General features: G+C 35.6%; 1 protein-coding gene, 1 long non-coding RNA gene and 1 pseudogene across 3 annotated transcripts; 2 read left to right on the plus strand and 1 right to left on the minus strand.

Annotated features, from left to right (window-relative positions):
* Positions 1–5,139: 5,139 nt before the first annotated feature.
* LOC135157312 (NACHT domain- and WD repeat-containing protein 1-like) lies at positions 5,140–22,002 on the plus strand (annotated as a pseudogene).
* A 14,413-nt stretch (positions 22,003–36,415) lies between these two features.
* LOC135157339 (uncharacterized) lies at positions 36,416–50,634 on the plus strand. 2 transcript variants are annotated; one of them, XR_010296357.1, is made up of 2 exons: positions 36,416–36,500; positions 45,739–50,634. It is a non-coding gene; the product is annotated as an uncharacterized LOC135157339 (long non-coding RNA). The 2 variants fall into 2 exon arrangements; XR_010296356.1 differs by lacking the exon at positions 36,416–36,500 and adding an exon at positions 40,419–45,353.
* A 3,091-nt stretch (positions 50,635–53,725) lies between these two features.
* LOC135155534 (androgen-induced gene 1 protein-like) lies at positions 53,726–59,898 on the minus strand. Its single transcript, XM_064104942.1, has 5 exons — positions 59,652–59,898; positions 57,917–58,045; positions 55,895–55,996; positions 55,369–55,484; positions 53,726–54,162 (listed from the first exon to the last, which is right to left on the minus strand). Exons 1-5 carry the CDS (start codon positions 59,814–59,816, stop codon positions 53,805–53,807), a joined length of 870 nt encoding a protein of 289 aa, XP_063961012.1. The 5' UTR covers positions 59,817–59,898; the 3' UTR covers positions 53,726–53,804.
* Positions 59,899–64,061: the final 4,163 nt, after the last annotated feature.

Raw genomic sequence — 64,061 nt, forward strand, 5'->3', positions numbered from 1 at the left:
ATGACACTTTGATGGTTTCAGTTTAAGGCCTGCTTCTTTCAGCCGTTGGAATACCATTCTCAGCCTTGTCAGTTCTTCTTCTATTGTTCTGCCATACACGATGACATCGTCCAGATACACAAGCAAGATCTCCCACTTTAAACCGGCTACCACTCGGTCCATCAGCCTTTCAAACGTGGCCGGCGCATTACATAGCCCGAAAGGCATAGCGCGCCAGGTATATAACCTTCCATTCGCGAAGAATGCAGATTTCTGTCTTGCCTGTTCGTCCAATTCCACTTGCCAATATCCACTGGCTAAGTCTAATGTGGAGAACCACTTCGCCCCGCCTAACGCATCTAAGGTGTCACTTATTCTTGGTAGCGGGTAAGCGTCTTTAATGGTGCTAGCATTTAGTTGGCGGTAGTCAACACAAAACCGCTTGCTTCCATCCTTCTTGGATACCAACACTACATTTGATGCCCATGGGCTAGAAGTAGGTTCTATCAAACCATGTTGCAGCAAATCCTGAACTTGCCGTTCAATCTCTTCCCTCTGTTGGGCTGGATATCTTCTATGTGCTTGTCGAAACGGTGGTGTATCTCCGGTGTTGATGCTATGCTGCACATAGTCAGTTCTCCCAATATCAAACGAACCCTTCGAAAAGATATCACTGAAGTCCCCTAGTAACTGTGATATGGATTCCTGATATTCTACTGGGACATTCTGCATGGTTCTAGCGAATAGATCAGTCAGGTGTTCTGGTATGCCAGTCGTAGGTTGTTTACCACATGAGTCCAGGCCCGTGGTTTCCTCTTTCTTCAGAGATGTCATACTAGCTACACAAGTTCCTTTCTTGATGACTCTATGTTGTTGGGTTGTGTTGAGAATCCGTACAGGGAGGATCTTTTCCTCGGCGCTTACAACAGCTCGTGCAACCATCAAACCTTTACCGAGTAATTCCGTACCATCTCGCGGTCCTTCCAGTAAAGCCGAACCACTAAGGAACTGAGTGTTCCTAGCTTCGCCTGGTAGAATGACTTCACAGCCGGCCGGAATAGTACTTGTTTGCTGTGCAACAATTCTACAGCAAAATGAATTCCCTTCGTGATCTTGGCATGCTATGGTTCCCTTCGGAGTTCTCAACTCCAACATTCTGAGATCTAGTACCACATTCATCTGGATGAGTAAGTCCAGTCCAATGATTCCTTGATTCTTCAGCGCAGCTACTATGACTTCGGAGGCCGCCGCCATACCTCCAATTTCTAAGACGATCGATGCTCTCCCCATTGTTTCTAGCGGTGAACCGTCTGCCTGGTAAACCATGTCTGTAATTCTACGAAGAGGAGGTCTCCTTGACTCAATGATGTTGCCGTATACCTCGTTTGATACTCATATCGAAAACTTGCATACAGTGTACCGGACATGTAAAAACATAGCAGACGACGTTTGCAGACCTCGCGATCATCGTATGACTAGTGGTGTAGAATGTTCCATTGTGGCTTTATGGGGGAGATAGCATTACAGAGGGATAAAATGTATACACAAATAATGTTTCAGCGTTGATTCGCAATATTTTGTGTCAATTTCATAAATTATCGTTGTTTGAACGTTTAAAACATCATTATGAAGTGAAAGGATTAAGCAAAACTTTATTTTCAGACTCACCTATACAGTGGTAAGCTAGGATGCACCCCTCGTATACATAATGGACCCGTCACGAGTGTAGGTTTGCTCTTCGGATATCACTATCACAAAGAAAATCTCCTCTGATTTGATGATAAAAGTGCACTATTTCCTTATTAACCAATCTCCATGGTTCTTTCATGAGTATTTGCCTTACAATCTGCCCTTTATTATAATCTGGGCGGAAATTCTTGATACCATCATCCGCCGATGTGACGACGGATATAATCCTACCGGGTACTATAAAAATGCCCCCCAAACCCATTATCCCAATACATATTCCTGACTATGGATGGTTTTGAGTGGTTTTAATGTAATAAAGTGCCATATTTCCCACCAGTTGAATTACAAAAAAATTATAATCATCTGATAGAAGAAGTTGTTAACATTCATTTCAGGGGGGCGGAAATTCTATATGAATCAACGCTTGTCCTTGATACACATTTGTTTGTGAAAAAAGGGTATGATGCAAGGAAATTCTGCGTGTTATAAGTGTGCGCGCGTGCAGCGAGGACCTTCTGTCCGCTAGTTTTCCATATGGAGTATGTGAAGAACCAGTATCTATCAGAAATTTTACTGACTGCCCGTTAAGCTTCGCATTAACGAACAAACCCTGTCTCTTGGCATCCTCTGATGTTCCAACTCTAGCCTGGCCGGGTTCAGGATTGTTCTCTCCTAAATTTCCGTCATCCGGCTCTTGCTCTTTATTACTGACTTCTTCATGGATATCATCCGTGTTGGATTCAGATGTGATCATGGAGACATGAGCATTTGACTTTGGACAATTCTTGATGAGATGTCCCGTTTGGTTACAGTTGTGACATCGTCTCTCAGTAGTCTGATCACTTGTTTTCTCCTTCCTAGGATGTGGACACTTGTTAGCAAAATGGCCAGATTCTCCACAATTGTAGCAATTGTTGTTTTCCCGGTTGGTCTGCTGTCCAGCTCCATGAGATGCTGTATTCTGTCTTGGCCTTTCAGTAGTTTTGGATTCCATTTCCAGAATGAGATCTTTAAGGAACTTTTTCATTCTCACTTCCCATGAGGCTTCTTCAGTAGGGGAAGGGTTTCCGGCATTATCCCCTGAAACAGCTCGGCTGTACCTGGTTTGTCGGTAGTCCCTCCTGTCTCCTTCCATCCTTAGGAACGCCTCCGTATTCAGGGCAGCTTCTATTGCCTCGTCCAATGATCTTGGTTGCGAGCGAAACAGTCCTTCCCGAATCTTACTATCCATAATTGCATCTAGGAAATGCCCCCTCGCCAACCGGTCTTGTCCGTCTTCATCGAATTCGGGATAGGCGAGAGCCGTCATATCTCTAACACTCTGTCCTAATTCCTGGAGGGTCTCTTTAGGCTTTCTCCGTCTCTGTCGCAACTCGGCGAGATAGACTTCCGCTTTTCCACCTGGACCATATCTTTTTCTCATTCTGTCAACCAGTTCACAGTAACTCAGTCTTCTTCCCGTTTTCTGGGTTAGCAATTTAACAGCAGAACCTCTTAAGCTGGCTGCCAGATATTTCATCGCTTCGGATTCTCCCCATTCATTCACTACAATGCATGCCTCAAAATGGTTGATATAGTCTTCAACTGGCGAGCGACCATCGAACCGATCTGGTATCACATTTGGTTTCTTTGATCTTACATCAGGATAATTCGGTTGACTTGACAAAGGATTTTCTGATTCGGTTCTCAACTGTGCTGTTGGTCTGTGTTGTGTATTTGATAGCCTGGTTCCGTGAAATTCTTGTTCAAGACTAGTGGGTTGCGGTACTTGTGCTGTTGCTCCGAAGTTTTCAATTGGTGAAGACTGGAACTGAACTCTTGGCCCTTGCCTACTGCTTGCCTCATCAGTCCCCCATGATGGCGTGAACCCCACACTGGTTCGCAACTCCGCCATCATCTGGTCAATCTCCGCCATACTGCTTTCCAACCTCTCCATCACTTCAGCTGGCGATACCGCACGCCCTCTTTGTCCTCTGACATCCATTTCTGAACTTCTACACCAACTATCCCACTTCTGACACCACGTGTAGCCGAACCGACTTTCTTTCCTGACGAGCTGGTTCGTTTCGGCTGCAATATACAACCAGTTGATGTAAAGTCCGTCTTTCTTCACTTCTGACTCTTTACTCCTTCACAATATCTTATATCATATCTCGTGGAACCGCACAACCATGTTGAAGACCGAATACCCAGCATTCAGTATTTCCGTAATTTCAGTATCTTGGTAAGAACTTTCAAGCATCCTCACTCATCTCGGAATCTCGGTAAGATCAGTAATTCCCGTCTATTCTCTCGACTCAGTACTTTCCGTATCTTCTCTCGAGTCAGTATTTTCAGTATCTCAGGAAAGTCGGTATTTTCCGTACTTCAGTAAAGTCAGTATTTTCCGTACTTCGGTAAAGTCAGTATTTTCCGTACTTCTCACTTTTTCCAGTCAGTACTTCCAACACTTTCGTGCTTCTGCTTTTCAGACCATGCATTCTGTAGCTCCGTACTCAATATAATGACAGGCATGAAAACGAAGTATTTCTTTCTTCAAACTTTACTAGAATACATGCTTACCCTGGCGCAGCAGGATCAAACAGGACTTGAGCAGAGTTTCAGGCAGAAATTACTTCTTGTAGGCCTAATAGCCTGGTTTGTGATCGAGCATAAAGAAGACCTATATTGATCTAGCTCATCGATTGAGGAGGGAGCTTGTCAGGCCATAAAATTTTATCACTATTTAAAAATAGTTAAAGTCATAGAATAAATCTTTTCAGTAAGACAATGGTGATTGTCACTTATTTTGTGTATCCAAACAGTGTGAAATTATTAAACATAAAGAGCTAAAACAATCATACAGTTGTAAACTTCGATACTTCTCAGCAAAAAGGCATAATTACATTTTTACAGAAAATCACCACATAATCGATTACAAGCGATTACTGAATTTCGCTATACAACTATAAATATGGGTTAAAAATTATTCTAGTCTTTGTCGTTCCAAAACAACACTGATAATTAAATAAACCTTTCATTTCGTTACAATATATATATGGGATCATAGTTTCACCAAACCTCCGATCGAAGACCGTATATATTTGATTTATATCCGTCATCGGAATTAAATACATCAGATAGTAATGTAGAATGAATAGCAATCTTGAAGAGACGATTAATTAATACTTTTATTAGCTTTCATGTGGCCCCTGCATGGCTATCACATACGCGCTTTGTACGTGCGCATGAGTTTGGGTTAAGCCCCGCCCACCCGTAAATAGTATTTGAAATATTTACGTCTGACGTCACGGCTCGGGGTACTATTCACTGTTGTGATGTCAGAAGTCGGGATTCATGGCATTTTTGCCAATTTCGTGACATTGGTTGGAACTATCTTTGGTCACATGACGGGGTTTAGACCAATCATCTGTCTAGATTATTATTATGACGGATATGATCATTTATATTTGTAACAGGTTACCATCAGGTACAGACATGGCGGACGAGCCTACAATGTCAGCTAGATCAGCGTTCTTCCAGTCTCTGGTGAACGGTGAGACTGAAAACCTACCCGATCAAGAATCGAACACCGTGAGGATCTTCCTGAGTTCTACTTTTACAGGTACTGCAATATAAATCAAAAGACTTGACATATCTATGTCTTATATCATATTTCTTTAAAAAGAATAACACTTTTAGTGTCTTAACACCTCACCAAATGTTATATTGAGTCAGAGTAATTAAGGTCAGATGTTTTTTGTGTGTAAATCATGGACCTACTAGTAGGTAAAATTTACAGTGAACCAATTTCCGGGTATTCAAAGTCCAAGTTGTGCAATAACCCCTCTATACCTTCATTGTGCTCCCATGTACAATGACACATTCCTTTGAATTCCTTTGATAATACAATAACCCACTCCCTTCTCTCTCTCTCCATATATATATATATATATATATATATATATATATATATATATATGCGTGTGTGTGTGTGTGTGTGTGGGTGCGTGCGTGTTTGTAAGCATTCCCCTCTTGGTGCTATGATTACTCTCTTTTTTTAATTCCTCCAATTCAATAGGCCTGATTGTAGCTTAGTTTTCGGTCTCATTTCTTTTCAGGCTTTTACTATAATTCCGATCATCATTTCCGAATAATTATTCATTTCAAATATTATGTTAAACATGGATAAAGTCTGGGTCAAAATTCAAGTAAAGGTCAAGTAAAAGAGATTATTATTTTACTGGTATATCGTCATACACATGTCGCTGAAAGAACTCTAAAGCTTGAAAGATCACTCGTGATAGACCCAACAGGTACACTATCCCATGCATGTCTTTATTGATAGACCTATAATTAAAAGCTTTTGTGACAACAGGCAAAGAGTACTTAGGGGCTCTATATAGACTCACACAACTCATCGATTGCGGAAATAGATATAAAGCTATTTAAAAAAAAACCTGGTTCCATGACATTTGCTCCGGCAACAATTGTTCCGATGTGAAATCTCCACGTTAAGCATGTTAAGCCAAACATAAAACCTAACCTCCGAAAAAAAATAAACCCTAATCCTAAATCTTTACTTAATTCTGAACTAAAAAGTATATTACACTCCTAACTCTTACCCTATTCCCTTTAAGATATCAAGACCGGAGCAAATGGTATCTCTATAATCAAGAGGAAAATCCTCTCCCTGAACCACAGCTAAAAATTTACTTGATTTAGAACCGTTACACATTTTCTGTATAGTATTCACTGTAAGTTTTTACATCATCATTATTGCACTAAAATTACAGGAATGTACCAGAGTAGAGAAAGATGTTTTTAAATGAAGAGATGTTGCAATCAGCATGCAAAACTGGAGAAGATAGTTAGACAAGCAAGAATAAAGGAGGTGTCACTACTAAATAAAGGTTATTTGGGTCCCCAGAAATTCGACAAGCAATTAAAACAAATGAAAAAGGAGGGTTCACCACAAAATGTAAGTCAAAAATGGTTTCACTAAAGAAATATAGGTCTTTCTGGTTACATTTCTCCATTTTGCAACGCTTACCAGAATTCCAGAGGGTGCTGCCTATGAAAAATGTCACGCAGCTTGCCAGGGCCATGTTCATCGATAGATAGATAAATAGACAGACATATTTGTATATATACAGATGGAAAGATAGATAGTTAGATAGATAGATAGATAGATAGATAGATAGATAGATAGATAGATAGTTAGATAGATAGATAGATAGATAGATAGATAGATAGATAGATAGATAGATAGATAGTTAGATAGATAGATAGATAGATAGATAGATAGATAGATAGATAGATAGATAGATAAATGGATGGATGGATGGATGGATCAATTTTAACAGAATAAGGTAGATATAAGAGGAAAAACTACAAAATTGAAATATTTTTCATCGACATAAAATCTTTCTCGGAATGCGTTATATTCCGGCAACGCATTCCATTTTAAGTACTGCCGAGACTTCATAAGATAGGATGTTATTACCGTTTGTCTTGCAGATATGAAAGAAGAAAGAAACAAATTGATGCAGGAAGTATTTCCAGAGCTTCGACGGTATTGTCAACAGAGGCAGCTTGAGTTTGAAGTGGTTGATATGAGATGGGGTGTACGAGATAGTGCCACAGCAGATCACCTGACATCGTTCCTATGCCTTAATGAAATTGACAGGTGTAACGTATGTCTCAGGGACCTTACTTCGTGGTAAGATTGGTTATTGGCTCATGTGCTAGGCTAACCCAGGACGATGGACAAACAGATCTATTGCAGTTTTTAATTTCACACAATGATACAATCACTTGAGAAAATTTCAAGGTTTTAATACAACTGATTTTCGAACATAATTCATAGAAGTCAATGAAATATTCAATACTATATATCAAATCACGCAAAATAAGGCAAATATTATGTTCTTGGTCTAAGTTAATCAATTCAGCTTTAAAAAGCGTGGAATTACTTTGTCTTTGGTAATCAATTATTCACTTTGATAAACTTAACTCATCATACATCCACTATGCAACGAAGGTGGTATAGGACCTATGATAACCGATTACATTGACAAAACAAGGAGGCAAAGCGCTAGCGCTTCAAATCCCCTTTCTCCATTTCTCTCTTCTCGAAGGTTTACCTTGATATAACCATAATCATTTCCTTAAAATTGAGCATATTCATGAAAGTTCTGGAGAAATATCGTTAATTCTCAAAAACCTGTCGAATTTGCACAGGGTTTTCTTGGAAACAAGTATGGCTACCGACCATTGAAATCAACCATTCAATCACGGATCTTTAAGAAGCTCATGACAATCATATCACAAAACGATCGCATAACCCAAGACGACATCAATCTTCTGAAGATGTGGTATGCAGAGGATGCAAACGCCATTCCTCCTGTATACGCACTTCGACCTATCACAGCACTTCTTCCACATTTCCACAACAAGAGTGAACCAGACAAAGAGGGGCAGGCAAGGAGAACCTGGTGGGAAATGTATACCAAGATGAGGAATGTCTTTGACGAATTTGCCAGATCGTCAGCAGCGATGGAAGTTTACAGCGAACAGGAAATCCATTCCTTCGTCATGTCAGGTAATTTCAAGTTCTAAAAAATACACGTATTGAAGTTGGGGATTTGAAATGTGGTATATGTGCTTTGAAACAATTCACATACCTTTAGTTACCATGTCCTAATTGATATGTCTATGAAGACCTCATGATCCATCTCCTAAGCATACCTTTATAGACCAGTTTAGAATGTCATGAACAAGTTTTCTCATGATATTACGTAAACAAGTATGACATAGCAGGATGTAGAAATTACATAGACCAGGTGACTAAAGTAGCACATAAACGAACATCATTTATGGGGGTATTTGTTGCATTTTTTACTTTGAAAATGAAAATGAAAATCTATATTTATAGTTCTAAATAGAAATATAAAATAGAAATACTCCAAATACTCGTTTTGCCCATTTGATAGTGGGACCAGCAGTCACTAGCTGTGTAGCGCCATATCGATAAATTCTATGGTTTGAAGAGATAGATAACAATGAGACAAATAAAACACTGACAATTTTATTAATATCGGACAAGGAATAACAAAGTGATGACATTATAAAACTTTGTATTATTTTGGTGGAGCAGTTCTATGTATGTCTCAAAAAAAATTCAATGAGCAAATCGATGATGTCATATCCCACTTTTATTACATGGAAAGATGTTTATTCAATTTATTTCCTCCAATGCATATTCATTGCTGTAACTTACTTTAAAATAAGGGAGACATATCATATACACATGTATGAAAATATCAAATGATTATGATTTCATAAGTTAAACAGCAGTCACTATTTAATGCATTGCTTTCCAGTGGATCTAATAAAACACAATTTAAAAGAATAACCAAAAATTCAATTTGATGTTTATCTCATTGATTATGAAACCATCATTCAATATGAGTACAAATTACCTTCTTCTGAAGCATAAAAGTATTCTATTCTGGTCTACTCCTTTCGTGTTAATGCCCGTAATCCCTCTTTGAATGAAAATGTCTACTTCATTTTTCCATTTGTGATTATGTTCATTTACGGAAGAGGAAATAAGACATGCCCTGAAAGACAACACAAACATTCAAGATACATGTTTGTTCTTTATACGAGATTTTCAGAATCTTGTTCCTTCTAGAGAAAATAGAGGTTTAGTTGCAGACTATGCTGACGTGGAAATGATAAAGTGAGTATCGCTCATCTACATTTTGTACTAAGTCATTCATTCTTCCAAAGTACCAATGCGTACAACATATTCTGGTTTGGAGGGGGAGTCCACGGAATAATTCTAAACAACATGAATAAGTGATTACCTTTTTCATGTGTATTTTAGTACTTGCTTAAATCTGCTAGAGTTTGAATATAAGTTTCTTCTTTATTTGGGATGGCTTTCTGGTCTAAAACTTCAATCCTTTCTCGAGAACGTAGGGAAAGTTTGTCCTGGATAAAATTCATTCAAATTTTTTTTCGTCTTCAAGGGATGGAGATGATGTCCAATTCAACAGGTTTCCTCAAGACAAACTCTCCACATTGAAGGCAAATTACATTCCAAGTGTAGTCCCATCTGATTCAGTCATGAAGTACAATATACCCTGGACCGAGAAGGGTTTCAACCCAACAGATTGTAAGGAGCACATAAAGTATCTGAACGACATGTGCAAAGTCTTTGAAAAGCGGATGAAGGATATGATAGAGAAGAGCCTGCAGAATCGAAAGATGTTTACTAGAAATTTACTCCAGATAAACATATACAAAGAACTTCTACACCATTCATCCTTCTGTAAAATCAAATACAGGTTGGTATAGCCCCAGCCCTTGCTCTTTAGCTGAAAGCATATGTAACTAATTAAACATAAAAATTCTGAGTGCATATAATAATTCAATCAGAAAGTATTTGGTATTGAATTAAAACTGTGTTCAGAAATATTGCAACATATTATGTAAGGGTACGTGTTGATATGGGTAGAAGTAATTGGGTATTTACACAAATTCAACATTTATATATTAATATCTGGGACAGGCCTAGCTTGACCGACCAGACAGGGTCCGAAAAACGAAACATGAATCGGGGCTCGAACTTCAGACCTCTCAACAAGTTTGCAACTTCCACGCGTAGCTAGCTCGTGTCTGGAGAATGATGACATGCAAATGATGTGCTGATTTTCATTACCTTTTATATACTGCAGCACATTTCAAGGACGAGAGGATTTGATGGGTTCAATCCAGGCTTGCCTTACAGCTAATCTTGGAAGGCCATTGATTATTCATGGTGTGTCCGGATCAGGAAAGACCTCTATCATGGGAATGGTAGCCAAACACAGCAAATAATTTTTTGGAAGGAATTGCGTGACAGTTCTACGATTCCTTGGAACGTCAGTACAGACATCTTCAATACACATGACACTTCAAAGCATATGTAGACAGGTAGCTGACTCATCTGAAATTAAACGTTTAACAAGCTTTTTTTTTCATTTCCGTTTACTCATTGAAAGCTACTTAAAGCATTGGAGTAATTCAACCCACGAAGTATTCACATTTGCTTCTATAATATTTATAATTATGTCCGAAGTATTTCTTGTATTCTTAAGGGCATGGATTTCATAACCATATAATTATTTTTCATTTACTTCAATCACACTGAAAACCTCTCTGAACCACCAGAACAAAGTCTTTTCATAAATAGCATGGGAAAGATCCAGTGTATAACTCACACAATCTTATACCAAGAATAAAATATTCGAATCCATCCAGAGCAACTGTAATTAGTGTGATAGTTGATTAATATACCCAGTGGATATTTCATGGATTCTTCTCATTTATTTTATCTAGATCTGCATTGCATATGGAGTGGAGCAACCTGCAGATGATCACCTGGATGATTTCTCAGAAACAGTTCAGACATTCAACAACTTGATCAGAACAGTTCCATCCAAAGAAAGGTCTCTTCTATTACTCCTAGATAGCATTGACCAACTGGCTTCCAATAATAATGCTCATATGATGAACTGGTTACCCAAACACCTCCATGAAAACACCCATATTGTTGTCTCCATGCTTGAAGAAGAGCACCAATGCCTTAAAAATATCAAAGTGGCTTTGAAGGATAACAGATGCTACATTAAAATGGACCCTTTGGAAAAAGATAATGGTCTTGCAATCATGAAGAGTTTGCTAAAGAGCAGAGACAGAACACTGACGCGTGAGCAAGTCGACATTGTGACAGATGCCTTCATAAAATGTCCTCAGCCCTTGTTCTTGAAACTGTTGTTTGAAGAATTTGTGAGCTGGCCATCTTTCAAGAAGATAGAAGAGATAAATCTTCCTGGTAATATTTCTGAAGCTATATTGTCCTTGTTCAAAGATCTAGAAGATCGACATGGAAGACTCTTTGTAGCCCATGCTCTTGGTTATCTGACAGCAGGAAAGAGTGGTCTGACAGAAGCAGAGATAGAAGACGTCCTTTCGTGTGATGACAAAGTCCTCAATGATGTCTATCAGTACTGGGATCCTCCTGATGAAGACATTGTTCGAATTCCTCCATCTCTGTGGAAGAGGTTACGTCTGGACATTGACGAATTCATTACTGAACGTCAAGCAGGTGGAAAGACTGTGCTCGCTTGGTATCACCGACAGTTCATTGAAACTGCTCAGAAAATGTATCTTGGCGACCCTTATACCAATGTAGCTAGGCACCAGCTACTTGCTGACATGTTTAGGGGAGAGTATAGTGATAGTGCTATCAAACCAATTACACTACATGGTCGTAAGAAGGAATTCAGAAAGGCTGATCGCCAAGCAGCAGCTCAACCACTAATGTTCGGAGACGATGTTTTCAATTTGCGCAAGTTGCAAGAACTTCCATATCACCTCATGCAATGTACACCTGTAGATTGCTTTCCAAATGGTTTGATTAAGTACGTGATGTAAAACTATGAATGGATTTTAGCCAAGTTGAGAGCTTTAAGTTTAATAGAGCTTGTAGATGACTTCATGCAGTATGATGACGAGAGCGCTCTTCTGATAGATGCACTTTACCTCTCGGGGAGCAATATCAAGGAGGACCCGTTTGCATTGGCAGGCCAGTTAATTGGTCGATTGACTGACTTCGAGGATGTATATCCAAATATTGGAAGACTTCTTCAAGAAGCCAAGTCCTGGATGCAAACAACTACTCTGTCTCTCATAATTCCCAGAGGTGCATGTCTTATCCCTCCTGGAGGGCAGTTAAAAGCATATCTTGCAGGTCATCCAAATAGAGTCGAGGCCATTCGATATGCATGTTCTGTAGGCATGCTTGTAACCATCTGTAAAGATAATGATGGACAACCAATGGCAAATGTATGGGATGAACCAAAGATAGAACTCATTCACACCCTCGAGATAAAAGCTAAGCAAAAAGCTTCAGGTAAATTGACACTCGTTCTGAGCCCTGATGGGAAACATGTTGTCTTTGGTTGTCAAGTGCTTGGTGTGTTCGCTCTTTCTAGTGGGTCACTGGTTTGCAAGTTGGAAACTGGAAAGAACCATGCTATCAGCTCATGCACGATACAAGAAGATGGGTGTCATGCTGTAGCTGGTGCAGAAAAGGGCACAAATGTGTACTTGTGGGATTTGAGAAATGGGCGACTCCTGATGAGCTTGAATCATCCTGCAGCTGTTCATTTTACCTTTTTCGAAGGCAATTCTGAGATTCTGTCCGTCTGTCAAGATGGCCGTATCAGACGATGGTCAATCAATACCAAGGACTGCATTCACTGTTTTGAGGTTCATAGGGCTGGTGATATCAGGGAAGCAACTCGCTCAGCAATGAATAAGACCATGATCACGGGAAGTTACGATGGAACTATCAAGATATCAAGCTATCTCCATGAAGAACACAATTCAAGCATTACGCTCAAAGCACACAGGAAAGCCATATCATGCCTCTTGATTTTGTCAGAAAACCGACTTGCTTCTGGTTCTGGAGACTCTGTTGTTTACATCTGGGATATGGTGACAGGAATGGCGATATTGTCCTTCAAAGGTTAGTCGTAATTTTGTAGTCAATTGTCTCTCAGAAAGCTGTAAACCTGTAGATTTCTGCGTTTTTAGATAAATCTTCTGTTACAGTAGGTACATTGAAATAATTTTTTTGTTAAAGAAGGTGCATCTACTTTATAACGTGCAAAATCTTATATGGAAATTAAATTATTATTAAGGAGTACGTTTAGAGGTTTTCCTCAAGACTGGAGATATATCCTCTTTATTTAATACATGTAGGTCATGTTGGGATGATCACATCTCTATGGTTTGGTGAAGCTGACCAGAGTGTTGCTGACTCACGAGAGATTCTGGTAACTGGATCAAAGGATGATTGCCTGAATGTGTGGAGTCTGAACACTGACCACACTGAGAATTCTCTCATCACCTCCTTAGAAGGACATTCATCATTGATTACATATGTAACAGGATCAAGCAGTCAGAAAATATACTCTGCATCTAATGATAAAAGTGCTAAAGTATGGGACTACAAACGAAATACGGTGAGCATGGCCTGGAAGTTGATTAGCTTTACACTAAAAAAAGAAAATATCACATCTAATCTCAGGCATTGTCGATCATTTCTCTTTCACATCACAGGTGATAAAAAGGGAGAGGCACAAAGAGCATGTATTTGGACTTGTCTTTGGACCTGACAAATCAACAGTCATTACGAGTGGACAAGAAGGAACTGTCAAGTTCTCAAGATTCTCTGACTGCCAGGTGATCCGCCAAGAATCTGGGTTTGCATACACTCTCTTGATAAGCAGTGATGGCAAGAAGCTGATAGGTGGAATGGTCGATGAAGGCGTGGTCCGTGTATGGGATGTTGTTCAATCAGAGGACAGGAATAGTACATTCGATCTTAAAGGTCATGACAAGGATGTTCTGTGTATTATCCAAGGTCATGATGACGAGATCATCACAGGGTCACTGGATACAACGGTTAAACTGTGGTCACTGGAATTAAAGTCTTGTCTGAAAACACTCGAAGGTAACTATGTGTGTCTAAACATGTAAGGGAAATCCAACCTTTGTGACAAATAATTTGCATGAAAGAAGATATGTGAAAGCATATCAGTGAAGGTATTTTTTAAGGTATGCCTATTTGAAAACTGAGACCACAAAGGCTTTGTAAGTATAAATTTGGGAGCAGATTGGGATTGTGGTTGGGAAAACTCCCCCATTTGTCGTGTCCTAATTTATGAGCAATATGTGGTTTTCTCCTAAGCACCTTTCCACCAGGGAGGTTGTACAACATAAACAGATTCTTGTTATATTCCCTTATAAAAGAAAACATATTAATACCATAACTTTGAAAAATATGACCATTTGAAATTTTTATTGGAACAAATTTTGAGTTTTGTTAAAATGGACGATTTTAAAAATTAATCAGAAATCAATTTTAGGTATCTATTTTACACTGACATAAACCTGCTTCCCTGGATATAAATCAAACAGTAGATTAATGTTGTAGTTTATTATTTATTATTTATTTATTTATTTTGTTTTATTTATCTTATACTGCAGGGTAGGCCTGTTCAGTTCTTAAAACTGCTTTACAAAGGCGCCCTGCAGTTTAAAATACATGTCAAGATAACTATGAACAACAACAACAACAACAAACAACATCAAAAATACAAAATACAAAATATCTAACATCAGAAACAATTAACACCAAATTATAGAGTGGGAAGTGACAATTTAAACATACATAGCATTGTAAATCAATGGAATATCATTTCGCTCTTTATCAATTCGTATGAAAGGCTTTGCATAATTTTTTAAAAACTAACAAGGAGGTACAAACTTGTAAATTTGAAGGAAGTGCATTAAATAATTTGGGTCCGACATATGCGAAAGATTTTCTTTTATGTTAAATTCTAGCTTTGGGAAGCTGAAGGGGGCATCGTAAAGAAAACCGTATCCTGTATTTCACGGGCCGTTTACATACTAAAGGTTTTAAATAATTTGGAACTAAATCATTCATTATTTTATATACAAGAACACATACTGATATTTTATACGCTGATCTACTGATTGCCACTTCAGTGACTGCAACAAAGAAATTTGTGATGTATTATAATCTTTTTTCAAAAGCATTCTGGCATATTTATTTTGAAGTTTTTGTATCTTATCTAAGTTTAATGAGTTTAATTAAGGTTTTAATGACTTTTATTTCTTGACAACTTCCAAAATTTCCTAAATATGATTTCTGTTTCATTTCTTAATTAAGGGCACAAAGGTTCTGTTGAAATTGTGAAAGTGACAAAGCAAGAAGCAGTCACTCTGATCCTATCAGCAGATAGTAAGGGTATGCTGAATATCTGGAAATATAAGACAGGAGATTGTCTGCTATCAGCTAAAGAGCACAGGGCATCAATACGATGTCTTTCTGTATCTGATGATGGTAAGAAGTGTTTCTATTTGTTCATACTCTGGGATTATATATTTTTCCTTTCATGTCATTAGAGCAGTCTCTAACATTGCTGTTTGTTTAGGGGTTTGGGGGATGTTACTAAATTTACTTCTGAGGTACATTTAATACTTGTTTGTATTGTGACAAAACATTATTAGCAGTACCCTAGAAACAAAAAATGACACAACAAATATTATGCTAATAATACATAATATTGAGAGCATTATACAGATTTACATGTGCAAGGTAACTTTAGAATATTTCTAAGTAGTCCAGATGTTAGAACTTAGTCCAGATTGGACTTTGATGTGTGGAAGCTCTCTTTCCCAAAGCTAACATACAGTAGAGGGATCCAGACTCCCAGTCCTTAACCCTAAAAGGACTTGGCTATTTGAGATGTATTGAGGACTGGGGGCATGATGCCCCCCCCCCCCCCTCCCCTTCTGATCTCGGCCGCCGTTCGTGCGATCGCGCCAAAATTTGGCACGCACATTCTTTTCCACGTAAACTACAAGCCAGTACAAAAAAATCTGAAAACGATTATTTTCTATTTATTATGAATAAAATATGCACATTTATTTTTTGTGAAAAACATTATTTGCATATTTAACACCCAATTTCACTTCAAATTGTCTTCTTTTCTTTCCAGATGTCATCTTTTTAATCTAATTTAAAGGTTTCCACAAAGAAAAATTGCAAAAGCTAATTTTTTCCTTATGTATTTCTTTGTTTTTTTTATTTCTTACGTATTTCTATGTTGTTTCATCTTTTGTTTTTCATTGTTTTTTTAATAGAAATTATTACAGAGCATTTACCAACTAAATTAAACCCTAAATTAATTAAGGGGACCGATCAGATTGAAAAGTCATTTTAGGGTTAAAGGACAAGTCCACCCCTACTACATGTTGATACGAATAAAAAGAAAAAATCCGACAGGCATGACACTGAAAATTTCATCAAAATTGGATGTAGAATAAGAAAGAAATAACATTTGAAGTTTTGCTTAATTTCACAAAACAGTTGTACATCCTGGGACCCATTGCATAAAAAATATTATCAGAATCAAGGATTTTATGAAAGTTACCAGTAGACGGCGAAGTTACCATAATGGTATCTTTTAGGCAACGGAGCCCTGGACGGTATGCAAATGAGGGGACTGATGACATCTCCCACTATTTCTTTATATTTCATAATATTTTATGAAATATGGAACATTATAATTTCATACTCATTGTTCTAACATAGCTGAGGAAATTTGTACTGCTCGAAATTTAACAAGTATTTGTAATTTTTCTAATGCCTGAGCAAAATGATGTTTATTATATGTTTAAAAATAAAGTGGTTTGGATCCCTATTATTTGATAAATCATCCTTATCTCAAACCATGAATAGTCAATAGACCTGGGGGTGTTTCACAAAGATTTAAGTATGACTTAGATTTAAGTCATACTTAAATCTTTGTGAAACAAAGGTCATTGGTACCAGTCATAGGCAAATTTTCATTTCAGCTGAAATATATGACTGGTCACATGGTTAAAAATCAACCAATTATCGGGATATTTATCAACATTTTATAATATATGCTATCTCTAAAGAAACAAACTACATGTTAAAATATCATTTCCCTTTAATAAAACTTTAATATATCTGCATGTACGATTGTCTTCCTGGCTAAAGATCTTGGAGATCTGAACTGTGATATGTCTCCATGCTATATTGATTCTATGTCTCGATCTCTTGATGAAATCATGACTGGTTTTTTATTTGATCAATTAATTGATATACCAACACGAGTGACGACAACGTCACAAACTATTATTGATCTTATATATTCCACTGATATAGACAACCACTTAATGAATGGAGTAATAAAAACATCTTTCAGTGATCACTATATGATTTTTACTGTCTACGGTGATACAGATATTAATCAAAAAGAAAATATTATAGAATGGAGAGAGTTTAAAGGCTTTGAATTCTCTGAATTTCAGTCTTTATTATCCCAAGTTCATTTTGAAGATGTATATCAATGTGAAGATGTAAATTGTGCATGGGACATATGGTACAAGCCGCTGATGGAAATTATAAACAAATGTGCACCATACAAAAGAAAACGTATACGAAACAAGGCGTGCCCGTGGGTGACAGGTGATGTAATTGCATTGATGAATACTAGGGATTACTTACATGAAAAAGCAATCAAACTGTCGTCATCATATCTTTGGAATCAATATAAAAGGTATAGAAACCTGGTGACAAGGTAACTCAATAAGCTTAAAAAATCATATATTACATCTTTATTAGATGTTAAATCATGTAACGCAAATGCACTGTGGGATGTTATGCGGCGTCTGACTAAGAAAAAGCAACCTAAAAATATGACATTGAACGTAAACGATGCCGAAATATCTGACTTGAAAGAAATTGTTGAGCTCTTCAATACATATTTTATTGACTCAGTTCAGGAACTCACTAACAATTTTGAACAAAGTGTTGAGAATTCCAAAGAGTGTGAACACATTAATGAAGAAAATTCGGAAAAGCAGACAAAAAGTGATTTGTTTAATTTCTCTATTATTTCTATAGATTTCGTCATCAAAGAGATAAAATCTTATAGTTGCAAAAAAGCAACTGGATATGACGAACTCTCCGTCAAAATACTGAAATATATTTGTGATATTCCTTGTGTAATTGGAAGCTTAGTATATATATTGAATTTGTCCTTAAAGTCTTCTGTATACCCTGATGCTTGGACAATAGCCAGAGTCCAACCGATTCCAAAAGGAGGGGATTCAGCCACACTGAAACACTACAGGCCTGTATCTATACTGCCGATTTTATCTAAAATAATCGAAAGGGCAGTGTATTTAAACGTATTTGATTATATATCTCAGAAAGACTACTTATATAAGAATCAGTTTGGGTTTCGCCCTAAGCATTCATGCGAAACAGCTTTACTATGCATGGTGAATCAATGGTCAGAGAATGTAGATAAAGGACACCTGAATGGTATAGCTTTTATAGACCTTCGACGTGCATTTGATACGGTTAACCACTCCCTACTATTAGATAAATTATATCAATATGGATTCTCACCTAGTGTCATCAAATGGTTTGATTCTTACTTGAAAAACCGCCGACAATATGTATCTTTAGGAAAAGAAAAATCTACTCTACGAAACATTACAATGGGTGTGCCACAGGGTTCGATCTTAGCCCCGATACTTTTCACTTTATTCATTAATGATCTCCCAAACGCTATACCAAAATGGCACCGTTTACATGTATGCTGACGATACTACTATTTTTGTTTGTGGGGATCGACGCAAGAGGTTGAGCTAAAACTGTCAAAAGCTCTAGGGATTTGGACTCTTGGCTCAATAAAAACAAGTTGATTTTGAATAGTGACAAGACCAAAACGATGCTACTAGGATCAAAACAAAAGCTAAGGTCACTAGACAGCAATATGCTATCGATAGTGTTAAATGGATGTCAATTGGAATGTGTAAATGAATATAAATGTTTAGGAGTTATCATAGATAACAATCTCGACTTTAAAAAACATGTTGACAGCATAGCTTTAATTGTAAAACAAAAACTAGGAACTATTCGCCGCTGTAAACAGTATTTTGATAAAGCACAATTGAATAAGCTGTATTGGGCTTTTTTAATGCCCCATATAATGTATTGCTGTACCGTCTGGTCGGGAAGATCTGAAATTAATCACAGTAAGTTAGAGATATTACATAAGAGGGCAGCATACATGGTATCTAACTTCTCTTGGGAAACTCCATCTGAACAAATTTTCAAAATATTATCCTGGCCCAAAATACGCAATGTCTTTTTTAGAGCATCTCGCTTAAAGGTTCATAAATGTTTACACGAAGCTGCTCCCCAGGTGCTTTGTGATAAGTTTATTTATATAGAGAAAATATCCTCCCGAACAACTAGAAGCACAAATAAGATGATAATCAGGGTGCCATATGCTCGTACAACCTTTTATCAGAAATCATTTTTTGTCAGAGGCCCATTACATTGGAATAAACTACCCGAACACCTCCGATTCATAGAAAACATTAAACAGTTCAAACGGGAAATGGCTAAATGGGAAAAAACCTTTAATATGTAATAGGGACTAATGGTGGAATCTATTTTATTCTTTCTCCTCATTTTGTACTTATTTTATCTCTTTTCATATGTATATAATGTTTTCGTTTAGTTTTAGGTAACATCTGTACAGTATCATATTTTATTTGTTCTGTTATTTTCCATAGTTAATTATGCTTATTTCATTTCATTTTTTTTCAATATTAGTATTTATGCTCTATTCTTTGTTTATATTTGAATATGTTACCATGTTTTATATTTGTGTTTGTTCACGAAGGGCCTCAACGAAAACCAGCTTGTTGCTGATTGAGCTACCCTTCTTTTAAATATTTGAAATAAATAAATAAACTTCTTTTGCACAATATTGTCTTTGCTGTACGAGATTTTAATCAAAGCCCCATATTCAATTTCACAAGAGTGGAAAAAAGTCACAGCTTTATAGCTTCATAATGAGTTGTATATGTATTTTAAAAAGTATAATTGCATATCATCTCCGCAGGTAAATATGCGGTTACAGGAGGAAATGACAAGAAGGCCCTACTCTGGTCATTGGATTCATCAGATGGTTTTTTGGTAAGGTGCTACAACGTTTGGCAGTACATACATCAGAGGTAACGTGTGCTATCTTCATGCACGATGGTAGAATGATTATCACAGCTTCACATTCAGGAAGCAAACAGCTCTATATGTGGAATATATCAGGAGATGAAACAGACAAACAGTAAGTAATCTGTCTTTCTTTCTTAAACTACAAACTTCATCCTTTATTCTTTTTCTCCTTTGAGTGTCCAACCCTACATTATAATAATAATAATAATAGCGGTATATTTACCCAGGGTAGCCGCTTCAGTTCCGAAAACTGTTCTCCCAGCGGGCCCTGCTATTTGTAATTTAATCAAATTCCCCAAATTCCCCAAACAAACAAATTCCCCAAACAAATATATATCAATGTCAAATATGGGCGTTTCTTAATCTAGAGGGGAAATTTAAAAAAAAAAGATATTCATGGTGTCGTGTGTACAGAGTGGGAGTTGGCCACTATAAATTGGTTTCTAGTGATTAGCTATAATTATAGAGCTCAACTTCAGTGACATTAAAGTCAATTACAATGCCAAGTGGTCTCAACTTTCAGTTAACAATGACAGATCTTTGTTTTACTCTCGATCTTGTTAGTTTCATCTATGGACATTCCCACGCAATCCTAGATATGCATATATCAGCAAACGATTGTTACTTGGTTACAGCATCCCGTGACTGCACTGTCAAGGCTTGGCATCTTCCATCCCGACAGTTGATGGCGTCCTTTGACTGCAAATCAGCGATAAAGCACATAGATGTGGTTTACATCAATGAAGATCACTACCGTATAGCAGGAGAAAACAAAACTGGAACTATTCTCCTACTGGATCTGTTTCTCCCAAAAGCAGACAGGTCTGAAGCCTACTATCAATCACCAGTAATGTAATGAAAAATGTTAATAGGCCACCTTATTTTAATATTTGTATACATACATATGCTTTTAGATTTCTGTGATACATTACAACAAATTTCATTAATGATCGATGGAACAAGAACATCTTGATCATCTATTCATATACTGTATTCCTGTAAATTAAATGCAAACAATAAAGGGTTACTGGATCCAAATTTAGAAAACATGTTATCAACAACAATCGCAAGAAGTCTGTGTAAAAAATAATCAAATGATGTGGCTTTAGTAGAGGAAGTGAACAGAGAAGTTGTGAAACAGGACTCTTATGCATGTAAACACTCCAGGATTGAAAAGAGAGATGGTTGATAAAATTGATAGTGAACTGATGACAATCTTGTTCATGGGTCGTTTTAAGATAAAATGGTGCATGATAATTTCATCTTTCTTTTCAGTCAGAAGTCAGAGTATGAATACTAGAAGCTTTAATGCACCACTTTTAAAGAAAAATCCAGAATCAATGTGTTCAAACATGAAGCTTAATTAAAACTTACACCCGCTCTGATACCAAAATGGTGGCAAAATTTGAATGAAAAAAAAGTGCCATTGCATCCAGGGTTTTCTACATATTACATAAGTGAATAGGATTCAAAGTGGAGGTCTTATGAAACCAGCTCTTTTCAGCTGAAAAGCAGCTTTAATTACATATTTATGAAAAGCAATTACATCTTAGCTTTTTATCTATGATATAAGGATATGAGTACAATATACATAGGTAGTTAGAAACAAAAAGATTTTTTTTTTTAGACCTTGCATATGACAAAAAGTATTAGCCTGAATAAAATTCAGTTGTAGCAAGGTAATATTTAGTTATACAAATATTATTGTTCGTTGTAAACATGAATTATTAACATACTTGTAGTATACCTTTCTTGATGTCACTCATATATGGGTCAAGTCTAGAAAATAAAAGAAATACAACAGATATCAATTTCACTTCTGAATTTAATTCATTTCACAAAATATTAGAATAGATTTGGTTTACAATATCACAATGAAGGTAACACATCATTTGATCTTCTGACTCTTGCTCCTCCTGTAATATCTCTGGAGATATTAGGTGAGGGTTGTTATAGGGTTTGCAGTTTAGAATTATGTGAGGATTGGGATTAAGGTTAAGGTCAAGTAGGTTAATGTTTGGCTAATGTGTGTATTATCAATGGGAGATATTGTCATAGAAGCAAATGTGACAGAACCCACAATGAAACCATGAAAGTCAATAATCATCTAGCCAATGTATTATTTTCAATTGATATTCAATATGATGATGTGATAACACTAGGATTAAATTGATAATTTATAAATAAAAGAATGGAATGTAATATGACATCAAACACCTACACAAATCATTGTTTTTTATTCAGTCAAAACCACAAATGAATATTTTAAATACAAATAACAATTTTCACACAATATCATAGTATATTGAAATAAGAAAATACATGATAAATAACTACAAATATCAATTTGTCTGTTATCTATGTCTACATATATACAGATTATAATCCTGACTGATTAATTCTAAGCATCAATAAAATGTGTTGTGACAAAGATGATGATGAATTTGTATAGCAAAGCCACTGTATATTTCTACTGCACTTTGCTTACACTAAACACTTAAAATGATGAAGTATTCTGGACTCAATTTTGTTTAGATTATTTGTTATATCTGCTTGATATATTCATACCTGAGTAATTTGTTTCTTTGTTTTGTTTTGTTCATGCATGTTATATTACTATAATTATACCAGTGGAAAACAAATTTCTTTGTAATCATGTTTACGAAGACAAAATAAAATATCTTGTACATGTAAAATAATTAGCTTTAGAACTGATTATGTACAAAGTGTCATGTCTGAGTGTGACCCTTTCCTTTGCATCTTTGTAATTTTTCAAACATTAAAACACAACTGCATTACAGAAATTATCTTTTACTGCATTTGTGGCTGCTTTGTACTGCACCCCTGTCCTTTTCATTTTCATAATTACATGTACATGTATTATTATAATTACATGAGATTTACAAGAATTTACAATTTCAAGAAGATTTTAGCCTTTGACTCATTGTAAAGCCAAATTTGTAGTTGTTTGTTCATTCTGACATATGTATAAAAATATACATATTCCCTGTTAAATTATATATTTTCCAAGATACAAGGCAAAAATTTACAAGAAAAGACTTAATCTTATCTAATTTTGACAGAGTTTGATATTATCACTACTATTGCACAAGAAATATTTTCCATTAAGTTCATGAAAGGAAATGTTCAAAATATATAAGAGAATAAAAAATTTATGAAATATTTAAGTAGAAAACTACATGTACTTGAAAGCAAGGTAGATGTAAATGATTGCAAGGTTTTTAAAGATCACATTATATCACAATAAAATCCATTATAGAATGCAAGTGATGAAATCCAACTTGTGATTATAGAGATATTTATGAGTCCACTTGTTCAATATCTATAAATCTACAATACATTCATACATACTGTGAATAAACATTAGTATGTACAATGACATGCACTGTACATATGACTCATCATTACCAGGAAGACAACTGATACTGCCTACATTGTGCTTTCCCTTTTTCATAATGCCCTTTAACGATAAAAGGAAACAAGTGTCACGTCAATCAAACTCTATTTACAAATATATAGCACTTAATACTTTGTTTTCAGAGCACTTTACACTGCAATTATTATATACAGTTATACATTTTGTCATTACCAAGAGAATAGAACTCAAAAGTATAGATTGCTTGCCAGGAGCATGAAGAGGAAGTATACTGAAAATGTTATCGTATTGCTTTTAGGTCCCTTTCGCTTCAGCCTGAACGGCGGGTTTAACGTATTTGAATTATGCGACATTTGAATTCTATTTCATTTATAAGTAATAATGGGGGTTACAATATTTTCATGATTTTTTTCTAAGGAAAATGTTTTGTTAAAATTTTTTGAGGAAATAGTGCTTTAAAGCGCAAACCAAATAAATGTTCATGTCAAACTGTAAAATGGATGGCCTTATGCAGATTTTTTTTCTTGGGAAGGCAAGACGCCTCAAACTTTTCGAAACAAATTGAAATCTCGGGAGCGAAGCGACCGATCATAATTATATCGGGGGAGGTTTTTCACTTTAGATTTCGTGCTTACTTTTTGTAAATTGTGAAAATGTTCAGTAAAGATGAAAGTTTTCGAATGAAAGAGGAAGGATTTCAATACTCTGTAAAGTATTATCCGTGGAAAGATATTTGATGAGTGTTACATGGATATCAAATGCATCCTATACAGATTACCATCAGATGAACATTCAACTGTAGGATTGTGTGGTTTGCGCTCATCATGTCCTCTCCATAACCATTGATTCCTGTGTTATCATGAGATCGCTTGCATCGAATGATGTTGACTGATTTGTTATGTTGACTAACCAACAACATAACTAAATCAACCAGTGGCCACGGACCAAGTCCCCCCCCCCCCACCTTTCTAAACCGCAGTGGAATAGACATTACATGGTTATTATACCTGAACTATCTCAGAACCATGAAACCATCGATGTAAAGCTTATTATTGAAAGGATTATTAACTTGCCGCAAACATAAATATCAGTTTTATTCAGAAGAGGCGACGAGAAAGAACAAATACTTTATCATGTAAGATATCACGTTATGAACAATCATGTTCATGCTTTGTCATGCTGATAAATAATAGTGAAACAGGGCTGTTGATATTTTGCTCACTCATTCGCCCCACTCGTATGCACATAATCAAGTTATGACACCAATGTGTAAATTTTCAACATAAGAACTTACTATTATTCCTTAAGGTTATCATATTTTACGTTTTCGTTCTGTTGGTGGAAATTGAAAATAGTTTGACATATCTTCTTCAAGTAAAATCTCCAATCAAAACTTACCCAAATGACTCTCCTAACTTTTGAAAGGAAGTTTTTTTACCTTCAATACGTGCTCACTAAAATATATGATGCCACAATTTAAAAATTACATTTTGACACAGACATGAGTTGATTAAAATGGGTGAAGGAACATTTCTGCTGATAATTTTGTTTCTAGTTTAATGCGTTTTCTGTTAATTGCATTATTTAGTGAAGGTGGCGATCAATTGGCCTATTCTTTGCCCATGGTGTGAAATCTGTGATTATGCTAAAATTTTGACAATCCATTTGGGTTTTTTTACACAAAGTTTGGTCATTTTCCACTTCTTTTCATCATTTACTTGAACATTTCAACGTATTTGCTTTAGATAATGCACTCAATCAGAATTTATGAACTTTATAATAAGCTGTAACTAAATATTTCTCAATTCAATAATAGCGACACTTGTCATGTATCATGTAAAACAAATAATATACTGATATCAATACATTGGGTCATTCTTATGAAATTTACTTATAATGCTCTGAAATTTTTTGTACAGATCCGAACCAAAACTTGATATTCTAAAGCACTTTTTGTTACCATGAAGGGGATAGGCGATTAACTAAAAAGTTTATGCAAGCGCGTAGCGCGAGCTCAAAAAGTTTTATTATTCCAACCCAAAACAGGACATTCTAAGGACTTTTGTGACCATGAACAGGGTGGGTATCTATCTGAACAATTGAATCGAGCGCGAAGCGCGAGCTAAAAAAATACAGATTTTCTGACCAAAAATTTTGACATTCTAAGCACTTTTGGTCATCATGAGTAGGATGGGCATCTAACTAAGTAGTTCATGCGAGCGCGTAGCGCGAGCTAAACATTTTTTTATTCCAACCCAAAACTGGACATTTTAAGCACTTTTGCGACCATGAACAGGATGGGTATCTGATGCGAGTGCGAAGTGCGAGCTGAAAATCTTTGGTAATCTGACCTAAATTTTGGACATTCTGAGCACTCTTAGTAATCATGAACAGAATGGCTATCTAACTTAACATTTCATGCGAGAGCTACATTTACTTTGAATTTAAAATTGGATAGGCCTATTCTAAGCTTCATGGTATCCATGGTGAGCAGATGACTACATCTCACTTAATATGGAATATGAGCGCGAAGTGTGAGCGAAATTTTCTTTTTTATGTAATTTCACGATATTTTTTTCCATTTTCCAATTATCCCCTCCCCTTATTTTATTCACATTTCTCTTTTTATATTTATTTTGCTCTCTTCTTTCATTTTTTTTACATTATTTTCTTCTTCGTGGTGCGAAAAAAACTTTTTTGTTGGTTGTCTAGTTTTTCCGAAAAAAATCGAATTGGGAGCGAGTTTAAAATTTGTTTATTTTTCATAGTAAAACTTTCATTTTTTACTATTCTACATTATATAGGTTTTAAGATTTCTTTGTTTTAGCTGTTAGGTTTACCTGCTATCTTTTTCCTCCTCCTTTCTTCTTTTCTTTCTTTCTTTCTTTCTTCCTTCATTTCTTTCGTTCTTTCTCCTTTCTTTTTTCCTTTTTTTCTCCATTTCTCCTTTCCTTCCTTTTTTGTCTTTCTCTCATTTTCCTCCTGAAATTTATGGGGATGTGTCCCCCCCCCCCCCCGCTTCCGCCGCCTATGACTTTGCGCATTGCAAAAAACAAGGGTCCTTGCCTGCAGAGTAGGCGTTGCTAGAGTATTGTGATAGGGATTTACTTCCAATTCGTCTAATAAAAATTCGTCCAATTGCCAACTCGTCTACTATCATTCGGTCTACCATCAGTTCTTCCACTATCCACATGGACTAATTGCCAATTCTTCCACTCATTCTTTCGTGTAATAACCAGTTGGTCCACTAGCCATTTAGTCCATATACCATTTGGTCTAATTGGACTAAGTGTTAATTGTGCAAAATGAATGAAAATGGGTATTCATATTGGACCAATTGATTATTGAGACGAAATGGTCATAGACGAAACGGTGATTAGACAAAGTGATGATTGGACCAAATATTTATTGGACGAAGTTGTTGTTAGACGAGATGTTGTGTGTGTATGTGTGTGTCATATCAATAGAGGCTGGTATATTATATCATATAATATTCATAGCTCTGCGCCACAGTGCAATTACCAAACAAAATATGTATTGCTGGTATTCAGGGAGAATCGTTACTCAATGTTTGGTTGAATGAATTCATCGATACTACCAGCAGTGCAACATTACTCGAAATAATGTACATGATAAATCCCATCAATATTATTACGCTCGAATTATAAGATAACTATGCAGTGATTGACCGTCACATTCTATGACCAGAAATGCTACAATTCTTTAGAAGTCGTTAGAAGGGACGGGATCATGCGGTAACCTGTAAGATACGATAGCCTTTATAATAATAAAAATTATTATTAAAAAAGAAAAAAAAAACAAAGAAAGAAGGAGAGGAACGAATATAAAGGACACGTCAAAGAAAAGAAAGAAAATAATAGTTGACCAAACGAGTTGGCGGTAATAGTCAAATATGACTGGTCGCCATTAATTTCCAACAAACAACAAAACTTTGATCGAGAACTTTAATGCTTTTGACAACATGAAAGAAAAAAAAACATATGTAACGGCTCACACTTTGCAAACCGATCAAATACCCGTAATATTCTTTCATGAAATTATACTATAAATTTTGGGATGCCTTACACTTTGCCCAGTATCGACTAGCCCTTCGTTTGATCAAGACATACATTATGTTACTATCCATTATTTTTCTTTTACAAACCTTTTTTATCATTATCATAATTATTAAGCTGAGTTATTTTGTTATTGATGTTTTGTATACCAATATCATTGCTACTCTTGTTACCATCATTAATATTATTATTATCCGTATTTCTATCATCGATATTCATAATCATCATCATCATCATCATTATCATCATCACCACCATCACCATCTTCATCATCCTCATCATTAACATTTTAACTGTTGCTATTATTTTCATTACGAAAAACTATTATATTTAATGTTCTTACGTGAGTCTCAATGTATTCATTACAAACAATAGTCAATAAGTGTATGGGACACTCTAAGCATTTTTTTAAATAATTTTCATGAAATAGTATTTTGCATGCAAGTTGTGAATGGTAATTTCCTTCTTTTTTTTAAATAACTTTTCTGTTTATATCATAATTCTTGTTTGTATATGCATAAACAAATGTATGAAAATTCCATATATATAGCTCCAGGGTCAAGGTTGTGAACGGACAGGCCTAAATAATAGGTACGTGGTCAGGACAACACAGGTGTGGAAAATAAACGGATCTAATTACACAGTTCATATGCCTACGTCAAATATGCGTGAGTGACACAATAAAATGAATAGAGCTCTCGGGTGGAGTAAACTCTTAAGCAAATAATGCCAGGGTCCCAGGGCCGGTGCCATTCATAACTTGGTTTCCTTACAGGATAATGCCGTTTGATAAATGCTGTGATGACTATAATTATAATCAACAAATTATTCCTCGTCAAATAAGTTCAATACTTCTGTCACGTCACACGCCGGACTAAAAACCAGGCGAGATTCACACCGAAGACAAGTGATCTACTTTAAAAAAGCTCTGTTCATTATTTTTACTCATAGGAGTTAAAGATTAGGAAATTTATTCATATTTTTTATTTAGTATATTATTCTAAATAAAATGTGTAAGCTGGAATGTTTTGAGACGCATAACGTTTTCTAAATTTTTAAAGATTTGATTGAGTGATATCTATAACCATGATGACAATAAAAGAAACAATTATATTAGTAGTGACATTATTGATAATAGTAATAACGATGAATGCAGTAAAGATAAAAATATACATCATCATTATCAAAAATGGCAGTAATACTTAGGCATTTCAAATAAAATCACAAGGACTGTATCATCGCATAATATATACAAAATTAAGTAAGCAGTGATCAGAGTAATGATATGGCATGGACAGAAATGTAATCATGACAAAAATGAAAAGAAAAGGTGAATGTTAGTAGATAATATTTTGAAGGATTCAAAATAAGTGAATGGACAGACATGTGCTGATTTGAAATTTTTAAAATATAGCGTTCATTAGTTAACTCGAATTCAGAATAAAGTTTGTATGTTAGTCTGTGTAGTTTAACACGACTTCCTATATACATCCACTTTGTTCCAAGAGACAGTAAAGTAAAGTATATTAAACGTAATGTTAAGACTTTTGGCACTAGGGCAGAAATAAAATGAGTGTCCATTGGATGTGTTCTCCTTGCAAGTCCCAAAATCAGCGATTCCGACAACTTTTCAAATATATTCTGACATATTATAAGTTTAAATATAAGATATACATATAACATTTAAAAAGTATCCATAATTCATATGTATTGATATTATACTACAAAATAGGGGATAGCTATGGGGAATAACAGGAATTAGCAACATTAATTGTCTTATCAAAGCTAATCATCAATTTTTATGAAAGAAAAGCAGTGAAATAATAACAAATATTAACCAAATGGCCATCACATCAAAATGGGTGTCTACACATTAATGATAAGATAAGACCTAAAGATATATATATATATATATATATATATATATATATATATATATATATACGTATATATATATATATATACAATGAAAACCGATTTTATATCAAATTAATGAAATATCTGCGTATTTTTGTCTTGATCATAATAATAATTAAAAAACGTTAATTGACTACTACATCTTTGTAATATTAGAATGTGTGATGATCATACTCAGGTATAACTAACCTTACTAACCTTTACTAAGGCTTTGTACGAGATTTAAGATGGCCGAAGTAATAATACATCATGATGTATCGGCAAATGCTTGGATTCGTTGTTTTGGGCCCCGTCTTACAAAGAGTTACGATTAATCCAATCATAAGTAACTCTATGGAAATCCATCAGTATCATAATTTTTTCTACAGGAAATTTGCAAAATGTCCTTTTTAAACAAAGGAAAACACACCAAATTGTCAAGAAATCAATGACTTTATGGATATACATTCATATCTAGAACAATTTTTGAAAAAAAATGCACTTCATATGTTGACTTTGCTGGCTTTTCATAGTTGCAATTGATCGGATCAATCGCAACTCTTTGTAAGACGGGCCCCTGATGTCTTAAACCGCGCTGTATAAAAGCGGAATATTAATATTCATATTTGTATCCAACTGAGAAGATTTGAAAGTTGAAGATAAAGCTGTGAATTGTATGATTGTGGTTCCTCTGAATTGAAAACTATAAAGAAACACACATATCGCTTCCATTTTGCGATTTTTTTTTCATATGTTCTTATGGTCATAATGATAATTGAATTCTTCATATCGTCACTTAGAATTTAGTTATTTCAGTCGATAGTCACTGAATTATGGGGTGAGCCTGCGCCTATGGAGGTTTTTTACAGAAATATGGCGCAATATAAATGCTGTGGATTATCCTTTTTTTTTATATAATCGAACATGCTTATAAAATATTTATATCAAGATGGAATGTCCTTGCCATTGCTAAATGGTATATAATGCACGTTGGGAATGATCTGATATAACTGATGGGCTATTTTTTCATTTTATTCCTTGCTTTCATTTATCTTCTCTGGAAAGAAACAATAAAATACCAAAGAAAAAGATTATAGACAAGAATTTTCTTTCTATGTTTTTATTTGATTATAGGGTGTTGTCGGTATTTCATAAACTTTTGCAATACCACAGAATACGGGCAGCTGCTGTTCGCTCAATTTCTTCTACTGACGTCATACCGCCTACCTTCAATGTTGGGTTAGAAAAGAAAGATGATTATAAATATGGCGAAACAATCCTGGCGGATATGTGTTAACACTTCATAAAGCACTATTTCGTAAAGAGATGAAGAAAGAGTACACTTTATTACAAACTATATATTAATTAATTCATTCATATCAAAATAATGAAATCGGAAATCCGTCAAGTTTGAATGAATTCTGACAGATATTGACAGATTCTTTGAAAGAGAATATTGTTTAGGGTGCGGCTTTCCTTAAACTGCTCAACATTTTTACGTCAGTGATTGAACGATTGACCTATAATTTCACTTTATTCTAACATAAAAAATCGAAATATTAGAAATGGTTCCGAGGTACGAATTCCGCATAAATATCACCCGTGCCTTGAATGAATACTGGCAATGAAAGATAAGGAAAATTATAATATCTATACAATTACACAGATTAATTTGTAAAACTGAGATAAGAAGACAATTGAAACACTTTTGATAAATTATGCATGTGTTCACGTTCCTATGCTCATTTGTAACACAAATCATGCAAAAATATTTTGTCACGAAATTTTTGCTCCGTTATCAAAAATAGGAGACCAAGTATATTTTGAGAACATCCGTTGGCTTCTACTGATTGCTTTGGAACGACTTAACCATCTGTACTGAGCGTACAGAAACGTTGTTGGCGCTCTAACAGAGGCCCTGTTACAACCGGTAATGTGACGGCGATGTCCAATGTTACAACAATGCATTACTTACACATTGAAATAAATGTTTTGACTTCACAATCCGAAAGTTGTGAAATAAATGTTTTTTGACATTTTCACATAAAGAATGGAAATTCTAAGCACTTTATGTAACTCAAGCACAATAGGTATATAATAAAACAATGCGAGCGCGAAGCGCGAGCGGAAAATTTCGAGATCTAGTCCTATATTTACTGAACGAGACACTCTATTCATGTTTTGTAAATCCTGAAAAGGATGAGTATTAATAATGCGAGCACAAAGCGCGAGCAGAAAATTTTTATATACGTTTTGAACTGGTACTTGTTGAAAAGGTACCTGTTAAGGACTACTTGCACTTAGCCATGAAGGTGTTACATATTTCAACAATAAAAAAATGCAAGCGCGAAGCGCGAGCTGAAAAATTTTGAACTTTCTGTAGAAAGAATGGAAAATTTTAATCAGTTTTTGTAATCGTGAACAGGATAGCTATATAATTTAACGATTGATGCGAGCGCGAAGCGCGAGCAGAAAAAAAAATCGAGATTTAGACCTAAAAATGGGCCACTCTGTTCATGTTTTGTAAATCATCAAAAGGATGAGTAATATGGGGTCTTCCTACATTAATAATGTGAGCACAAAGCGCGAGTAGAAAAATTTTGATATTGTGATCTGAAACTGGATAATGATTTAAATTAGAGAACAAGTTGAGTATCTGAATAAACATGCGTGAGCGTGTTTCATATTTAGACTTAGAATCTAGGCATTCTAAATACAACTTTAATCATGAAAATCATGAACTTTGATATTCCGATCTGAAAAAAGAGTAAATTTCAGCTTTATATTTCAAGCACTTTGTAGAAAAATTTAAGGTGGATATGGATCTCACTTAAAAAACAGCTGATATTATTATTACTTTGAGTTTTGACATAGGACCGGGACATCCTTACGACATGTCATCATATGAAAATGATGACAATCTTCCTATTCCTCTTGCTAAGCGCGAGATGAAACAAAAGGGACAATTTAATTATTAAATTAATATCATATTTATTAATGCCTAATGAGGGCGCGAAATCTGATGATATCATGGCATAAAAACTGGACATTTCACTTTTGTGATTATGAATAGGATGCATCAGTTGATATAATTTTAGCCATTAATGCGAGCGCAAATCGCGAGCTAAAATTTCTGATAAACTGTCATGAAAAGGGGATTTTAAGTGGTTTGTTGTATAATCAATATTGAAACATTTATATAACTCGCCAATCAAAATGCGAGCGTGCAGCGCGCTAGCTGATACGTCTTGACAATCAGACCTGAAAAGGGATATTTTGAAAACTTTATGGAATACACGAAAATAATAGGTACCTGATAGATCAAAATTTGCGAGCGCGCAGCGCAAGCAGCAAATGTTAACATTCAGACCATAAAACTGACATTTTTACAGAGCACTTTTTAAAAACCAATTTGTAAATTAAACAAAATAATGAAAGTTCGATTTCCGAGGTGAAATATGTTTTTGTATATTGATTTCCAAACTTGATATTCGAACTCCATATTGAACAAGATATGTAAATCACCTAACAGGCAATGCGAGCACGAAGGGCGAGCGAAAATTTTGTATAGTGGCACGAAAGATTCTTTTTATTTTCCAATCCTTCCCCTCAACTTATTTTATGCACTCGTCGTCCTTCTCTTCTTTTTCTCCTATCTTTTCCCTCCTTTTTTCCTTCTTTCTTTCCCTTTTTCTTTTTTGCTCCGCCAAGAGGGGGGGGGGGGGGGGCGGGCCCCTCGGCCCCCTGGATCCGCCTATGGGGATAAGGGGCGGGAAAATTTTACAAGCAAAAAAAAAGGTTATCATCGCCAAAGTAAGGTCATCTCGTCCCAAAATACATGTTTTATTTCGATTTAGAATGATGTATTTTTTACCATCATAAAAGACCAAAAATAGTAGGGGGACATTTGATATTGTGTCCCCCCTACTATTTTGAGTAGGGGGGACACGTCCCCCTGTCCCCCCTGGGATTTCCGCCCATGACTGTTAGCGCTCTATTAGGCTTTCAACGTTTCTGTGCGGTGGTTCTTTACTCGGGTTTACGCTGCTCAATTTTATTAATTATTTTTCTTTTAAAATAGATAACTAAAAATGGTATAGGTCATATATTATTTTGAAGGAAATGGGTACCGGGTGCATGCAGATCGAGAAACGATAGCAAGAACGATGTCTGCCGAAGAGAAATTGGTTGTGAATCCACCGAAATTGGAACACGATCTGCCGGCAGATAGTGTTCCTAGAACCTATCCGCCTAGCACCGGATCCGCCGCTACACCGGCACAAGTCACTTCTAATAAGGTTAAAACGACGAACAAAAATGTACTTTTCAAAAGCCAGCAGATTTACCTGCTGTCAACTTCCCGCGGGAAGTGGCGAGAAAGCCGAACAATAGGGATGCTTTTATAAAGGGTTGAGGGTTTACCAGAGTGAGATGTATCCCCTTGGCGCGCCATGGCGTCTCCATAATGACGCATCACATATACATATACAGTGCGTATCAACAAAAGATTACACTTTGAAAAAATCCTGTAAAATTACACATTTGTGATATCCTGAAGATTGTTCCACATTTTAACATTGGTACAGATCCATTTAAACAAATTACGATATAACTGTCGAAAAATATTTCCGCTTGAGTGAGCACCACTTACTTTTGAAAAGTTAGTGAAAAATGATTTGCGCAGAACTTTGAAATAGCTATGCAAATAAATATAGACCTTAATCATGAAGAACATGTGGAATTTAGCTATTAAAATTGATTTGAAGATATCTTTAACATTTTAAAACTTGTTTCCTTGCCAAAACCACTTCGAAGATTCCATTGCACCCCAGCCCACTCCCCCGCACAACGAGGCCATCGAGACGTTATTTGCTTTACACTGAGCTGTGATTTACATGAAAAGGCTTATGCTTGATTTTCATGTAGTTAACCATTGTCAAGTTTAGGAAAAGTGTGGCGAAACCAGTATTAAATGAAAAATGAAATGTAAACCCACTTTAGATGATAAAAACTTAGTGAAACAATGCTGGAGATGTCTGATATAAACTTTTGTTCAGATTCAGTTATGTCCTCAGATCCAGCTGGCACAAAAAGGGTAAAGATTGTGCTTACTAAATGTTAAAATCTAAATTTGGGTGGCAAAATTGTTACAAAATGCTTGAATGTATCCGTTTTATTTCAATTGACTATAAGTGCAATGGAAATGTATGAGAAATGTTTCGCAGGGTAAGTTTGATTTCGCCCTTTCCCCTTGACACATTGTGAAAACGAGCATTTCTGCGCTAACAGATTTCTGCGAGCTTTACAAAAAGGACAGTGCTCACTCAAGTGTAACATTCTGTCAAAACTTTTACTTTCATTGAATAGATGAGACCCAAACCCAAGATTATAAGGAAAAAATTATCACATATTGTATATTTTTTCATTCCCAGGGCTTTTTCAAAGTGTAAACTTTTTGATACGCACTGTAGAGTCATATCTATAAGCAACCATTTCTCTGTATTCACAGTCGATTTTTTTTCTCAACCGAAAATAATGTTCAATATCATTTTTTTAACAATACAAGTGCTGGAATTCCTGTGGTATTTTATATTTTAAAAAATGGGATTTATTTTTTTCTTCACAAACGGAATTTGTGTTATCATAATTTCAATTTCTTGATATTAACAGAATGGCTTTATGCGATAAACCGATGGGAATTTTCGATATCAAGAATTTCATTCATGCACTAATTTCATTTCGCGATAACAAAAATTCATATTTCAGAAGAATTTCCTTGTATTACACCCAATGTGGCTACCTGTTGTAAAGGTGCGGCAACATCTTGACAAGTATAATTGGGCGAGGCCAGACGTTGTCATGGTTATAGCTTTATCAGTATTGGTCATTATCTTATGAGTGTGTGTGTGTGGCCCTTATGGGGGCTAGAGGGAGGGGGAAGTGGCTCATGTTGGTCTTGACGGGAATGTGACGCAGTTAAGACACCAAAATTAATTCTTCAGAAACGTATCATGTAACGCTGAGAAGTATATTAATATCAGCTAGGTAGAAATACTATACCTAATGTCCTACAGAATAATTTCATAAGGTTTGCTTTCATATTTTAACACTACTTACCTAAAAATCTAAGGGTATTTTTTAGCAAAAATTTATTTCTCGCAGGACCCAAAATATGGAATTCTCTTGATAAAAAATAATTCATATTTCTTAAGACCATTTGTGGATAGGGGTACCGAGACTGTTAGATACTTTCAAAATACAAATATCGAATAGAAAGGTCCCACAATACTCTTAATTTAAGAGGCAAATACCACACCCGGACACCCCCCCCCCCCTCAGTATTCAGAAAACACTCTTTTAGCATTGTTTTCCCAAAATGGACTTTTAACAAGAGGGCTTGCAATGAAGTTTAGCAAAGGGTGGATCCGCATATATTGGTTAATCAACGAGTCACGTCTCAAAACAAGTCTGAATCAAATGTGTATTGATGGAGTTGTAGAAGTGGAATAAATAAACAGTATAATAAGAGACAAAAAATGAGATTCAAGGCCAACTACGACCAATATGTCGAATATGATTGATGCAATGTTCCACCCCTTTTTTTTTCTTTGGTAGAAAGCTGGTTCATATTCCATTCAAAACATCACAAAAGAGCTGAAGGGATGCATGCATAATGCGTTAAAACCTTGTACGTCATTCAATACAATAATATTTGTGTGAGAATTTAGGAGATGGACCTCAATCACAGACTGGCGGAAAGGAAGGAAAGGTAAAATTTTATACTGTTTTAAGACAAAAACATTTTATAATTCATATTAAATTTTGCAATAACATGAAAATAATTAATTATTGAAAACTACTTAAATCACCCCCACCTCGCACCCAGAATTCTTGGGTGGAAGAGCCGTGGTGTAGTGGTTCTGACTCTCGCCTTGTAAACAGAGGGTCGTGTGTTCGAATACCACAGCGGTCTAGCGTCCTTTGGCAAGGCGTTAATCCACACTTTGCCACTCTCGACCCAGGTGCTAAATGGGTATCCGGTAGGATGCGAAAGATATTGTATGTTTGATTTTGCCAGCGCCATAATGAGGCTGCGATGAATGCAAGGAATGCTCCCCAGGGAGTGGAAATTGTGCACTTTTCGTGCGGGATTAAAAATTGAATCCAATGACCGGGGTAATAATATGCTGTAACGCGCTTTGAGCCATTCTGGGAAAAGCGCTTTATAAAAATTGGCTATTATTATTATTATTATTATTATTATTATTAATTATTTCCTACCCAACTTGTATTATTTTGTGCACTTTATCCACATTTATACACACACCTCATCACTAAACATACTAATGACATTTTATCGACTGTTTTTTACCGGGACGCAAGTTCATATTATCAATTATATTGTCAGCAATAGGCCTATTTCCTTTTCTTATGCAGTGACATCTCAGTTGGATGAATCTTCAAAAATGATTAGGATGACAAGTCTCTGTTTTAGTATATTTGAATAACATCTTAACTCAAATATTGACAGGTTGTTTTTATCAGCAAGCACTTAAATTTCCATTTTGCTATAATTTTCATTTAGCGCCTATAATTTTCATTTTTGCGTATCGCTGTTACATTTTAATCGGTGCAATGCAATAACTTGAAAAAAGACATTTAATTCATTCGTTTCATCAAAGCGAATCACGAATGTTGGAGGAAAGTATGACAATAAATCAGGTGCCATGAAAATCAAATTGGAGTAATCATGTTAATGGGTACCAAATTTATAAACAAATAAATAAAATAAATAAAAACGTGGATATCTGCTTTAAAAGAAATTAGAAAAATAGCAACTGTTTAACTGATTAAGAAAAATGTCTTAATAATTATCTTTGTTTATTCATTCTATTGAGCCATGATTATGTTTCATGTAGCACATAATAGGATCGCAATATGAATGTTACTTAACAAAATAGAGGGCGTGATGGATTTAATACTAACATGCCCATATAGAGTGATTTCATAATTATTTGCTTTGGTATGTTTAGTCGGCAAACATTAATAAAATTATTTTTTTACATGTTTGTGATAGTGACGTTCTTGATTAAATAGTGTCTGATGTTCAAGAACAAAATATCGCGATCAGTTTTCGTCTCTAAGATGGTTGACATTCAAGGAAAAAGAATTTAATTTTTAGAAACACAAAGTCGGCATCGCGGAGTTGAGCAGGACATGCGTGTTTAAGGGTGCGTGTAGGTGTATGTGGTTCTTTTTTTCACACAAGTATTTATCATTTATAATTGTTTACGTCGGGGAACGACCTTTAACGTCACCATCCGAAATACATGACCAGGGCTCAAACCACACATCAATTTGTAACTTCCCAACATAGCTTGGATAACTGGCGCACGTCACAACTCTTAACGCACAGGAAGACAGAATCAAAGCATTCTCGAGTCAAGATGAATTAACAAACTGAAACAAGTATTCTGATTTCATTTTAAATAATTTATTGTCCAATACAGCAGTATTTTATCATAAATTACATCGTACAAAGTATATTCAAAATCACGAAGAAAACGAGAAGTAAAGAGTGAAAGGTATTAATTCACCGTAGTTATTGCATACAAATATGTTTTTCCAATGTCGCCTTGAAAAATACACACTTTTTTCAATGATAAAAACGGATTTTTAGCAGTTTGGATTTGAGCCTACAATCAAAACTTGCAGATTAGAAAACTCGGAATAGCATTAAGTGTATTTTTCTTTAGCTCAAGTATGAAAGCGATAGAGGTATACAGTGATATTTAGGCCCCTTCGAAAAATATTACTCATCACCTCAAAGAAATTATAGCCTGCACGATTAAACACTTGATTAGATGGCAAAATAGGAAATCGAACAACAATATTATAATACCAGAGACATGACCAGCATTTCGGCCCCCCAAAAATGCCATTTATGACATTGATAGATATTTATTTACGCAGTGTTTTTTCTGTATAGGTATGAGTTAATCATGTCAAGACGTTATAACGTTTATTAACGAGGTTGGTTGTTCTATCGTATTATAAAGTCAGGTCAATTCAATTCAAATAAACATTTATTTTCTTCCATTTCATTACATTTTTCGTATTGTAATTCATACAAAAATCAACTTGTTAGGAAGAATATAAATATTGTATACATGTTATGTTTAAAGAAGAAGGCGTATACCCTAAAGCTGAGGCTTGTGGCGGGAAACGCCTGTAGACAAAAATACAAGCGAGACAGGTAAGCATGATTACACAAATTTGCTTATAATGTCCCTTTTTTAGGTATGAATATCAAAAATTTTCAGCTCGCGCTCCGTGCTCGCATTATTTGATCAGTGTGATACATATCCGTTTAATTGCACTAACCTTAAAATGCCTCTACCTGGCAACTGAGCGCGCTTTGCGCGCTCACTAATACCGTGTTTACATGTGATGATCGGCTTTCGGTTCTGAACCAAAAGCCGATCACATGTAAACACGGTATTTTTGCTGGTGCCCCCCCCCCCCTATGCCGTGACCCACGGTACGCCACTAGACCCTAAGTCAATTGGCATTCCACATAGTTGTAGCTTTGCGAAGTATACCCTATATCAACGACACTTTATTTCTGAGCCCCATATTGGATTTTGGATCCGAAGATTATGGCAGGATCATTCTACATTACATTTGCTGAAAATAATAAATTCTCAGATATAGTACACTAAATCGTTCGTAATACTGGCAGAATTACAAACGTAACCACATACACTCTAAAAACAAATCAGTCAAAAATGACTAGTTAATAGGGTCAGCTGGGTGCAACTGTTATTCTAGTCATGTTTGACTATTAATTTTTCTAGTCGTATTTTACTAGAACATAGCTATTTCTGACTAGAAAATATGTCAAAAATATTATTATCAGTGATTATCATATCAGTTGCACCCAGTTGACTATTGGTTTAGTAAATATGACTGATTTGTTTTAAGAGTGTAGTAAACTCGGTTGATTTGCTATCTTACTTCTTGATGTGAACTGCTGGACTGCTGGACTAAACTGGACTAAACTGGGTTTACTGGGTGTATTTTTCTTGGAAATTTTACCTTTTGGACACTTCTTACCGTAATTTTGCCAATATGTTATATTTTAACTGGATTATAAATACCTAGGAGGGACTTTGCAGGTAACTATATTGCTTATTCGTTGAGAAATATTGGTGAACTTTGTCTGCTATGTGCACAGGATTGCTCTCCACATTTTTGGTACAGTCCCATGTACTTACCTTAATGTCTTGCTATGATTAAAGTGTACACAGAGACCTAGCTAATGTATGTAGCACTAAAGGACTGACCTGGATTTTCAGTCGTTCATATCTACTCGAGCAGTAAATGACTCCTTCAATCCTGATTGTTATTGATTGCATTATACAGTTGACTCCTATTGACCTGTCTGGTATTCATTGAATGGTCTATTCACCTCTACTACTCTAGACTATAGACTAAACCTTGATCGAACTTAGCCTTTGAACTAGTCTTTAAACTGGTAGTTTAACCCATCAACTATGACATCTCCCAGCGTTAGAACTAGACAGGCTTCCAAGGAAAAATCCAACACTCAGAGTTTAGTGACATCTGTTATTAAAGACATTTTGTTGGATAAAACTTTTCTTGCTCTTGTTGAGAGTCCACACGGGTCGTGTGGTCCAGTGGTTAGAGCATTGGACTCATAATCGCAAGGTCGTGAGTTCGAATCCCAACTCTGCCATTGTCTCCACTTTGATAAAAAGGCCCAAGAGTGATATCTGTCGTCTATTACGTCAGCCACTATGACTGATTAACCTAGACGTAAAATGTTTCCAAAGTAATTGGTTATATACCAGCTTGGCGTTTACCAGCAAAAAATGCTGTCCTGCCGAGTTCCTACGGGAGTTACCACAAACAGAGAGTCAGGTTTCTAAACAACTATCTGAACTACGTACTGAGGGAGAGAAACAGGAGTCAAGGTTATTTGATCTTGAGGTCAAAGTCGAACGATACACCCATGATATGAACGACATGAAATCCTTGATAGAAACCCAGAAATCAAGTATCAAGAAGCTACAACATGCCCAGGAACAATATTCTCGCAGAAATTGCCTTCGGTTCTTTGGCTTTCATGAGTCTCCCCAAGAAGATACAGATGACATCATCATGAAGCTCGCTTCTGAAGTTCTTGGAGTTCAGCTGGCGAGGAACGACATCGAGAGGAGCCACAGGATTACTTCAAGAACTAAATCATTAAGATCTGGAGTGGCTGAAAGCACAGAAAGATCCCATCCTCCACGACAGATAATTGCCAAGTTTGCCTCGTACAGGACCCGCCAGATGATTCTTAGGCAACGTCGGAAGCTCGCTGGAAAGGGGCAGTCGATTCAGGAAGATCTGACTGCTCAAAATGCACAACTTCTCCATGCTGCTAAGACATCTAAGGTAGTGGAAACTGCTTGGTCAGTGGATGGACGAATCTTTGTACTTGTGTCAAATGGTACCACCAAAAAGAAACATCTAATAAAGAACAAAACTGAACTTGAGCAGCTCATTGAACTCAACGCACACTTATCCAGGCTTACTTGAAACAAACTTTGCCTGCATTGACTCACCTCTAAAGCTTACTACACTGTTTTTACTGTTGAAGTCTAAAACTGTTATTGATTTGTTGTACTTTGATTGTTAAGTTTTTTTTGTTTGTTTTTTACACTCTCTGCAGCTCCCCACCCTCCCCCGATTTCAATTTTTTTTCTCTCTGTCTATAGAGTATTTCTTTCCCATGTATTTGATTGTATTTGTATTCCTTGTTATTGAACGCTTTTTATGATTAGTAATTTATTCACCTGCAGTAACTGTTCCAAACCTCAATCTCATCATGAAAATGCATTTTGTGATTCCTGCAATACTATATTATTCCCTTTTAACCATTATGTAAGCAATGAAGAATTTGTTTTCTCAATTTTTACTTTCTTTCATTTAGATAAGTCTATCGATGAGGACAATTTTCATGCCTTGGCTATTAATCCTTTTACTTTGAATGAATCTGAGAATGACTATAATGTATTTTAAAGACGACTCGGCGATTTAAAATGATTTATTAGTCGGTGAACAATGCCAGGTCATGAAGGTATTTGTAATTTGGAATGGCGCGGTTGACGAGGTGATACGTCACAATGGCGCGCCAGCCTGTTTGGTTTATGCCCACAATGACAATAATTTGTACTGGGCGCAAGGAGCGCGCATGTTTTGGCGCGCGCGCCTAGGTGTGAAGGCGCGAAAAATCCTTCATTTTAGTCTTGGCTTTCAACGGAGATGAACGTCCAAAATATTCGCTTGTAATTTTTCTTACGACCTTGCATTTTTGAAGACGTCGTAATCTACAAAGAGCAACGAAATCTACAAGAATTTTTTGTTGAAACCATCATCGATCGGGACTCACAACAATTTCGCTTATGAAGCTGAAAATGCAGTCCGAATTACTTGATGATACTCTATTTCTTGCCTGGCCTAACATTAACAACAACTCGTCTGCTTTGACTTTGAACCAAGTTTAATACGACGGGGAGCGACTGTATCGATTACAGCAGTCAGCAGATCGGCTGGGCCCTAACTTTTGAGCTGTTTGGTTTCAGCAACGATGGGACGAATGATGAGAATGTGACTCAAGCTGCTAGGTGGAATTCAGTTCATTCGGCTTTTCATAAGCCTGGAATTTTTATTGAGTCTGAGAGTCTTGTCGTTAACGTGCAGGATTTGGGACTGGCAACAGCCAACCCAGCCAACAAAACATTTGAGCACGGACCCTGGCACAAGGTTAGAGACTAGGCCTAAGTTAGGCCTACATTGGCAACAAAATCATGCATAAGTTAGACATTGTCGGCGACGCCATGATACAGTAGACTATGATTCATCATGATCACCCAATGATATGACTATGACTATGAGTATTTAATGTTTGTCGGAAGTCAGAGGTCCTACTCCTGAGTCCGAGCTCTCGAGTCTGCTTGTGGGAGGTGAGGCGACGGTCTGGATTGGCAGACGGAACGGGGAACGGGGTACTCGTGGTCGGTACCACTACCAGAGAATTCACAAGTTTCAGTCTCTACAAGACCTAGCCTATCCGGTGAGTACGAAGCAGGAATAGATCTAGGCTAGACTCAGTCTAGATTTAGGTCTACGGTTTAGTGTCAAATAGTATCCTAGGCCTAGGCCTAGTAGGTCTACGTTAGGCCTAACGTTAAGCCTAGTATACTGTAGTGCTAACTTAGAGTAGAAGTTAGGCTTAAATGAATCGTAGAAGAGGCCTGCTTTGTAACGAGCAGGTAGGCCTGTCTAGGCCTGGCTTTAGATTTCGAACAAAATCATGTTCTTATTGGTCAGGAGTTAATAGGCTCTGAGTCCTTTTCATTTCAATTTCATGGCCCGTCAACCCCCCCCCCCCCCCGGTTTTCACGTTAGAACGCGAAGATCCTATTACCAACCATAGGCCAGGCATAAGACTAGTTAAGGTAGTCAGGCAAACATGGTTCGATGGGGGGGGGGGGCTATTTGGCTTGTCAACACAATGTTTAGATTTGAATGTAGGTCATATGTCAAGCCATAATAAGACATAGCTTGGACTTGGCCTGGAATTAATTTTAATTTGGTCCAAGCGGTTTATACGATCATGATGGAAAAGGGAGGGGTTGTCGTCATAATTCAAACACGGGCCTAGCTAGGCCTGTTCCTACTTGACGACTTGTTTTAGTGTCTGAACTAGGTCACTAGGTGTGTCATGGTGATTTTTAAAAAGAGTTCAACAATTTTATTAACGTTAATTACCGTATCGTATTAGGTGTAGGCCCTAGTTCATGGCTGTGGTTAATATGGATGTAAATACATTTTCACAGCCGGTGGTTTGGAAATTGGGGTTAGTCTCCTCAGTATATGACTACATTGAGGTTCTAAAGCTTCGGCCAGAATCGATGTATATTTTCGATGGAAAATCAAAGAAAAATGAAGTCTATAGAGGCCGATATGAAATTGGTTCTAGCAGCCATTATTTACAGCTTATTCTAGGCCTAGTGATGGGCTAGGCTAAGATGTATTTAAGACCATGATTAATTTTAAGCCGCCGTTTTTGGCAAAAATGGTGAGAATAGCAGAGGGTCTACTAGTGATTGGCAAAAAGTTCGAACTTTTTCGGTGCTGATAAATAACTGAGTGAGAAATGTCACTTTGTCTTTGTTATAAATTTACAAGTAGTCTACTACTAGTACAGGTACTCGGACTACAATTTAATGGTGACACCACAGAGGAAATTAGGCTAAGTCCAACGTTAGATCTACTAACAGTAGACGCGGTTTTACATGTCTGTTTTGGGGATAAATCAGCTGGTTCAGTTAGGCCTATAAAAGTAGTATTTGACCTCTGTGACTTTTTCTGGATATGGGCCAGCATGAGCTGTGTTCTCGGTCTAAAAATTATGTGGATAGACCGGTGGTGGAAGAGCTTATACTAGATATGTATACGTCTACTCAGTTTTTAAATGAACATCTACAGACTGCGACGGGCATGATATTATTGTTGAATCAGTCACTTGAAAAGTAGCGGATGTGGCTTAGCATTATGACATGCGATTGTATGGATTTCTTACAGTCTTTTAAAGGAAAATAACTAGAGTTTAAAGTATTGAAAATAATACTATTTATTGCTGATGTTGATGATACAGTGTGATAATGATTATACATTAAATATAAATACCTCCACCTTGCACCAAGCAGTTCTGTTTATACATTTACGCCTTGAAACGGGTTGGTTTTTGGAATTCACTTTGCATGAATTGAATGCCGATGCTTGGTGGAAATGTGAGCTTCACATTTCGAGGAAACATGGTACACGTAAAAGTGGACTTACCATGCACATAATAGTCGGATGTAATTTCAAACTAGCTTGGAATCCCCAAATTAGTTTAGATTGAAGTCAAGTGGTCAACGAGCAGTTTGTTATAATATTATAGGCCTCCCAATAAGAAACCTTTATGTAATAGGAGTCGTTTATGTGCGATGATTTTGTGTGGATTTTATTTTGTGTAAAAAAAAAAAAGTAGAAATGCTTAGGCCCTATTGGAATTGAATTTAATTACTGGTTGTTATATAGCGCTTTATATCAACCTCGAAGTCGAACTGCTCAAAGCGCTTCACAATTGAACCTAGTTGCACCTCATGGTTCAAGGTATTTATCAAATAGGCCTATTTGGCTGGTCAATGATTTGAACTGAGATAATATCATTTTAAAAAGAATGATAATTATGTAATTATGTAAATGGGCATGTGTGGGAAAGTCTGAAATCTTGTAGATGCACCATGCTGTCACCCCCCCCCCCCTTTGCTTTCGGGGGACACAATACGGATGCCTTTAATGCAATGAGCCATGTAGGTAAACTGGCCAATCAAACGAAATTTACCGATTGCACAATCAGGAACCAGGTTACAAAAGTACATCTTCTTTTTTGGAATTGTACAGCGTGTGAAATATTTTGTTGGTGGCCCGTTGAGTATGAAAATGTTTCCAATGGGCTGGATGCAATAATTTGGCTCGATTATTTCTGCAGTGATATGAGGTAAACTGAATACTGATATAATAATGATAATATATTTCAAAATAATACAAGTTATAGTCATTTGGAACAGATTATTTGAAGCTTAATCTGGTTTTGAAATATATTCTAAGTTGCGACACGCACATGTATGCAGATGATATTGCATCGCTGGTTGGGGTTGTACTGTAGGGAATTGGAAAATTAAAGTTAAAAATGAAACATAAGGAGCAGGACTACTGATTATTCCGTGAAGGCGGTTTTCAGATGTTTCGGGAAGCTGCTCCTTTCGTGTTAAGCTCATAATTGAGTGATAAATTGAAAGGGAAAGCAGAGGGACAAACCCGTTTTGGTACGAGATACAGATTTAGGTGTTCTGCCCAGGCTTTTTTCTTGTTTTCTTTTGCAGAGCCGGCTCTTTGGATAAAATGGATTCAAGCTGACTACTGCGAGGCAAGGTAGGCTGGCAGGAAAGTTTGATGACAATCGGACCTACTATAGTATAACCTAGAACGCTCCAAGTCTGGCTGCCAAAGAGTTTCCCTTTGGTTGGATCTAGTTCCTGACCAGATAGCCTAGAGTCCATGGTAATGGATGTCAATTGTGGCGTTAATACGCTCTTGTAATAAATAGAAATGAACTGGGTATAGCCTGAGAACTATGCTGCCGGAAATTACCCTAATTGGAGCAGTGGTCAACGTCTTCATCTTCATATTAATAATTTACCGACAGGTGTGGATTTATAATACGTAGTCCAAGGAATAGAGGTTTTCTTCAGTAAAAAAAACTGGTGAACAAACATCTTAGCCTTCAAGGAACAGTATTGCAGCAGGGAAAACAATTTCATGTTTGAAACATCATGATACAGTGGGCTATCTTGAATAATGAGTCCATGATATGAGGATGAGTTCATTATGATTTCATTTTCAGACTTTTTATGAGGTCCTCCATATTGTTCACTTGGAAGGGATTGGAACTTGAACATATGAAGAAAGCCCTTTGCCTCTTTGTGCTTTTGCCAACAAGAATGTAACATATTGTTCAGGACAAATATATATATATGTGCATGTATAAATGTATAAGGCACTTCAATTTTATTCATTATCCTTTGAAGGACTACTCGTCGGATGTTATTTTAATTTTGAAATAAACAATTATTTCATGGATGTGGTGAAGATGATAAGACAAAAAGTCAGTCATGTTTTACGTCGATATGTGAATACATAATCGAAAAATGAAACATCCCCGGTAAAATTCCAGTTTATGTTCACTGGTTCTTAGTTTAGCTGCATGAGGGGTGTAGCTCTATAAACGGAGTAGTTCTGACGGGAAGGGTTCATGTTCAAATTGGTTTTAGTGCCTTCAATTATCATGGTTATACTCTATTGGTTATATGGGGTTATTCTGTGGATGTTACTCTAGTTTTCAGTTTCAGTTTTTATTTTATCTCATTTCCAACAGAACAGTTTTCAAAATCCATTATAACTCAGGAATGGTATGATGTCTGTTTGTTGGCATTAAGAGTGAGGTGACTAACTAAATGCTGTGGTTGGATTTTAATTGATCGATTGTCCACAATTGAATCATATGGGTGCATGGAGTTAAGTCATGCACTGTTATAATTATATGGCAAATGGGACAACAAGAAAGTGGCAGTACCTCAGTGCGGCATGCATTGTTGGTTTAGCTATGTTGGGATGCTAGTACGTGTTAACTATATGGTCAAACTGATGGCTTTCGGCCATCTAATTGGTTTTAGTGCCTTCAGTTATCATGGTTATACCCCATTGGTTATATGGGGTTGTTCTGTGGATGTTACTCAAGTTTTCAGTTTCAGATTTTATCTTATCTCAGTTCCAACAGAACAGTACCGGTATATCAAATCAAAAATAAATACTAATAATGAAAAAATGAATAAAATAAAGTATGGTATGTACCGTATTTGTTGGAATTAAGTGTGAAGTGACTAGCTAAATGCCGTGTTTGGTTTTTATCGATCGATTGTCCACAATTGAATTATTTGTGTGCATAGGGTTAGATTATGCACTGTTATACATGTATGGCAAATGGGACAACAAGACAGAGGCAGTACCTCAGTGCGGCATGCATTGCTAGTTTAGCAATGTTGGGATGCCAGTATTTGTTAATTATATGGTCAAGCTGAAGGCGTTCAGCCACCATTGATAACTTATCAAAATTGGTGATGCAATGAATTTCAATTTTGAAGATTGCAATAGATTTGTATCAAAATCATGATACTTCAAATGGCATATTATCTTGTCTTCCTTCATATGTTTTGTTTAGTTTTGCGCATGGTAATCAGATTTTAATTGTGAATGAAGTTCTGACACGGTTATGTTTTAATGTATTTCTATTGGGAGATTTTTCCAACAGCTGAATACATTGAAGTGTTTTTCATGCTCTCATTATACTTGAGATGGATATTTGTTCATATACTTGAATTGGATTTTTCTATCTGGTTTTGGAATGCAATAAGTGAAATATTCAGGTGCAAAGTATTTGTCATTTCATGCTGGTTTAAAACGGGCTGGTATGTTGGTCAAGAATAGAAAACAGGTATACTGCGTATAAAATGATCACTCTTATATCAGCCAGAATAGCTAGAGGCAAAGAATGCCAGCCTTCAGGTAACTGTGTCATGTAAGACAGCGACGTCAAGGCTGTACAAAGATTTTATACAAAGATGATATATTTTAAATTCATTTAAAATTATTGGAGGGCTTGGAGGCCTACTTGACTACATATGCATGATAACTGATTTAGCTTGGCCAGCTAATGCAAAACTAGACTAAATTATGAACGAAGGCTTAAAAAATGAATGAAGTGTTTGGCGGCCGATCATATATATAAAATATATTCTCGTTTGGCGGTAATTTGTCAAATTATGCCGCCTAAACACTGTTGTCATAAGATATATTGGCATGGCATATGTTCTTTAATCCACAATGGTCACTTTTGCAAGGTGTTTAAAGCAGTGAATTATATTTTCGCCTCTAGTTATTAGATTTTCCACTTTGATGCCATGTACGTTGATTAATATTTCATATTGAATCGGGTCCTCATTCGGTACCTAGACGAAGGGGATTTATTTATAACTTTACATAGTACTTTAAGAACGCAATTGTAGATTTGAATGTAAGGGTGTCACGCTCGAACTTTCAGTTTAGGCCTCACCTGATCTCATAGGCGGGGAGGCTGGTATTCTGTATACATTTATATTTTATGTAAGGGTGTCACGCTCGAACTTTCAGTTTAGGCCTCACCTGATCTCATAGGCGGGGAGGCTGGTATTCTGTATACATTTATATTTTTCGTGAAATTTAGGCCTCACCCAAGTTCTCATGCGGGAAGGCTGGTATATATATATATATGTATATTATATGATATAAGTATGACATCTGTAATCCACCGATTTGCCGGTAGCTCATAAATGTAGTTCATAGCTGTGCTGGTATTCCTGTCCGGCTAGCAGAGAACCAGTGGGAAAGCAGCCGCGAAATTTAACGTTGAATTTTCTGGGAGGGGGGCCTTCTAGCCGGGGGTTTAACCCCCCTTCGGGGAGCTAATTCGAGGCTATCGGTTGGTTTCAGATATACATGAATGTAAGTCTCTAATCAGAGGTATTCATATCTATGTTTTATACTTATGTGATTGTGACACCAATTTCGGGAAGCGTTCATCTCTATTGAATAAAGCCACGACATAATCGCATATTATTTTGTTTTGTCATTTTGTTTGCCGAGAATAATGTATTTTAAAGACGACTCGGCGATTTAAAATGATTTATTAGTCGGTGAACAATGCCAGGTCATGAAGGTATTTGTAATTTGGAATGGCGCGGTTGACGAGGTGATACGTCACAATGGCGCGCCAGCCTGTTTGGTTTATGCCCACAATGACAATAATTTGTACTGGGCGCAAGGAGCGCGCATGTTTTGGCGCGCGCGCCTAGGTGTGAAGGCGCGAAAAATCCTTCATTTTAGTCTTGGCTTTCAACGGAGATGAACGTCCAAAATATTCGCTTGTAATTTTCCCACCTCCTCCCCAACAACCACCCATGTAAACGGTACGTTTGGGTCAAACGATGTTGGAATATTGTTTAAACACATGCGTTGGAGAAGGTCGAGAATGAAGATACGCTATACGTATCATTCAGAGTTGATTTGTGTTTTATTGGAATGTACAGCTCGTTCAGGATGGAATAACGGGATGTAGAACTGTCGATAATGGACATTTGAATTAGTTTACTTACATGAATATAATATTGATTTATATAACGAAACACGAATTCAAATCCGGAGGCAGTTTGCCTGGTCGCACACCAAAACAATACCAAGATCGTCGTGCATTTAGAAATGTGGGCCGTAAGGGAATTTTATCCTTCTGATCTATTTTGGACTGTGGTCAGGTGGGTTTTCGCCCTTACCCGTTTTTGTGGCTGGGTGTTCGTTATATATTGGTAATTCACATGAATTGTATTGTCATATTATTGTCATGGCATATGTTCTTTAATCCACAATGGTCACTTTTGCAAGGTGTTTAAAGCAGTGAATTATATTTTCGCCTCTAGTTATTAGATTTTCCACTTTGATGCCATGTACGTTGATTAATATTTCATATTGAATCGGGTCCTCATTCGGTACCTAGACGAAGGGGATTTATTTATAACTTTACATAGTACTTTAAGAACGCAATTGTAGATTTGAATGTAAGGGTGTCACGCTCGAACTTTCAGTTTAGGCCTCACCTGATCTCATAGGCGGGGAGGCTGGTATTCTGTATACATTTATATTTTATGTAAGGGTGTCACGCTCGAACTTTCAGTTTAGGCCTCACCTGATCTCATAGGCGGGGAGGCTGGTATTCTGTATACATTTATATTTTTCGTGAAATTTAGGCCTCACCCAAGTTCTCATGCGGGAAGGCTGGTATATATATATATATGTATATTATATGATATAAGTATGACATCTGTAATCCACCGATTTGCCGGTAGCTCATAAATGTAGTTCATAGCTGTGCTGGTATTCCTGTCCGGCTAGCAGAGAACCAGTGGGAAAGCAGCCGCGAAATTTAACGTTGAATTTTCTGGGAGGGGGGCCTTCTAGCCGGGGGTTTAACCCCCCTTCGGGGAGCTAATTCGAGGCTATCGGTTGGTTTCAGATATACATGAATGTAAGTCTCTAATCAGAGGTATTCATATCTATGTTTTATACTTATGTGATTGTGACACCAATTTCGGGAAGCGTTCATCTCTATTGAATAAAGCCACGACATAATCGCATATTATTTTGTTTTGTCATTTCGTTTGCCGAGAATAATGATATAAGTAGCTTTCAATCTCCATTTAATGTAAACAATGCAAACAATGTTTCCAGTAAATATATATTTTCTGATGATTTTATCCCTAAGTATCATTCTACTTGTGACAACTTTTCTTTATTACATGTTAATTCCAGAAGTCTTGTTCGTAATTTTGACGACTTACAGCTTCTTCTGAAATCTCTAGATTATAAATTTACCGCTGTCGGGATTTCTGAAACATGGTTTCGTGATAATATTTCAATTGATATGTATAATATTGATGGATATTCCCTTGTTCACACTGATAGAGTTGGTAGAAATGGAGGAGGAGTAGCATTGTATATAAGAGATGGCATTGATTATAACTTGTGCAATATGATATCATTAAGTAAAGATCACTGTGATACTGTTTTTGTAGAAATTAATCAACCAAAAAAGAAATCTCTTGTAGTTGGTTGCATTTACAGAGTACCCAATACTGATATAACTTTATTCAACGAAACACTTTCAAATATTCTTACTGACATTAACTACTCAAAAAAGGACATTTATCTATTAGGTGATTTCAATATTAACTTAATCAATTATAACATTGACAACAAGACAAATGAATTCTTAAATACTCTTTTTTCATGTGGCTTTTTTCCATCTATTAACAAACCTACACGTGTGACAAGGCACTCTGCTACGTTAATAGATAACATTTTTACTAACTGTATTGATATGAACAATAAGTATGGTATAATTTATTCTGATCTTTCGGATCACTTTCCAATTTTTCATATTACTGACACCAAGTCTATTCCAATTCATTTGCATCATTGTAAGTCACGTATTATAACTGAAGAAAAAATATTGACATTTCAGAGAAAGCTTCTATCAATCGACTGGTCTCCAATTTATAGTAATTCAGATGTTAATGTCTCATATGACCTATTTATTCACAAACTCACTTCCCTATACTCTGAATGTTTTCCTTTAACCAAAATAAAAATAAAAAAGTATAATAAACCTTGGATTACTCATGGTATCATGAAATCTATCAAAAGAAAACATAGACTTTATTGTTGCTATATCAAAAAAAGAGACTCTCAAAGTCGAAATAAGTATATTGAGTATAAAAATACATTAACCTGTACTATTCGTCAGTGTAAAAAAATCTTTTATGAAAACCTATTTAGCAAAACAAAAGGCGATATGAAAAAAACCTGGTCTGAAATAAATAATATATTAGGTAAAAAGAAAGACTCACTTCCATCTCATATGTATTTTAACCAAGAAAAGATTTTTAGTAAAACATCAATCAGTGAAGCTTTTAACAAGTATTTTGTTAATGTTGGTAAAACTACGCAAGAAAAGATTCCCAATCCCGTCTCTCATTTCACTGACTATTTATCAAACCCTGTACCTTCTTCTTTATTCTTTAATCCCACTTCTAATACTGAAATAATTAATGTTCTGTCGTCCATGAAAACATCTGCTTCACCAGGTCCTGACTCTATTGCTGGTCGTGTTATAAAGAAGTGTATTCATTCCATTTTAAACCCTCTTTGTTATATCTTAAATGAATCTTTATCACAAGGAATAGTGCCAGATAAGCTTAAGACTGCTTTAGTTGTTCCCATCTTTAAAAGGGGTGATCGACATGACATTGTAAACTACCGTCCAATTGCTTTATTACCATTCTTTTCCAAGTTATTGGAAAAGTTAGTATATACCAGGTTGTACAAATTTCTAACAGTTAATCATGTTTTAATACCACAACAATTTGGATTTAGGAAGAACTTTTCTACTGACCTTGGTGTCCTAAATTTATTTAACATAATTTCAAAAGAAATAGATGATGGTAATTTTTGCCTTGGTGTCTTTATGGATCTGTCTAAGGCTTTTGACACCATTGATCACCACATATTGTTAAAAAAATTAGAATATTATGGAGTTCGAGGAATTCCCCTTCAGTGGTTTCTTAATTATTTATTTAATAGAAACCAACATGTGGTGATTGATGGTGTCAAATCTCAACACAGAGACATATCTTGTGGAATTCCTCAGGGCTCTGTGTTGGGCCCCCTCCTGTTTCTTGTTTACATTAATGATATAATTAATAGCTCCCCAATTCTAAACTTTTCATTGTTTGCTGATGACACAACAGTCACATTATCTCATAAAAAAATAAATAATCTTGTCTCATCAGCAAACAATGAATTAAGAAAATTAAATGATTGGTTCGTTTGCAACAAACTGTTTTTAAATTTAGACAAAACAAAGTATATCATTTTTCGAACTCGAGGCAGGAGGGACCCTCCTCATTCTCTAAATATTTTTCTTGGTGTACATAATATAAAACAAGTAAAACATTTTCAATTTTTAGGAGTAATTTTTAATGAACACCTCTCTTGGAAACCACATCTCAATTCAATCTGTACCAAAGTTTCAAGATCTATTGGAGTTATTTCTAAAATTAGACATTTTGTTCCCCATTCAATTTTAATTACTCTTTATAACAGTATCATACTTCCTCACTTAAATTATTGTAACATTGTATGGGGTCATACATTCAAAACACACTTGGATAAATTGACAATTTTACAAAAGAAAGCAATAAGACTTATCTCAAATGCTCCTTTTAGTAGTCATACAAAGCCTTTGCTTTTACAATCAAATTTATTAACTTTAAAAGATATGATATCATTAAATTCACTAGTTTTTATGTACAAGCTTAATGCCAAAATCTTACCACCTCTCTACAGTGACATTTTTGTTTCAAATTCTCAAATCCATTCTTACTTTACCCGTCACACAAATGCCTACGCCCTCCACACGTTCGAACATCAATTGCTTTTAATTCATTTAAGACTTACTTCCCCAAACTATGGAATGAAATTCCAAATGATATAAAAAATAGTTCTACTTTATCAAGATTTAGATCTTTATGCAGGAAAATGTTATTTTCCGTTTATTGATCGAATGCATGTGATCTCACATCTTACATTAGTGCTTCACCCCCCCCCCCCTTTTTTTTTTACCTCATTCTTCTTTTTTTTTTCTTTTTTTTTTTGGCTGCAGGAGTGTTTCTTTTAATTTTGATCTAGGATTTTTACTCTTTAATTTTGTCATTTGTAATGTATTAATGTATCGTGGTGACCCCTTTTATAAGCATTGCTTCTCCGGGGTCTCCGAACCATCTATTTGTTGTTGTTTTTCTGATACTTTGTTAATACTGTATATTGTACTGTTTTTATCCTTTTGATGGTTGACTAAATAATTGAATTGAATTGAATTTAATTGAATTGTGTCGGGGGGGATATTACGCGTTCCTTTAATCCTTGTGGCTACCACGGTTGATTGATATTTACCATGAAAGACATTGATGCACCATTCTCCAAGAAAGTAGACTGGAAGGGGTGCGGTTGCACATAAAACAATGAAGAAAATAAACTTAATTCCAGAGAGAACCCGAAGGATAGGATACACCCAGATATTAACACCGTATCCCAACCAAAATATCCTGCAAGAAAATATGAAAAATATACATTGGTTTAATTATTTCCTTTCACATCATTTTCAAATATTAATGCTTTAACTATTTGATTAAAAAAATATATATCTAGTTTGCTTTGTCCAATGGGAAAAGCACTCTTAATATACATCTTAGCTTGTAAAGCATCTCGCCTGGTTAAAATACCGATCACTTCATATAAACCAAATTAACATTGTATGTTTGGAATTTGCGGAGCAAATAAAGGATTGATATTTTTCTTCAATATTTAATGCAAATAGCTGAAATTATCAACACTACAATTTCTTCTTTCTTATTCCATGTGTTTTTAATTACTAATGAACTATTAGGAGTCGTGTGGAAGGTTTATGGTTCATCATTGTGGTTAGTTCTGAAACGTAGGCCTACTGATAACAAGGTGGAATGAAGAGAAAGTGATGAGAAATTGAATAAAAAAATGTAAAAAGATGGGAGTTCTCAACGTTATGAGCAGCTTGACTGCCCTGTCATTAATCCTTGATTGGCAGTGAATATATGTTATTTCTCCAAGGCTTCACCATCGAGCCGCTATCTACTCCTCACTTGCTCCTCCGAGCCGTCGTATTTCATCTGATTACAGTCTTTTTAAAATGAAATTCACCTTATCCCATGAAAGATTCATACACTCTCTTATCTTCTTTCTCTTTCCTTTTATTTCTCATCTTTCAATTCTTTTATTTCTCTTGTCATCAAATACACAGTGAACTGTAAATCCCCTAATTCATAATTTTTATCATTGAATATGATAGACTTGTATAAAGGCGTGAGAGTTCTATAGTCTACAATTTCCTGACATTACTAGATACAGATGTCTAAATCGTTTCCCAAGATAGTATATGTCCTGAAAATTTTGTGAAGTGTTTAACAACAAAACAAATTTGGTTGAAACTAGATTAGATGGTAAACGCAAGGTTCATTCATATCATTTCGTATAAACATTAATTTTCTTTTATTTGACAAATTTGTTTATATTTGTAAACATAAATTCATACAAAATCAGTTTGTCGAGAAAAAAAAATTTAGTTAATTTTTTTTTCTCGACAGAAGGCGTAAGTCCCTAAAAGAAAAAAGCTTGTGGCGGGATACGCCTGCAGAAACATATATGTTACAAAAATGCAATACAAAAAAAGAAGAAGGGCCGTGTAAAGGGAAGGGTAAAATTATAATTCTACAAACCAAGCCATGTAAAGAGCCGAGAAGAGTGAGAGAGTTGTAACACCACGTATCTTAGATGGAGGTTTGTGACGTATCAACCACATGTCAACTAATAAGATTGGTAAGACGTTTGTATGCTGGTGATGCAAAACATATTATAGGAAAACTTTGAATTTTAAAAGCATCGATTTATGTATAATTATCATACATTTGTAAATGCTAGCGGTTGCCATCTTGTACCATTCAAATCATCTCCTTACTATCAATCTTACTATCAATTTTGTTTTGTATATTATTATCATGTATTGTGTGTTTTTTTTGTAATTTATTGTGTAATTTTTAATGTTTTTAACTGTATAGACAGGGCCACTTGGCAGAACAATACTCGATATTGAAAGGGCTACAATGTATAAAGAAGACCAAATAAATAAATCATGAAATAACTGCTTTATAAGGGTTTAGAATGTATCTGGGAGTCAAACATTCAATCTGTAATTTGGAAACTCTTCGAACAATCTCACAAGATATTAAGTGAAAAAAAAATTACTAAAACATGGTTGAGCCAAACTGGAAAGAACTCGTCCAACTCTTTTGGAAAGACCAATTTTCTATCAATAGACCAGAGTATCCAAAACATGCTAACCACCATCTACAAAAGAGGAGAGATAAAATTATACATCTATTAATTGTAATAAAATTATGTTCCCAATTTGCGACAACCGTAAAAAAAACTGATTATACATTTGTTCTTAACTAGACAGTGGCAAGATACGTATAATGTAGTAAATGATGTAGTGAGATTAGTGACCGTTTTGTGAAAGTAATGAAACATTTTCCAAGGCTATTTAAAATGTAGATATTTGCATTTTTTCGAAATGAAAAGTTTTTAATACACAGGGGAATACAACTTACGTCATTAAAAAAACACATTGCAATGCGCAATATCATCCTTGATAATCACTTAATTTAGATCAAAACTGCGGGTTCAATGGAGACCGATGATTTATAATCCAACAAATATGACAAAAAAGACAAACATAATTGAAATTTGTACAGGTCAATCATTCGTATCAAAACGCCCTACAGAATTATATTATCCGAATCATGCTCAGATGCTGTGTATATATTGTAAATACATAACAGGTCACAAATGAATATGAGGGGATAATCAGGGTTCCCAGCCCATCAGGGAAATCAGGGAAAATCATTTCACTTTTTTTTGTATTTCATTATATAAAATATGAAATATCTTAATTTTCTCCTCATTATTGAAACAAACATTTATTCCTCCTGGGCATGTGGTATTACCATTGTTCTTTTATTTTGTGGAGCACTTAAGTTGGTCATTATTGTCAAATCTAAAAATTTAAATATTGAGTAGTTCAAACAATAACAAAAAAATAAGTAGTGAGTGAGGAAAATCATCGACTCCCTCATTTGCCGAAACTTTTAAATGTCATAATTTTCTTATTATAGATCCGATTTTGATGAAATATTCAGTGAATGATTGTTTAGTTTTTATTTATTGATTCAAATCAACATTTTTTGGGGGGTGTAATTGACCTTTAAAGATTTACATTATTTCGGTGAAACAGTTTTATTCATGAATATTCAATTAGCAAATTGATAATGCCACATCCCCACTTGTTCTTAACTTAAATCTTATTATATGAAATTATTTTTATTCAAATTTTGTCCTCCAAGAATAAAAACATGGATTGACAACTGATTTAAAGCATCAGCTATTCATTACTGCATTTTATTTTCTTACAAGGGAGACACACACTTGTATCGAAATCTGAAATAATTATGATTTCATGTTATAACATAATGAAAATGAAAGTGGGGATATGACATCATCAGCCCAATTAATGAATATTCATGACAATGTGCGTATAACTGGTAAATTGCTAAACTTTAGAATTTGTATTTTCCGCGAGGAACTTTCCCTTATACAGAGTGGTTGTCATATTACCGGGTTGTTGTATACTTTCCGGGGTAAATTTCTTAGGGGATAGTTGACCTAGTGGTTTCGGGGTAGCTATTCAGGGGAGTATGTATCATAACCTAGAACCTATATAGGTTAAATAATCAACTTTTTGACAATAAAGGTGAATAAAAGCTACAAAAATAATTGTTAAAAATTGTGTTTTAATGTTGCCGAAAAACATGTTATTACTGGGCCTTTAAGTAGAACAGAGCCATTTTATCAATGGCTCTGAATAGTGGTCCATTCGTATCTTTTCAAGTGTTTATATATTTATATTTAATCTTATATCTTGTGCAATGTACTTTTACGTGATATTTATACGGTAAAGAAAACCAAACCATTAGATTTTCGTGAGCCTCCCATGTACTCATGATAAAAGAGTAAATAGCAAATTATTAACTAAGTTTGTTTAGTAATAAAGAATGGTCTGGGTTTTATAATCGTAATTATGACATCCACTTTGTTGCTAAGCGATTCGACAGTCATTGATAAACCATATTTCAATATTTAAATTCTGTTATCCTCTCCTTACAACTTCCCACTAATGAAGTCTTTTGAAAGAGAGTATGATAATCTTACCATTCCTACAGGGAAAGCAATAGAAGATAGAAACCAATCTCTCATGGTATGCATCTTTTGGGGTTTCATGCCCATCATCTCCATCACATTAGCTACACAACATAAGAAGAAGTAGACAATCTGAAAGTACTACAAAGATCATACAATGAAAATGTGTTAATTGTTGAACAATTATCTGAAAATGTAGGGCCAATGTACCGCTACATGGCAAAACCTTTATCAAGCAAAAGGGCATGATAATAAACTTGTATTTATACATAGTAAAACCAATCTTAATAACAAATTCATGTCTATGGCTGACTGTTATTTCTCGACGGAAACCACATTATTGACAAAGTGAATCCCTTCAAAAAAATAAATAAACAGGCTTGTTTACCAGGATACTTTTAGAAACTATGTTTTTTTCTCACAGAATCCAGTCCTTGAACAGAACAGGATATCAACCATTCGGAGATGAACCACATAAATTGTGGTTATATACTTCAAAGAAAATCATCAGACCATTAAGCATAAGGATTTCCTACTGTAGCCACAATTGAATATTCTATTTTATTTCTCATTAATCTTTACAAAATCAAGTATGCACAATATATATCGTAAAATGTTTTCGACATAATACTTTATATTTTATATGAAATAAAAAAAAAAGGTTCGTAGATTTTTTTGTAATCGTTCCCTCCCACAATTGTGTAAATTATTTAATTTCGGATCTCTGCTTGAGAAAAGAATCGTAATATTTTGCCGTGAGGTAAAGTTTGACCATCTTCTTTACAATATATTCCGGATACTATGATTTTCACATTATATTGCATAAGGAATTATCATATCAAAGTTATTCGGAATTAATTAACGTGAAGCAGTCCCTCCTGCATTCATGGAATGTGAACATATGCATTTTTATGGTTCAAATCTATGGAACAGTTTACCCCAGAATATGCAAAGTGTAACATCTTTTCCCATATTTAAGAAACAATCTAGAATTTTAACTCTTACCTCCGAATTTAAAGCAAAGCAGTATTGATTTTGATTTAATGTAAATATTATACTTTTTATGACTTATTAGTTATTTGAAATTTAATTTAAACTTAATATAAATACTCTGCTTGTATGTGATTTTAGTTTTTTAATTTAAATTTAATGTGATTTTACTTGAGTAAATATTTGTAGTTAAGTATATAGTTTTAAGTTTTTTGTGTGTAAATTGTTATTATATGGATTTGTTTTTATTGTGCAGGGCTCCTTGGTAGAGCAGTTTTGTAACTGGAAGGGCTACCCTGCTGAAATAAAACAGAAATAAATAAATGATACCAAATCGTCTTAAAATTAAGGATCAACAGTTGGTTAAGTTTGTAATAATGAAACAACTTGGTCAAACTAGACTGAGCTCAATGACTTTTGACCTTGATTTCGAGACCTGAAATTTATTTCAAACCTGTCAAATGATCGATGACACTTGATCGCACAATTAACCAAATAGGGGAAAATGTAAGATACGCACTTAAAGTTATGATGGCATTTTTAGAACTAACATGACCAAGCTTTTGTTCATAATAACAAACAAATTTAACAATATAGGTAGGTATACATGGATGTATAGTAATAAAGTTATGCCTAATTGCATGCGATCGAGCGACAGGACATTTCATTCATGCACGTGCACCGCAGCCATGCTGAGTATAAATATGATCCACTAATTATAGAGGTATATGTATATTTATTATGTTCATGTTCTTACCCAGCACCACATAGTAAGAAATTTAGTGTCGCCTCCATATTGATAGCTCTTAGGTCGAAAATCTGACGCATTTACCCGATAGTAAACATGCTCACAATAGTAGTAGTATGAGAAGCAATAGTAGGCAAAAGCCAAGGCGTGGAATATTTTGCCAGCAGAATCCATTTTGAATGGGAAGTAGTGTAGAGATTATCAATGTTGTCAACATGTTAATCAAGTACTTTGTCTTATTATGCAAACAGGCTTCATAGTCTGATCTCAAGTCCCGAGGTCATTGCAGAAAAATTAATCCTATCATCTGGTTCGATCTCTTCGGAAATATGAAATGCAAAGAATAATTGGGCCTAGAGATGACATCACGCGCTTGCTCAATGTATATTTATGAAAACATGCATAACAATTAATAACTTTTTTTTTTGGTCCGATTTTCATTGTTTTGTTTTTCTGATTTTGCAAGATCTGTTCAAATCACATTATTTCATCATGGAGCCCCCCCCCCCCCTTAAATCAAGCGGGAGTATAGAGTACAGAAATCAATATCATGACACATTATCCCCATCCCACCACCTCTGTATCCGAATCTGATCTGAGACATTGAGAGGTTTTTTATGGAAATACGTGTCAGCTAGCTACTGAGGATAGGAAATGCACTTCGATCAGTAAATAGACTTGATCTTGCATTGACCTTCATTGCCTCCATGGGACAGTCATTCTCATCGTAAGTTTATAGTGACAAATGAATAAAAAGATTGGTTACAGGCCGATCTCAGGGGCAACCACCTTCTATCATGTCTATTGGTGTGTTGTAGGTTCGCAGTTTAGAAACATCATGTTACTGAATACACGTATCAGTCAATCGCTGATGTGGTTTACGGTACACCATGTGAAGTGTTGTAGAAACAGTGGATAGGAGAAGAGAAGAAATGGATAGGCGAGAAAGTGGAGATTTGAGAGTAGAGTATTCTTTCTTGAAAGTAGTCCTGAAAAGGACTGTAAACCAGGAAAGATTGATGAGTTGAGAACAGCTTGAGTAGTAGAGCTAGTGAGGAGATGCTGGCTTGAGTCGGCGAGTAGAGATGATGAGTAGTAGAGAGACTCGACGTTTCGGGCAGGTTGACTGTCCGTCTTCAGTCTTCTTTCTCGCCTATCCATTTCTTCTCTTCTCCTATCCACTGTTTCTACAACACTTCACATGGTGTACCGTAAACCACATCAGCGATTGTACATACCACCATGCAAACCTTCAAACAACATCTGACGTATCAGTCAATAGAGAAAAATTACGTCATCCTTAGGTTGTCGTGCCCCCCCCCCCCCGCCTTAGTCGAAATACCTAGTGACGCACCTAGGTACACTAAACACATAAACTATATGAAAAAGTAAACATGTGCACTCGTTTATTGATTTCCCACCAGGTTATCTCTTTTTCAGATGATTATTAATTGCTCTGTTCAAGAAATAATATTTACAGTTTTGCACTGAAATCTGATTATCTATACTTTTGGAGGGAACTATCTTACACCAAATAAGGAAACATCTAAAAAGAAAGGGCAGTGCAATTGAGAGGGTTACAATCCTGCTAAATATAACATACATCACACTTAAAAATGATTTTTCTTTTGGTACAGCGTTGTGCCAAATTAGGCAGGCACTTATAAAAATGTTGAAAGGTTTGAAAAACGGAAATCCCCAAAATATATAGAACCAATATTGAAAAAGAAATGATATGAATGTGCTAACAGAATTAGAATGACAGATGAATATCAACAAATCAACACAGGAATATGTAAAGCAGGAAAAGGGTACCTCTATGGGAAGAATATATATAATTTGTAATTTCTGTTAATAAAAATGAAGAATTATACATATTCTTGCACGGGGAGGAATCCCAATAACCTTGAGTGTTACGTTACATGACCACGCAAAAACCACGGATTCGGGGTACGTCCATCCCTCCCCCGGGAAAAGTTAATTATTGAAGTGTCGACCGTTATTGTACGTAGTAAAACGTTTTTTCTGAGCTAAAGCGGTATTTTTTTTACTTCCGTTTAGACGACGGAAACCATTAAAAAGTGGGCCCCCTCCGAAAAAGTACATTATATTCTTTTAAATAAATTTTATTACAAGCTTCATTATATTTGTTTTTTTATTTGGATGTATTGTCTGGATGTGGCGTTGCAGATGAACGTAATACAAAAAAGCAATTTTGCTTCTTTAGTTCCTGTGGTTCAAATAGCAGAAAGAAAATGCACCAATATACCCACTAGACTGGTTCATGATAATTCATATTTTCTCCGAAGTTTCCGTTGAAGTATAATCTATAATCGTTATATAAAAATATACTTCAATTCAAATAAACATTTATTTTCTTCCATTTCACAAATGTTTTCATTTTTGTAGACATAAATTCATACAAGTATCAGTTTGTCGTGAAGAATGTTAATATGTACATGCTTTATCTATTGTGCAACACAATTACTTTAACAAAAAAATATTTATTTAATTATTTGTAATCACCAAATTGGTGGTCTTCCGTGTGGCCCTGTTTGATACCAAGAAATCGAACACTTATTTTCACTGATACAATGAATCAAGCAGTGTATAGCAGCTCTCGGAACTTATAGAAAATCATGGCACCAACAACCATGACAACGGAAATACGACGAAAATATGACGTCATGATCGTCACACACTGTTGTACAATTTTGATAGCAAATAAAATAGCAAAAAAAAAAGATATTTTACGTTCTCACCTAAATGAATTTAATTTATACGTTCACTAATTATATTTATTTTAATCATCATCATTTAAAACGATATTTCCGAAATTATTTTGTCATTAACGTCTATTTTCATTTATCATTTCACAATTTTGTCAGGTATATTTCCTAAAATTTCTCTTCATGTATGTCATCTGCAGAACAATATCTCTGACAAATATTATGATTTGCTCAGATAAAGTAAAATCAGACAAACAAAAGAATGAAAATTGGAACAAAATCAGACAAGGAATAACAAAGTTATTTCAATGAAACGCTTCTATGCAAGTACACCTAATATTTCATCTGACTCTTACAAAAATGAGTATGATCGTTGTGCTGTTCTCTTAAATCAAACTAAAGGATTGAGAATCAATGCCTGCAGCTTGTTTGATAAAATGGATGAACTGAAATTTGTAATCAACAAACTTAATCTTGATGTATTTTCTATAACTGAAACTTGGTTAACTCCATTTATTGCGAACAGTTCAATTTTGATAGATGGGTACTCCATATTCTGCCGTGACCGCGCTGACGGTCGCCGTGGAGGGGGTGTGTGTATTTTGAGAAGAAAACACGTGGACAAATGATATGCCATTGCTCGCTGTTTAATTCCGTACGAGGCATCAAAACACAGAGGCAATATGCCTAAATAACATAAGAGGTGATAAACCTCAAAACAGTCTGAACAATGTCGTAAGACATAACGAAAAACTACATCTGTGGCATCCTATTAATCTTACTGAAAGATATGGTCACGTGATCGCCAGGAAGGGTAGTAACTCCTCCCTGGGACTGTTGATCACGTGACCCACCCGCAGGATAGTAGTTCCCACGGGTGTTTCCCTAAATCTTGGTAAACAACATCTTTGGAGCATATACTTTGATATCAATATTGGTGATCTGTCAGGTTTCAAACAAATTGTTTCTGAACAAAAACCTTCTACACTTCTAAAGCAATGTATCATGACATGCTCCTCCTTACCATTTAAATATAAAAGTCATAATTAGCCACATAATGCTCTATGCTGCCTGTCCTTAAGTCCTACCCAACCTCCCAGCCATATTGTAGGCCTAGTCACTTTAATATGACTATCTGGACAGTGGACTTCTTTAAACCTGAGAATATAATATGTATGACATATAAAAGTATACCTCTATCCTATGGCCATCTATTCAACAATGTTGTATATCTGCCTTCTTGATAAACTCGTAAGTGCCCTGCCCAACCTTCCAACCTTATGCAGGCCAAAAAAGTTACCTCCAGATGTCCTTGTTCCTAATCTAAAACATAAAATCATAAAATAATTCAATATCTCTCCCAACCTCCCAACCATGATGAATGACTGTCTAAATTCTGCCCAACCTCCCAGCCTTAATGCAGAAATCAATGTCTTTCCAACCTACCAACCATGCTGATCTACTGTCGTAACTCTGCCCAACCTCCCAACCATGATGACTGACTGTCTAAATTCTGCCCAACCTCCCAGCCTTAATGCAGAAATCAATGTCTTTCCAACCTACCAACCATGCTGATCTACTGTCGTAACTCTGCCCAACCTCCCAACCATGAGATGTTTAATAAGAATATCATAAATCGTGATACACAAAATTTCCTACACACGGTAATTCTCAACAGTAATTCAGCTCT

This window comes from Lytechinus pictus, chromosome 1 (assembly GCF_037042905.1).
Source record: "Lytechinus pictus isolate F3 Inbred chromosome 1, Lp3.0, whole genome shotgun sequence".
In the NCBI taxonomy this organism is placed as follows: domain Eukaryota; kingdom Metazoa; phylum Echinodermata; class Echinoidea; order Temnopleuroida; family Toxopneustidae; genus Lytechinus; species Lytechinus pictus.

What these genes read in the sequence shown, in the direction of transcription:
- LOC135155534 (XM_064104942.1), bottom strand. Translation starts at nt 59,816, where the DNA reads ATGGATTCTGCTGGCAAAATATTCCACGCCTTGGCTTTTGCCTACTAT. An exon ending in TTGCTTTCCCTGTAGGAATG is followed by an intron (nt 55,997 to 57,916) that starts GTAAGATTATCA and finishes CCTCTTTTGTAG; the next exon opens with ATGGTGGTTAGCATGTTTTG. An exon ending in TTTGGCTCAACCATGTTTTA is followed by an intron (nt 55,485 to 55,894) that starts GTAATTTTTTTT and finishes TTGCATCACCAG; the next exon opens with CATACAAACGTCTTACCAAT.